The sequence below is a fragment of the Condylostylus longicornis genome, unplaced genomic scaffold (assembly GCF_029603195.1).
Source record: "Condylostylus longicornis isolate FDR11 unplaced genomic scaffold, ASM2960319v2 ptg000010l, whole genome shotgun sequence".
In the NCBI taxonomy this organism is placed as follows: Eukaryota; Metazoa; Arthropoda; class Insecta; order Diptera; family Dolichopodidae; genus Condylostylus; species Condylostylus longicornis.
The window spans coordinates 14389508-14443445 of NW_026577979.1; the positions used below are offsets into that span (position 1 = coordinate 14389508).

The 53938-nt window shown below is 24.4% G+C and overlaps 2 protein-coding genes across 2 annotated transcripts; one reads left to right on the top strand and one right to left on the bottom strand.

Moving 5' to 3' along the window:
* Positions 1-12113: 12113 nt before the first annotated feature.
* Positions 12114-17049, top strand: LOC129618669 (von Willebrand factor A domain-containing protein 8). The gene is made up of 8 exons (XM_055533566.1): positions 12114-12381; positions 12457-12716; positions 12775-12942; positions 13016-13336; positions 13394-13980; positions 14109-16238; positions 16305-16736; positions 16813-17049. The coding sequence occupies exons 1-8, from the start codon at positions 12189-12191 to the stop codon at positions 16916-16918; spliced, it is 4197 nt and encodes a 1398-aa protein (XP_055389541.1). The 5' UTR covers positions 12114-12188; the 3' UTR covers positions 16919-17049.
* A 679-nt stretch (positions 17050-17728) lies between these two features.
* Positions 17729-50812, bottom strand: LOC129618671 (mitogen-activated protein kinase kinase kinase 7). The gene is made up of 8 exons (XM_055533567.1): positions 50564-50812; positions 50235-50345; positions 49974-50162; positions 49519-49840; positions 48527-49230; positions 48407-48458; positions 19724-20187; positions 17729-18137 (listed from the first exon to the last, which is right to left on the bottom strand). Exons 1-8 carry the CDS (start codon positions 50636-50638, stop codon positions 17901-17903), a joined length of 2154 nt encoding a protein of 717 aa, XP_055389542.1. The 5' UTR covers positions 50639-50812; the 3' UTR covers positions 17729-17900.
* Positions 50813-53938: the final 3126 nt, after the last annotated feature.

Below are 53938 nucleotides of genomic sequence, written 5' to 3' on the forward strand. Positions count from 1 at the left end.
TCCCAAAATGCACGCAAGAAATTATTTTGATAGAAAACACAAGCATAACAAATTGGCGAATAATGAACAACAAACTCAAATCAAATTTAAACTAATAAGAAGGCGAGTTATTACTTTTAAATGAAATATAAATTACCACTTTAAATTAAATTACTCAAAATACTACAAAATTTAAAAAAAAAATATTTAGAAAAAACAAAAGATTCCTAATGAAAACTTGAATTTGTTTTTCTTCTATTTTCTTTTCTTAACATAATAATTTATTCACGTCTGTATTAAATTTTATATTTTCAAAATATTGTAGATATTAATTTAATTAAATTCACTTTATTATTAATTTATCGTGTATATTTTTATTTAAATTAATATTTTATTTAACATTTATTATTGAAATACTATTAAAAAATGTTGTTGCCGGGAATGATGTTGAATATTCCAGGAAAAAAAAAACAAAACTGCTAAGTTAGAGTTTTACGTTTACAATATTATTAATTCACAATATGAATTTAAAATTTTAAAATTAAACAAGTATTTTTAAAATATCCATGTAAGTATTCCAATTTAAGCACACTATTAAAAATTCTTGTTTTCATTCAATTTCATTCATTCATAAAAGTAGAGACAGAATCATTAAATATTCTTTAAAAAAAAACAAATTAAATTTAATAATAGAAAACACGTTTTAATGTTAAAAATTTCTTTTAAATATTTTTGATGACGTCACATTGGACTTCTTTGAATCGCGTTATTAATTTCTTTCATATTGATATTTTTATCATTGTTGTTATTGTTATGATTTTTTGTTTATTTATATTATTTTTTTCCACTCTGTTTTATTTACATTTAATATATATGTATATACATATGTGCTTCTTTTTGTAGTTATGTATATAAAAAGCTTTATTTAAGATGAGCACCTGTTCAGTATTCTTTAATAATAAAAATCAAACCAAATAAAACAACAACAAAAAAATCATAAGAAAAACATTTAATCGGTTAACCGCTGAACAAAATAAACGAAATGTTTTATTTCTTCTTCTTTTTTCTTAAATTAATTTTAAATCAACAGGAAACACCGATTATAATAATTAAAATGCGCCAAAAATTAAAAAAATTAATAAAAATTTATTTGGATAAAAAAATTTTATCCATACAAAACAAGAAACAAAAATATTTTATTCAATTCTCATTTAAAATCTAAAAAAAAAAAAACAATTTCGTTAACATTTTTCTTCAACGAATCTAACAGATAAAAATTACGTGTTGACGTCTTCCGAACTTAAAACAAACTAAACTTTTTAATATTCCAATAAAATAAAAATCAAAAACAAAAAGAAAAAAATCAAATCTTATACTACTATGTAGTAGATTTTGCAAAAAAAAAACAAATACATGCAACACCAACATCATACAAATACTCGTATAAAGTGGAAAACTTATTTTTATGCTTTGAGTGTATCTTTCTATATTAACATTCGCTCATACTTACGCTCAAATTGATTATACTATAAAATATTGTATGAAAGAGAATAAAAATGCTCTCTGTTATCATTTTACTGTGGTTGCGCTTGCCGTTATTATAATTATTTTTTTTTTTGTTTTTCTCATAACAGATTTTATTTTTATTGTTTGAATGTATGGAATAAAATTGTATAGTAACAGAATTTCATTATACATACATGTATTATATTGTATGATATAAAACATCACACTCAGAAAAATTATTCAATGGTAATTAAAAATATTTTTTTAATAGAATTTTTATTTGAAATTTTAAAATTTTCATAGAAATAATATTAAAAGAATTTTTAATAATTTTTTTAATGATTGTTTGAAAAATAAATATTTTATATTATGTTTGAGAAAATTAAATTGAAAATAAATAAATGATTTATAAAAAAAATATTTATAATAAATTAATTAAAATTTTTAATTGAATCTAATTAAAAAAAATTAGATTCAAGTTAGAATTTTTGGTATTTTTAAAAATTATTTTTTGTAGGTTTAAATCTTTGGCAATGACATTGAAATTATTTAAATACATTTAGAATTTTATCAGTGATTTGCAGACGCGTGTAATTTTTGTAAATTAATTGTAAAAAAAATTGTATAACAATATAATGAATTAAATACTTTTAAAACACAATCTTTGCCCTCTCTCATATTATTATATTATGATAAGTTTTATTTAGCAAATTCTTATATAATATTTCAGAGGAATTTTTTAGAAATTCGACTCTCAAATTGTGTTTGTTGAACACAAATATTATGAGTAAATATAGTTACTTATAGGCAATATAGCTTTAAAATATTGTTCTGGAAACATTATAAAACAGAAATACTATATAGAACAACGTGACTTATTTATGGAAGGAATATTTTAGAATTTGTGGATATTTGTGTTAGTATTATCATAATTTTTAAATGAAAAAAAAGAGAAAGAACTAGGAAAGCTATAATTGAACATGTACATGCATTATGATATTAGAAATTGGGGTCATTGAATGATATTTTCAAGGTTTTATACAATTAAAAACAAATATTATAACAAAATAGCTTTAATCATAAATTTTATAAAAGGAAATTAGCTTCCTATAACGTTATATTTTTTTAAATTAATTTTTTATTAGGAAATTTGAAGTAGAAAATCTTAAATTCAAATTGAATAACTTACCTCAACTTTAAATCAATTAAAATGTAATAAACCTAAAAATTAGCCTAAAGTTAAGTAAGGCTTAAATGAATATTAGTTAAATTATTTAAAATAATTAGTCAAAATATTTGAATTTTGCATAAAATAAAATTCTATAATGTATGCTAAGTGAATTTCGTAATTTCGAAGCCTTTGTGTCTGGATCTTCATTCATATTAAACAAAAGAAGAAATTTAATGCAACTACTGTTTTTAGTTGCATTTTCAAATTGAGGATAAATAAGAATAATTTAATAATTAACTAAGAATAAATCTCAAATTAGAACAATATCTAATTTTAAATTTCTTAGTTAAAAATTTTGATTCACATACATAAACTATACATAGTTCACATAGTATATTTTTTCGAAATCACACATTTACACCTTCAAACATTAAAATATTTTGCAGCTTAATAATAGATGCCGTATCTATTTGCCTTTGACTATTTTACGTTTACACCTATTATTAAAAACTATTCATACAAATTCCAATTCAACAGAATCTGATTAAAATTTTACTGTGCATGCTGTAATGAAAATTCTTTTCAATATTTCCTTAGTTGCAATAATAATATGTAAAATAATTCAAAATCATTTCTGAGTGTAATAAAATTAATCACAAGTTTTTACATCATTAAAGCATAGCTTTCATTATAAAGTAAAAAGAAAATCACAGAATGAGCGTGTAACGAAAATGTAAAAAATATTTTAGAGAGTTTTGTTATTTTTAATTGAAAAAAAAATTATAGCACAATATTTTTGAGTGTAAATAATTCAAAATATGATATACATATATGTATCTATAAAATAAAAAATATGAAAATACAATACGAAGGTGTAAAACTCGTGCTGTGGTAGTGGTTACAACCAAAACAAGATTTTTTCTTACATTTTCTTTTTATTTTTGTAATATTGCTGGGCTTCTTTGAAATGCACTGTTTAAAATTCACATAAAATTTATTTTTTTAAACTATTGTGGGTTGGGCTTCTTTAGCCCCTTTTCATTGCTTCTTAAATTATTTTTTTTTTTTATATATTATTCAACATTTACATACAATCAATACATTTAAATATGTATAAATGTGAATTTTATGTATATAGATGTTGTATATTAGTTTTCTTATAAGTTGCAACAGTTTTCCGCCGTTAATGAATTCATAAATTTTAATGTTCTATTCAAAAAATCCTTGTATATGTTATATGTACATGCATATTGTCTTATATATAGATTTGATATAATGTTATGTTATGTTATGCATACATTGTTTTGAATGTGGTTTCCATTGAATGGTTAACTAACTAGGTTTATAATATAATAATGAAAACATTTTTAAAAATTTATTAAAAATTTAAAAATTGAAATTAATTTTATTATTTTTTTGGGTGATCTTATTGTATGATAGTCCAAGTGGGAAATTGTGTTGAAGAAAATTGAGTTTGATGTTATTTAAATTTTATTTATAGCTATAAAAATATTGTCATATTTTGGTAGAATATCATTTTAATTTTAAAACAGTGTTAAACAAAAATATTTGAATTAAAGAAGAAAATTAAATATATAAGTAATAAAATTATGTCAAAATAGGCAATGTAATTTATAATGAGTAATCAAACAATTAAAGTTGTTTAATTAAAAATCAAAATATTGACTATATATTTTATAAAAATATCGTCCAGCTACTCATTATTCTTGAGAACTACGTATGATATTAACATTAACGTTCAGATTTCTTTGAAACAAATATAAATCGGAGTATTTCAAACTTGTATAAAATTCATATCAAACATGTTGCATATGACAACTTAACAATGTGTTTATTAAATCATTTCTATCTCTGGCGTTAAAAAATTAAATGTATGAATTGATGAAAATGTGTGTGTGTTAGAGGTTAGTTTTTTAGTTTTAAAATAGAGAGCATTTTGGTTTGTATTTGAGATAATGGTGATATTTTTTCAAATATTTAGAGATTTTCTCGTAATTTAGTTTATTTTTGAAACTCAAACTTAAAATTTGTTTTTTTTTTTTAATTTAACTGGTTGAAACTTATTTAAGTTTATAAAATTTAATCTCAAAGTTGTACACAATATTAGATAAAATGATATTAAATTTTAAGTTAAAATTAATAATTTATAAGTTAAGTAATTAATAATTTATGTTTTTATGATTTCAATTAATATAATCTGAACGGAAACAATACTTAGGAAACCATTAATTAAGAACTAAATTTGATTTAGTATTTATTTTTATTTTCGTTCTCTTATTTTTTTTTTGTTATTTTTTTTTTAAGATAAAAGCCAAACAATAATTTATTTTTTATAAACACGTGAATAAAAACAAATACACTCCTAACTTACTCTCAAATATGGTTGCATACACATACATATATGATATTAATACAATATGAAAGTCATATATGATTATTAGAAAAATAACTTTGCCATTTATTTATAAAGTAATTAAATTCTGTTAAATTCAAAATGAAAAATTTTCACTAGAAGTTTTTTACAGGATGTAAAAGTTAATAATTTAATTTTGACAAAAATTGAATAGTAATTATCACGCTCAAGCTCACAACAATTTTAAATATTAACATGTGCCATTTAATATTTTAGACTTTAAATCGTATTGACAAATGTTTAAAGATTACTTTTATTTTAAAAGTCGGCTTTCTATTTCCGTTGTTATTTGTTCAGATAGTTATGCTTTCCGAATATATACTCGTATATGCTGTGAATATATGCATTGTGTTTACACACATAATAACGTTGCGTGACATACATAATAAATTTAATATGAATGCATATAAATTTATGCTATTATGCCAATTTTTAATGAATATATAATTTATAAGTAATAAAATTGAAGCCTGAATGTTAAACTACCAGATCCCCGAGTGGAACATAAAAATCCCATAAAAGGATTTCGGCCATAAAACAGCAACCGCCTTGCATTCACCCTTACAAAACCGACTATCATGTATATATATTTTAAACCGACTATCATGTATTGTTATATATAAAATTTTTTAGAATGCCCAATTAAAAATGTAAGCCAATTTTTATAATTATGGTTAAGTTTAAAATGGTCTTATCTACTAAGCTCGTGTTGTCACAAAACTTAACAATTTAACAAATGAGATTGTACACTAATTATGAGGAAACAAAACATTAGAACGGAGGTGATAAAAATTACTTCATTTTTTTTCCATTTTTTCATTTTAATTTAATTGAAATTTAAAATAGAAAACAAAAGAAAATTCTCATTGTGGCTTTTGGTTTCATGAATATTCTAAAATATTTTATAAAAATATTTTACACAATTGGACATTGTTCTAAAGAAAAAAATTATTATTATTTTTATTTATATCTATTTTTGAAATCGAAAATTTTCTCCCAAAAACTATTTCTGATGAATCAAATTGAATTTATAAAAATTCTAAAAATAATTTATGTTAAGAAACTGAAATTATTCCTACATATAAAATGAATAGCTATTAATATCAAAATTATTGTATACATTTGATTCAAATTATTAAAAAATTTTAATATGTAAAATTTTATAAAGATAATTCAAATTTAATGCACTGTCCTGATTAAAATTTTTCCATGTACATACGCATTCATGTGTTGTGCGTCTTATATAATGTTGGATGTAAAATTTTTAAAAATACTATCTCTTGCTCTATAAAATTCTCAAAATATTCTTATAGTATAATTAGGATTTGATGTAATCGTTTCACAATTATATAATATTTGTGCAATCAAAAACTGTGTATAGGTAATAACAGAATATGTCTGGAATGGGAGATTTCATGTGCATATTTAGGCATATTTAATCACTTAATCATGAAATTAGAATTACAAACCTACATAAATTTGATCACTGTATGAAGTATTTGCTTTTATAAGAAATGATTTATATTTGAGCATTAATCTTTATAAGTAAAATATTCAATGTGCACGTTAATATTAGGCATTTTAAGTTATACAGATTTTATTAAAACATCTTAGTTAATATTTCTTTATCAATTGAGAGAAAATCCCATATATCTGACATGAATGTGGTAAGGAGTTTGCTAATATATAATAAGTTCTAAAGTAAAATATACAAATTTTAAGAAAACGCGATAGTTTTGAAATATGCATATTAAATTCACTATATTAATGTCTATTCAACGATATCTCGTTTTTCGGTAGCGTTTCCCATAGTTTACAATATAATGTTAACCCAAAATCTAATGGAATTCTCAATTGAATTACGAAAATTCCATTAAGTTTATAGTTATCAAAGATGAATCATTAATTTTTCGCAATAAAATCCAAACGACCTTCAAATTTTTAAATGAAATGACAATCCAAGAATTTTTTTTTATCATCTTCTTTCAAAAGCAAAAATAAATTTCATTGTTTTTAATCGTTGCGTCTGAACTAATTTATGTTCTACAATATTTAATTCGATAATAAAGTTCGCAAGAAAACAGGAATTCCAGGTACCAAATCATTTTTTTTCTAAATAAAGTTTTTAATATTACATGTAGAATTTTAAAAAATTATTGAAAATTTAAGTTTACTATATTAAAATATGATTCAGGAAATTGCAGTTTGATTAAATCATAAGATTATTTAAATAAAAAATTATAGGTACAGTGAAATGTGTATATATTAAATTTTTGAATTAAATTGTCCTTGCGTTGGACACAGCATCTTGATTATAAGAAAAAGTTTGCATTATACATGTACGAAAATTGGAGAAGCAAAAGAAGAGTAAGATTAACTTTTACTAAATCTATTTAACAAAATTTTTGCAAACTAAGAAAATCAGGGACGCATTCTATAAGCTTTAGGATATTCGTTGCAATTAATAATAAGGTTCTGCACTCAATCAGCCATAGTATAAATTTCGACTTAGTTAATATTCCTAAATACATATTAAATTTCTTAAAGTTTAATTTCATTCCGAATTTCTGAAGTAAAAATTCTTTTACAGCAAATCAACGTATTTAAAAATACCTAATAAGTTTAATATTAAATAAATACAAATGAATTTTGTTGTGCTACATGCTTGTAAACAATGTTTTTTATTTGTTTTTTTTTAGTGTTACTAATATATAGGATATTTTTGTTTTATTTTAAGAAATTTTAAAGAATTAGGTCTGCCAAACTTTAATGGAAAAGTTCAACTAACTTTCAAAAAAACTAAAGATTCAATAAAATAAAAAAAAATAAAGACTGACAAGATAATCATAAACTTAAACTGACCCGCGATGTGAGAGCCTGGATGTGGTGACTGGAAATCCAGTGATACATAATATGTACCTAATTACAACACGTAATGTATGATATCGAGTAGTAGAGGCGAGTAATAAATGGAAGATTATTAATATGATGTTGTTTCTGATCCAAACCGAGAGAAAACAAAAAATCATAAAGGATATTTTCAGCTTTTCGTCTTTCTTTTCAAGTTATAGCAAAAGGTTACCTCCTGAAATAAGCATTCCTTTCCCATAACATAACACAGGAAATATAATGTTAACCAATTTTTAGGCCATGAACTTTTCCATTACTCATTCTCAAGGCCCTGAAATTCTCGTTTTACACAGCGAATAACTGGAAACAACAGTATTTTTTCATTTCAAGAGATTCCTAATATAAAGTCGACATTTTTCAGGAACTTATATCATGGAGTTATGATGTAATATTAAGTTGCAGCAAAAACTCTATTGGAATAATAGTCGTATAAATTGAAAATCTCAGATGAAATACTTAAAAAAGTCATTTTACAGATGAACATGTGACATTTATGTGAAATCCGTGTGGTATAAAATTGATTAATTCAATGTTTAAGTTCTGAAATGAATTTAAGCGACTTTTGATAGAAAATAAATTTTGTAATTATTTTCTTTTATTCTTTTTTCTCAAATTAAATTTTTTTAGATATTCACATAATATTTCTTATCAAAACCATAAAATTTTCTCACCGAATCACTTAAATTGTAATACAATATTTAAAAAATAATAATTAAGTAAAAATTATCAGTGGTTTCTTGCAAATATCAGTGACGTTCTTATTAAATATGAGAAAATTTTGAAAATTTTACAAAGAATATAAATGCGGTTCAATAGAATAAGAACTAAATTTCACAAATTTTAGAATATTCGATATCATTACCATATGGTCGTGCAGGGTCGTGTTACATGATGTACTTAAAAAATCCCATTTCTTATTAAAGTTTTTTTTTAAATGTAGTATTGCCCTCTTTATTAAAAAAGATTATTAGTTTCGAAAAATAATTTGAAGTTTATGAAACTAGATGAAATTTACTAAAATTTATGAATTTCTCGAATGCTTATCTTTTTTTTCTGTAAAGCAAGTAAGCTTTATTGTGTCATATTTAACAGCTTCAACATAAGTATCAGAAAGAGTCTTGAAAATAGAAAAAATATTTCATTCTCATTTTGAATCCGGCATAATATAAAATATTAGCTACTAAAATATATGAGCATATTATGTACAATACACATTGAATTTTCACATTTGAATATCAATATAAATGCTTCGTCACTGGTTTTCTCTGAGATTATTATAAGCACATTATAATATTTGCATTCTGCTTTATAGACAAAAACTGATAAGAATTCTGTGGGATTTTATTTAATTTTATTTCAATTATGAAATTAATATTAACGAACATGTGCTCTGCTGTGAAAATTTTTAATTTATCCTAAAGAAAAATAAAATAAAGAAAACAAATGTATGAATAATATTATTATTAGGATTTGTTTATTTTTAATTAAAAAATTTCTTTAAAAATAATAATTGACTTTACAAAAAGTAAATAAAAGATAAATGATGAGAGAAATTTCGCCAACATATTTAGATACATATAGTTTACATTAATATAAAATTTATGATTTTATCTAATATAAGCATATTTTGTTTGTCTATTGATAGGCGCAACAAGTTGCACAATAATAATATTTTATGATAATAAATAAAAATGCGAGAATATCTGGCGCTTGTCTTGCGGTGCAGTATATTTTGTTTTTGATTTGTTTTTTTCTCATTATATGCTTATAAATTTTTAGTTTTTTTTTTTGCAATTGCAAAGTCAAACATATATTTTTTATTATTATTATTTTTTTTTATAGAATTTGGAAATTCATTCTTTATTTTTCTGTTTTGTTTTTTTTTCAGTTGGAAATGTTTAGCGGTTTTACTTGGGAGCGGAAGATAATCGCGGTTTATTTGGTTTCCTCATAATATTATTGTTATATGAATTTTACGAATGTATATAATGTGTGTTTCTATAGTATATTTTGATTATATAGCATATACATATTCGTATGAGCATTTTGAAAAGTATAAATTTTAAAAATAATAATTTTATCGTTGTTAAAATAAAATATTATCTAACATTTTATAAGTTTTGATATGATGCGATGTGTGTATTTAAATTTGATATAAAATATACCACAAGTCTAGTTCGTCCACCTTATTTATGTATAAAAATATTGTGTTTAAAGAGAAATATTTTTATAATTGAATATAAAATAAAAATAATTTTTTTATTTTCTAAAAATGTTTGGAATTTATTAATATGTAATTTATTTAATTTTATTAACAGTATATTAGGGTATTGATACATAAAATGTGTGTATGGTGCATTCCAAGAGATTAAAATAATGTCGTATTGGGTATATCACATATTTTATCTTCATTGAACGTTTAAGTAAATAACAGAAAACATGTTAGATTGCAATATTTTCTTAAGAAAATATTTGCAATTATTGGGCTTGAATTGCAATGCTTATAAAGTTAATAACAATTAACGGTTTGGAAGTAGAACTTTTCATATTTATTCTATTTGAATAATTAATTTGAAAAGTTTTGCAACGTTGTTTAGTGTTTTTTCGACTTTATTAAATTGCGTCATGTAAATACAATATTATCTTATCAATGAGAAAGTCATGAATAATGAGTTGCATGTAATATTAGTATGATATATTAAAAGAGCATTTTACATACATTTATTGCTTTAATTACCTACAACTTGTATATGTAATAAAATAATTAGCGGAAATAATAGAAAAGCGAAGAATATATGTTTTCCCCCGGATTTTGCTGGTATACTCAATTACAATTTAAACTTATATATGTATTTTATACGCCATCAGAGCTCAATTCATAAATAATTATTATCTTTGCTATATAAAGCCAACTAAATATATTTAAATGAAATTGGCTCGGTCATGTATAGGTTGAATAGCGTTTTGGTTACTAAGTGAGAAAAGTAAAAGCCATAAACACTCTCATACTCAATACTTGCAACTGAAATATTAAATAGAAAATGTTCAATAAAAAAAATTATATGTTACTGTAGTTCTAATAAATTCGTTATAAATGAATATGACACTATATTCAGATATTGTCGTATTCATTAATATACAAATCTGAAATTTCACAAAACTATTTTTTTCAAAGAGTGGGCAAACAAAATTCAAGTATTAAATTTGACCTTGAAATTTCAAGAGCCCAATTAGACGTAGACAAACTTCAAGACTTAAGTTGACAAAGTTTTCCGTTATTGCAAAAATTCTAGAACAAAATTTCTTCCCACACTTTGAGCTATATTGTCATAAAGAATTTATTAATTTGCGAAGATCAACTGGATTCACTGGAACAGTATGATGAAATAATGAATCCAGCTGTATTCACAGTTAAATATTGATTTAACTTAAATGCAAAACATTTCAAATTAAAAGAGTTTGATAGAATTGCTCAAATAAATTTAATAAAATTAGAAAAAATATTCAAAAACGTTGAATTCTTCAAGGATTCTTCAAATTTTTTGTATGATTTGATTATTTTAATTCTCTTGATTATTTCAATATTCTGATTATTTCTTTAATTTACTTTTTAACGTATAATGCTTACATAATATCAAATATTCTGTAAAATGTAAAATGCAATAAAATATAAAAATTAAAACAATCTCTTCTAAAACTAACTGAAATCTAAATTGAGCACAAAAAAAAATTCATAGAATATTGTAATATAAAAAGATTTTCAAAAATGTTAGACCGTTATCACGATAAAATATAAAGAGCATAAAACTTATCGTTTATTTGATTTTACTTGCGAGAACGAACGTATTGATAAAAAGGTGGATGAAAAATATGAAAACAAGAATTTTTTTTTTTTGCTTCTGTTTTTGCTCTACAATTAAAAAAAAATATTTCTCTTTCAATGTTTGTTTTCTTGCGTTCTCTCTTCTTTATATTACGATCTATATCTTGCATCTTTTTCTATACACGTGCGTTTTTTCAGTTTTCTTTAGTTGTGACGTCATCACCTTTGACATTACCAGCTGATTTTGATTTTATCAATTAAAGTTTTCATGTCATACTTTCCTTCTGTTGTTATTGCTGCTGGTTGGCTTTTTTAATTTGTAAAATAAATTTTGTATATTTAATTAAGATTTAATGTAAAATAAAATGTTTTTAAAACGTAGTTTAAGCGGTTCTAGTATAACAAAGTGTAATATTTTTAGAAAATTTAAATTAGGTCAATATAATACTGTATATTATTGCACGAAACACATTGAGGGCGAAGGTCGAATTGTTATAGGTGATGTAACAAAGGATGTAAAAACACCAAAAAATCCCGAGTTAATTCCCCAAAACTATAGTAAGTTAAATATATAAAATTATATCTATGTAAAGATGCATTAATTATAAAAATCAACGATATTGTATATTTTAGTTAAATTAGATAAAAATGGAGCTTTAAAATTTTCTCAATCTACTTTGCATAATTTAAGATGGATGTTTCAAAAAGATAATTTAAAACAAGATATGTTTCTTTTGGGATATCCTGGTCCATCAAGAAGAAATTTGGCTATGCAGTTTTTGCAACTTACCCAAAGAGAGCTTGAATATCTTTCTTTGAGTCGCGATACCACCGAAAGTGATTTAAAACAAAGAAGAGAAATAAAAGATAAAGAAGCAATTTATTTTGATCAAGTAATTTTTTGTACACTTAGTGGATTATGAATTCTAAATAAAAATTTGTTTTTTTAAGTGTGCTGTTAGAGCAGCTCAAAATGGACGAATTTTAATTTTAGATGGTGTTGAACATGCTGAAAGAAATGTTTTACCGATTTTAAATAATTTGCTAGAAAATCGAGAAATGCATTTAGAAAATGGAAAATTTCTTATGGCACCTGAACGCTATGATAAGTTATTAAAAGTAGATTAAATTTAAACTAATAATCAAAAGCATAAAATTTTAATTTTTTTTTATTACTTTGAATTAATTTTAGGAATATTCGAAATCAGAACTGGATAAGTGGGGACTAATTAGAGTATCTGAAGATTTTAGAATAATAGCACTTGGTCTTCCAACCCAAAAGTATAAAGGAACACCATTGGATCCGCCATTAAGATCCAGATTTCAGTCTAGAAATATAACTCATTTATCCTTTGAAGAGATTTTAAAAGATTTGAAAGAAATCGCTCCAAATGCAAACGAATATGATTTAAAAAAAATTCTTTCTTTTGGATTGGCAATTCATGCTTCAGAGCCAACAGCAAATGTTCCTGATTTTCCGATCGATAATCTTCATTTGATTGCAAAAATAATGGTAAATTATATGTGTATCGAATTATTTAAATACTTATTCAAATTATTGAATTTTTAGAACAATAATTCAGATATTTCAGTACATGAAGCTATATGTTCATTATACCCATATAGATTTGCATTATCTAAAGAAAATTTGGGGCGGGTGAAGACTTTGTTCGAACAGTTTGAAATTGATTCGAAAACTAATAAACCGATAAGCACATTAAAAGTAGGTGAAAAAATTGCAGAAGATAATTCAATAACAATAAATATTGATGGCAATGAAATAAAAATTTTGGGTGGAAAAAATGAACTGAGTAATGAAATTAAAAAAGGATTCGTTGACTTAGATCATCAACGAAATATATTGGGATCTATGTATCGTATGTATTCTGCTGGTGATTTTTGCCTAATTGGACCAAAAGGAGTTGGGAAATCTACCTTAGTCAATCAAATTCTCAGACAAATCGGACAATCTATAGAACCAATGGTGCTTTATGAAGACATGACTTCTAGAGACTTTATACAACAAAGAATAACAACAGTCAAAGGGGACACTGTTTGGAGGGATTCGCCTTTAGTTAGAGCAGCCGTAAATGGAAGTGTGGCTGTTCTTGATGGAATTGATCGACTCCATAAAAGCACAGCGTCAATTTTGCAAAGGTATTTTTTTTATGTAACACTTTATATATTCTCTTTAATGATATGTAAATAAATATTATAACTTAATTATACGCATTGAATACTAATTTAATTAAGTAAAATATTGTTTAATTATGTAAAATTTTTAGATTAGTTCATGATAGAGAGCTACAATTATGTGATGGAACAATTTTATTACGAAAAGATAGATATGATGCCCTTTTATCAAAAGGTTTTAGCAAAGAAGATTTAATTTTAAAAGGAATTTTCCCAATGCATCCAGCTTTCAGAATAATAGCTTTGGCAGAACCTCCTACTTTAAATTTAGCATCAAAAACAAATAATTGGCTTACTTCAGAAATTTTAAGTCTTTTCTTATTTCAAGATGTACGGCCTCTTAGTAAAAGTGAGGAAGTCCAAATTATTGAGGAACTTTATGGTAACGTTCACTCAGATATGCATAAAGTGATTGAGTTATCTCATATTTTAAGAGATTCCAACAACTCAGCTCATGAAAATTTAGCAGATACATTAAGTACACGACAATTGTTGAAAATAGCCCATAGAATGTCAGTGTTTCCATCAAATGGAAATGAAGAAAATTCAATGAATTCCTTATATGAAATTCTTCAAAACGTATTTTTGGCCAAATTTATGCCCGCGTTACCAAGAGCAGCTTTAGAAAATGCTATGGCAAAAGCTGGTATTGAAAAACCTAGAAGAAATAAAAAAATAACTAAAAAGATTGAAGTAAAAGACAACATTTTAAGAATTGGAAGTACTGAGATGAAATTAATGAAAACGGAATTTGAGTCGAAAGTTCCAAGCACTTTATTTTACGACATTCCACACCATGTTGAACTTTTAGAAAGGCTTTTACAAGATTTTATCATTGGCGAACATATTTTATTGGTTGGTAATCAAGGCGTAGGAAAAAATAAATTGGTAGATAAATTATTGCAACTAATGAATAAACCAAGGGAGTATCTACAATTACATCGTGATACTACAGTTCATAGTCTAACGGTGCAATCAACTTTAAGAGATGGTCAAGTGGTTTTTGATGATAGTCCATTAGTTAAAGCTGTTAAAGAAGGTCACGTATTGGTGATTGATGAAGCAGACAAAGCTCCCGTTAATGTGACATGTATTTTAAGAACTTTAGTGGAAAATGGGGAAATGTTTTTATCAGATGGACGAAAAATTGTTCCCAAAGGAAGTACTCAGTTTAATAAAGCGGGAATAATTGAAACTCACCCCGATTTTAGAGTAATAGTTTTAGCTAATCGTCCTGGATTTCCCTTCCTGGGAAATGATTTCTTTGCGTCATTAGGAGATGTGTTCAGTTGCCATGCTGTCGACAATCCTTCTCCTGAATCTGAAATATACTTGTTACAGCAATATGGACCGTCAGTTCCTAGAGAAACGTTATCAACTTTAGTGAATGCATTTGGCGAATTACGTCAAATGGCTGATGAGGGGCTTTTAAATTATCCGTACAGTACACGTGAAGTTGTAAATATTGTTAAACATATAGAAAAATATCCAAATGATTCAATGTCAGAACTTGTCGGAAACGTTTTAGACTTTGATAGGTACTCGCCGGAAACTTTAGACCAAGTGACAGATGTTCTTTTAAAGCATGGACTTAACATTGGAGCTTATGCAAAGAACGAATTGTCTGTTCTAAGAAGGAAAAAGGAAATACAATTGACCGTAGAACGCAAAAGTGGCTTAGATGTTTCTTCGCCCAAGCATGGTAAAATTGACCCTAACAATGAACCGCATGTAGGTGGTAATACTTGGGCTGGTGGAACTGGTGGTAGAGATACTGCTGGTCTAGGTGGAAAAGGTGGACCGTATAGATTAGATGCAGGACATCAAGTCCATCAATTATCAGATGCTGAAAAGGATGATATACCAGAGGAAGTTAAAAAGGCAGCTCGTGAAATGAATCGTAAAGCATTTGCTGAAAAATTAAAAGAAATTAAAATGTCAGAGCACGACTACAAAATATACGCTCAATTTAGTGCACCAAACCGAAAACAAGTTCAACAAATCAAAGCAGTTTTAAATGCACTTCAATCGAAAAATAAGGAGCGTCAATGGCAAAAATATCAAACATCTGGGGAACTTGATGATACCAGACTAATAGAAGGAATTACTGGTGAAAAAAATATTTACAAAAAAAGAGGGGAAGCTAGTCCGTGGACCGATCAAGTTAATGAAAAGCCAAACCGTTTGAAATTAGTTGTAGATGTCTCTGGCTCTATGTATAGGTAATTATATTTTTTGATTTTTTAAAAATTTTTTAAATTAATTGCAATATTTCGACTTCTTGCTAGATTTAATGGATACGATGGTCGCTTAGAACGTGAAATGGAAGCAGTTATTATGGTAATGGAGGCTTTTGAAGGATATGAGAAAAAAATTGTTTACGATATTGTTGGACATAGTGGAGAAACAGCAGGTGAACCGTTTGTTGTTTCTGGGAAGCCTCCATTAACAGATAAAGAAAGACTTCATGTCATCAAAATGATGCACGCTCATGCCCAATTTTGTTGGTCAGGTGATAATACATTAAAAGCAACAACGTTTGCGATTGAAGAATTAGCCAAAGAGGATAATGATAATTCTATAGTAATTGTTTTAAGTGATGCAAATTTGTCACGTTATGGTATACCTCCAACTGAATTAGCAAAAGCATTGATGGAAGGTGAACCAAAAATTCAATCATTTGTTATTTTTATTGGAAGTTTAGGTGATCAAGCTGATACGTAAGTAAAATGAACTTACTAATTATGAACGAATATTTATTATAACATTGTATTGAAAAATATTCTTATATTTTAGAATAAATTCAGAAATGCCACCAGGGCGAAGTTACGTTTGTATGGATTTAATGCAGTTACCTCAAATTTTGAAACAAATTTTCACAACTTCCCTAATGGTGTCTTAAAATTAGGAAATAAATTAAAATAAGTAAAAATAGAAAAATCCTATTTTATGAATTCTCTAACTCACATAAATAAAGAATTGCTTTATTTTCTATATGAAAATTAAAACGTTTTTCATTAAACTAATTAAATGTCTCCCAAACAACAAATCAATTGATTAGATTCACACTTGACTTGTATTACCAAATAATGTTTGACCAAAAACTTCATTCTATTGTAAAGCGATTCTTTTAGAATTCAAATGTTAATCTTGTTAAAGAAAACATAATATTTAAATGTGTTTAAAGTTGATATTTAGTACTTTGAGATTAAAATATTTTGAAATTGTTTAAAAAATTCGGTTAACAATTTTATTGGCACATAACTTACAAAAAAATATAATAATTTTGGAAGAAATGTAACATTTTCATAAAAAAAAAGTAAAATTTTTTTTACAATTTACTTGCTATTATTTAAATAAACAAGATACAATTTTTTTTTTCATCACAATTAAAATATTATAGTCGACATAACAATAAAGTCGAAAATTAATAAAATTTTCTTAAAACTAATAAATCTTAAAATTAAACAAACTGCTCTTATTTAATATTATGTATTATATTAACTTAAAAATTAAAAATCTTATAATTTTAGGGGAATAAAGGTATACTTGAAGATTAAATTATATTAAACCTTTTATTTATAAAACTAAATTTTAAATAATTATTAACGCATTTTAATAATATGCAATAAAAATTTTCATTTTAAAAAAAAACATTATTACATTGAATAAAAAAATGCACTTAAAATACTACAAAATTTATTCTTAAATTTATTTTCTATAAACAAACATAGATAGATAGAATGGGGAAGAAAATTCAATATTATTACATATTATGTAATAATTTTTATTGTAAAATTTCGAATCACAGCTGATATATTTAGTCGAACAACATATTTTCGTGTATATTTATAGGATTTATTGTTTCATATATGCAAAACATGCTATAATTGATCTTTAGGTTGTCCACCTCGGTCACCTGGTACAACAACCCAACCATTTTCGTCAGTTGAATCAATTGATGGTTGACGTTGATACTGATGCTGTTGTAATTGTTGTTGGTGTTGTTGCAACAAAAACTGTTGATGATTTTGTTGCTGTTCAATTTCTTGCATTCTTTGCAATTCTCTTAATTCTTCCAATTGTTGTTGCAAATACTGTTTCAGTTCTGCTAGCTCTTTCTAAAAATAAATTATTACAGAAAATTTATTAATATAAAAATTTCCTAATGACGAAATAATTTTTGCAAATTTTATGTAATATTGTGTATGTATGTATGTATATGTATTATACGAAAATATAAGAAAATAGAAAATTTTCTATTTAAAATTTCTGAAATGAATTTTCTTGTTTTAGTTATAGAAGCAGAAAGTAAAAATGTTTAAAAATATTTCGAGGAATTATAATAATGCAGACTTGAAAGTAATCTTAAATAAAATATAAAATTATAATATACATGTAAATTATATTTAGTTGGCTAAAATAAAGGAGCGACAAGCATACGAATGCAAATTTCTTAAAATTTTAAAAGTGCTGCAAACGTGGTATGGGACTTAATGTAATTTTTTGTTACAACAATTAAGTAATTTTATAACTATAAAAATTATTTTGCAATAATCTGCTTAGTTATTATGAAATTTTGGCAAATATGTATAGGCATAGGTAGACTTGATGTAGAATTATTGCTTATAAATTCGAAAAATCAAATTTTGCAACTATCTGATTGCGTATTCATACGTTTACAAATGTATGCGGTACTCAAAAAGATACTCAAATTGTATGACGATTTCATTATCTAACAGTAACCTGTGTACTAATATAACGGTTTAATATAACAATTTGCATTATTAGCCACTTAATATAGTAATAACTATAACAGCTTTTCGGGACACGTTTTTGAACGTGTGCCAGAAACCTTGGCACTAACCTTGTTCTAAGTTTTATTAATGATTTTAATTTCAAAAAAGCTAATAGCCTTAAATTTTCATTTTATGTACGTGAAAAAGATAAAGATAACAAAAAAAAAGAAGATTTAATCACACATCTGACATTTCTGACGTTTGCCAATAAATTATATTTCTTTTTTTTTCTCTCTCTTAGTATTACTTTTAGTTTTAATTACGTCACTATAAGAAAAGCCAAAATATATGCCAAGACTTTTCTTTCTCTATTGATCATCTATACATATATATATTTTTTTGTTTCTTTTATTCTCTACAACCTCCCACTATCAATCTATAACACAATTTTGGTTGTTGATAGGAGATTTTATCAAAATTTATTTAAGATACTCGTATCACTTAAATATTTCAACATTTTTTAATTATCTACAAGTATATAAATATATGAGAAATCTACATATATTTTATGTTTAAAATGGAATATAATAAATTATATTTTATTTATTTTAAATTGAGTAATCATTGTTATCATTTAAAAGTCTTAAAATTGAAAATATATAAAAAATATAAAATTTTTGGAGAAATTTCTGGAAAAATCTGAATAATTCAGTCCAGCTAGGCATCATCTAAAAAATTGGTTAACATGGTAAATAAAAATTTTAAAATATATTTACTCATAATATGGGTTCCAAGCGATAAAAAATAGATAATCTGAAAGTTCTATTGTAAATGCCTTCTAAATAAATTAAAAGGATTTATCTGACTTGTTTAAGAAATAAGAAAGGATGTTATAGAATTGCAAATACACCATAATGTATACGAGTATGAATAACATGTAAGTTTATATACAAATATTGACAACATACCTTCTCAGCCACTTTTTTAATAAATTGTAATTTTCGATTTCGTTCTTCTGGTTCCATTGAATCTAATAATTTTTGTTTTTCAGCGTTAGCATAATAAAGTTCTTCATCAACTTGTAAATATTCTTTTGCTAATTTTTTATGTTCTTTAAATATTTTTTGTGATAGTTTATTATTTGGATCTGGTGTTTCCGGTTGAAGTTCAGAATCTAATATTAAATGATATGATTCATCTGCATCATCAATATTAGAATCATCATCGTAACCATCTGATGTTTGATTATCGACTATTGAAACACGAACACCGGAACTATTAGTGGCGCTAACCCCACTACCACATTGTGTATTTATATTATGATGTTGCTGATGTGATATTAAAGATGATGTTCTAATTGTTGAATCATCATCTCTATTATGAACGGCTTTCGTTTCGGTTATTGTTAATCGTTCCTTACCATCATTTTTTGCTAAAATTAAAAAATAAAATCATTTAAATTAATAAAAAAACAAGAAAAATCAAAAGAAATATTGTGATTTAAAGGTTATTAAAAAAAAAAAAATTAAGAATGCGTAGGGTGTTTTTTTTTTAACAATTAATATAAAAATGATAGAACTTGCAATTGCAATTGAAGAAAATAACATTTAAATTCGATGTTCTTCAAATTATTGATTACTTGGTATCATCGTTATATAGAAAATGGCATATATATACCACGCCTTTCCTTGACACAGTTCGTTCTGAAACCTCAATTTTGGTTACTAATGGCACGAATAATGTATACTTCAAAGGTATTAATAATGTTGCTGGTTAAATTTTCACAAAATATGAGTTAATGATGTCAGAGTATAAAATCCAACAAGTTGCAGATTTCGGTGCTAAAAAACTCGTTAAAATGTGAATATAATATCATTAATATAATTTAAGCAAAACGGCGACAATTTTTCATTATAAATTTAAACACGTTTGGTGACAATTTCTCAAACGCGAGTAGATTCATTTCTAGAGTATTACAGATCATAAATATTAAAATGTCAACAACTCCTTTATCCTAAAAAATTATCCCTTTCGCAAGTTCTATCCAAACAAAAATAGAAAAAAACACCCTATATTTAAAAACATTAAAGTATAGAAGAAAGTTTTTCAATACAAAGAATTTTTTTTGATTTCGTACTGTAAATAATCCAACAGCTATGCAAAGAACTTTGATGATTTGAAAGCAAAGTGGCTGTTTCACACATTTTTCTACTGTTTTTTTTTTCTTTATTAATTGCTTTTAGATTCTGTATTACAAATAAAAATTTATTTTAATTATTTATGAACTTGTAATCACATTTTTATAATTTTGTTTAAATTACTTATGAATTTAATTAATTTTTATTTTAATTTTGATTTTATTAATCACTGATTCAGTTACAAATTGTGTAGATTTAAATTTTAACGAAAGCATGATGATTTTAAATTGTATAACAGTTAAGACTTTATTTATTTGAATTAGCTTAGGATTAGGAATTTATAAGGATGAATTGTAACAAGGTTCAATAAAATACTTTGTCCGGAATTTGTTAATGACTTTTATTTGCCGCGGCTATTTGAAAAAATAATTCTAAATTTTTAAAAGTGTAAGAGATTTTTATTAAAAAATATACATGATTATTTTTCGTGTGTCATTTTTTATTCTAGTACTTCCATATAATTTTCAATTTAAAAGAAAATCTAAAATTTTTAAAGTGTGAACATTTTTCGTAATTAAACTTTAGATTCAGAAATATTTTTCATTAGAATAATTTTTAAAATTATCGAAATTATTTGAAGTCAAATTAATATTACCTATATTATTTACATTACTGTCTCGAATGTATGAGTATGTATGTATCACGAAGAAAGCTACTTACGATATTTGAATTTTTTTCGAATTAATTGTTTACTTAGAAACTCTTTTATTATAATATAGAAATCCTTCAAATTGTTTATACGTGCTATAATTGATTTTTTTTAATTTAAATTACTTATGTACACAGTATACATTGATTATGTAAACATAATCATCCTATAAATATGTAATAAATAAAACAATTTCTTTTTTTAAATTTACTTTTTTTTCATTATTGTACGTTATTGTGTTATGTACATACATATGAGCATATATAATTCATATAAAACGCACGTACATATTTTTGTATTTTTAACATCTTAAAATGGGCAATCTGATTTTCAATTATGTTTACCAAAAAGAAGTCATGTACTGGCAAATAGAGAGAAGTATTCCGTTTAAAATGTTCATTATTAATTAAGATATTAAAGGGATATCAAAAGCCTTATAGGATATTCTATAAATTAAATTAATTTCGAGGGTCATTTCTGGTTTGATTCTGCAGAAAACATTTCCTTCTTTATTGCCACAGATTAAGAAGTCTTCAAAATTTTTATTAAAATTATGTAGCTTAGAAGGTAATGAAAGATGTCTTATTTTGAGTCAAAGTTAAATCTCTCAATGAAGTAAATTGGTTACTTTGAAGTAATTTTGTTAGTTTTCTTAAAAGAAAATTCAACATCACTTTTAATAGGGTTGAAGTTGGATTAAATTTTGTAATGGTAACATACGAATTTTCATGAGTTTGGCTTGAATGTAATGAAGAAACGAATTAATTTTAAATATTATTCCAATGTAATGCTATGTATATACTATTATATATGTTTATTATGATAAAATAACAATAATTCCATATTAATTTTCCTCAGTAAAATGTTTATCAAAAATTGTAAAACAAATATTCGCGGAATAATTTCATTAATTTAAAAAAAAACAATAATATTTTCATATACTCCATATAAATAATGATTATTAATTTTAATTATTCTCTATAACCAAATTAAGTTACAACTTTATAATGTTTTCTTCATAATTCTGATTTTTAAACAAATTATTTCAATTGAAATTCAATTTGTGTGCAATAAATAAACAAACAATTCTAATTACTGTCATGCATCATGTTATTGTGATAATTATGCATAATCATTGAATCCCCAATGACTTTAAAATAAAATTATTTTAATTAAATACAGTATATATATGCTTTATTGTAAACATTAACAATAGTTTTGTATGAATTAAAAATGATTGCCCCAAAAACAAATTTAAAGTAAACAAATAATAAACATATTGGATGTAGATGTAGAATTCATTTTCAAATTTGTTACTCTCTTATTCTTCTTTTCGGGGTAAAAAAAGCTATAATACATGGAATAACGCAAAGTATAAAATCTTTCTTTAAATGGTGATTCATTGCTACCGACTTTCTAAAGCTTTCCAATATAATAAATTTTTATTTTATTTTCGTTTTTTTTTGTTAAATTTTCATCTAAATATTCTGTTTTGTTCTTCTATATATTTTTTGGCCAAACTATAAATAATTTTTGTGTATACTTTTATGTAAATAAAAAAATATTACAAATTCAATATAAATTACATAATTTATGTAGAAAAATAATTAAATTTTGAAAATTTTCATAAGTTAATCTTAAAGTATTCTAATCATCGCTTATTAAATTTTAAGGTTGCCTTAATGCAGAAAGACGATTTTTAAATTAATTCCAGAAATTTATGTAAAATATTAAGAAATCCAATTTAAGTTCCAGTAAAATAAGAAATCTATACTGTATTTTGGAACTCAAGACATAAATGAGAATTAAATGAGTTCGAAGAAATCCAATATTATGCATATTTTGAGAAAATTAAATAGCTAAAATCAAAATCGTTCGATCACATCTCTTAAAACCAAATAGGCATATCATTTTGAGTTTCCAATGTTCCGGATTTTTGAACCAATATGTGACTTTTAGGCTTAACGTAAAAATTTCCACATTTAAATTGCGTCAAATAATTTTTAAATTTCCAAAATATCATAAAAATTAATTAAATTCATTTCAATTTGTAAGGAAACAAAAAAAAACACATTTTCCACCCACTTTTCTTTTAAATAATTTAAAATTTATTTTCAGTGTTTTTTTTCTTTAAAAAAAAAGGAAAGAAAAATAATTTTTTTTTTTAATAAACCGCAATTGATTTTTTATTTTATATTTTTTTAATTAATTTTAATTTTAATATCTTGCAAATAAATTTCCAATAATTTTCTCCAAAATAATCATAATTTAATTATCGAGACGAGACTCCGTAAATTTCTTAATATTTTTATGTAAGAAGTTTTCACGATTAAATCTTAACGAAGACTAAAAGAAAATTTACTTTTCTTAAATAAAATATGAAAAACTACAAAAAGGGGAAGAAAATAATAACAATAAAAATAGAATAAGTTGAAATTTCCACACTTTTTATTTCAAAATCATCATAATCGAACCAAATATGATGACGTCGTCTTCCATATACTGAATCTATTCATAATATGTACATAAATATTTAAATATAATATTATATGCGCGAATATATATATGAAAATATGATGAAATAAATTTCTTTTTTTATATTCGAATTTATGAAATTATAATGAGTGTGTCTATATTTGCTTTTATATATGTATGGATGCTACAATTTGAATATTAACATATAGCAGTTCTAAAGTAATAAAGATCTTATAATTTTTATATGAAATGGATGCGATTAGATTTTTTACATGTAAACAAAAATAGTGATGTTTTTATGTTATAAAAGTTGAAAACTGTACAAGCAATTTCATTCGAAAAACAAGAGAGTCTGGTTGAATTGATAAGTTCTTCATTTGGTGATACTATATTCATCAAATTGCTCTTCCATATAAATAAATTCGAATGAAACTGCAAATGCATTTTAAAGTAGAATTTTTATCTTGAACAAGTGAAAATAATTTTTTTTTTTTGAAAAACATTAATCATGCTACTTAAATTATTTTCATTAACAAACTCAAACTATGCAATCCAAATTATAACAAATTATTGCATACTTTTCGGCGAAAGAATAAATATTAAAAGTAACGTCAATATAATGTAGATTTTGTAATTCACTTATGGGAATTATAATAAATAATTGTATTTTCTGATTTAAAGATATTTACAATTAGATTTCAATACAAATTTTGAAAAGTCCATAGTTTCGGAAATATAATGTGCCGAAAATTGAAATTTTTACTAAACTCAAAAGGCGTAACTTTGAGAGATGTGGTAAAAAATTTTCTTGTAACGAAATGATTTGTTTATTAATGCCTAGAAGCGTTCTACCATCTAGGAAAAAACGATATTAAAAATTTAAAAAGGTTGAAAGTTATAAACAGATCTCTTGATAACTTATTTCAGTTATTATTTGAAATTATTATTTGAAAATTTTACTATCTCCGTGCCCTCTCAAAAGTTATTTTTTGTGTATTTTTGCTGTGGAATCAACAAATATTTTGAATAATTCTGCAAATTGGATTGCGATATAGAAAAAGATTACAATAACAAAATGCCTGCAATCGTAACCGTAATTTAAAACCGTTTTTCCCGGCACCTTTCGTTTCCGAAATTGCAAACCTTTCCGAATTTCTATAAAAACAAAAAACTAATGATAAATTCTAACAAACAATATAATTATTCACTTTAGATCATTTACATTATGGTCGAAATCGAGTATTATACCAAAGCTTTTTTATTTTTATTTTTTGTTCATTCCAAATGTATGCAATAATATGATATATTTCGGCATGTACATGAGAAAAGTCCTAAATTTCCACGATTTGTTCGATTCAAATTTTTTGATTTGGAATTTTGTTGAATTTATGTTTATCTAATATTGATCACGATCAGCTGAAAGGACAAAACAACTTTCTGTTGAAATAAAAAATGATGAAATGAAAATTGCAGTTTTTTTTTTACAAAAACTTGTACATATATGATTAAAAATACAACATAACAGCAAATTACTTTATTTTCTAGGTAAATTTCCAGATATTATGCATTATTTTGCTATAGCAGTGGAAATTTTACAATTGTTACAAATAACCAGGAACATTTAATGTCCTACAGTTGGCATGAAATGTTTTTAAGCGTATATAATTTTTATAAAACAAAATGACTAAAATAAAAAATAATATGGAAAACTGTTTCCATTTGATCAAAAATAGTTTCTAATTTTTTTTTAACGTCGAATGAAAATTTGTGATTTTTAATGAATTTGGGCAAAAATTTTTGTTATCTTTTTTTTTCTTTATGAATTCAAAATGATGAAATGAATCAGAGAGAGTTCATTGAATTTTAATTTCGGTTAAAAACTTCAGTTTTTGTTTTATATGTGACAATTTTCTTTTTGTTTTTCTTTAGAAAATAATATTAAAAAATATAAGACAGGAGACTTTATGACCACGAGCAACGGACCTAAAAAAATAATTTTCACTTATCTTTTTTTTTCGCTTATTTTGTATGGAAAAATGAAAATATTTTTGATCAGAAAATACGGAAAATTTTAAAAAAATTTTCTTTTTTTTTTTGTTATTTTTATACATCGAAAATGATTCAAGGGTTTCCTTATAATCAAAATGTAGAGTAAATTTTCTGACGCAAATAGTGCTATGTATGTATGGGTGCTTCAATATTTTTTTAATGATTATTTTTTACTTAAAGAAAAAAAAAACAAAAATTTTACATTTTTTTATTTTTAAAATTTTAGACATTGAACAATTTCGAAAAATTTGTCACGTTATAGTGATATTTTTGAATATTGAAAAATTAATGTTCTAATATTCTCGAAAATTATTGAAGAAATTTAGTCACAATCATTGTACGCAATCATTGTAGTAATAGGTTCATGTGTTCTTAAAGTATTTAAATTTTAAATGAAATTTAGTAATTCCAAAGAATTGTGAATTATATTAAAAATTCCGGTTTATTAAAGGAAATTGGATATTTTTTAAGAAATTTTATTATTTAATTGTAATTGTTGTAGTTCTTATGAAATTCTTATGAAATCTTGTGATGATGAAAAAAATTTTTTGATTTTATTCAGTTTCCTTTTAATTTCCATATTGTTCTTCTGTATAGCTCTTTATTAATAGAATTATAATCTGATTTATAGAGAATTTCTTTGTTTGGTTTTTTTTTAGGACCAAGAGTAAATAATGATTTTACAATGATTTCATCTTCAATGAATTTTATAATGATTTATAATTCACATTTTACAGTATCTGGATTGTATTCCGAATAGAAAAAGTTTTTTTTCACAGTTAGTGCTATTCATATAGAAATTTTAATTAATTGTCTATTAAATTTTTGAAAAACTGTAAATAAAATTCATTGGAAAACACCTAAGGCAGATTGTTTAATACAATCTTTTAAAGGTTGCCTTGATTGAACTGAAAAAAATCGGGGTATAAAGTGATTTTTCTTTCTTTTGCATACGAAACTTTCAATTTGATTTAAATCAGAATTTGCTTTCGCTTGATAAAATTATATTGAAATTGTAATAAGATGCGGACAAAATACATAAAAAAAAATAAATCCTTTCCGTCTTATTTCTTATCCGAATAGTATTGAACTTGCAAAATGTTGCTGCAGTCGCAGATAACCTAATTAAACACAAATCATTTGAAAAAAGATGGTTTTTCAATTTAAAATATTGGGCGACTGATTACAGAATTAAGTAAAAATTTTATTATATTAATAAAACCCATTTGAGTTTTACAGCTGTGACTATATATAATTCTTGTTAGTTGGATCTGGATCTTATATTGTATTTGTTAAAAATAGACTTCCAATTTATCTCTACTTCTTCGTTAACAATATTTTGAGTGAAATGTTTTACAGAATTCCAAAAATAAAAAAAACTGTTTTCCACTTATTTTATACAAGCTGCTAAGACTAGAATCTGGTTTTAATAGGTTACAAATAGGAACCATTCTAAAATTTCATTTCAGTTTTGATTAAAACACGACTTTTAATTTAATGGCATTACTCCAATCCCAAAATTATTTTTGTTTTTAGTCATATGAGTATACGATTATGACTTAAGGGTGTTCACTGCCACCTACTTTTTCTCTTTTCATTATTTTTTTGAAATTTACTTCTTATGAAAATTAAAAATTAATGTTGAAATTTATTTTTAGGCATATTTTTTTTTTTAAATAAAAGTTTTATGACATTTTAAATGTTCTTTTCTTTTTTCAGTTTTGTTGCTTTCAAAATATACTAAAGCGTTTTATTTTATACAAAAATTAAAAAAAAAATAATCGTGACCCAATTTTCGAATTTTGGTATTTATTTGTGTGAGGTATATAAACAAAATGTGCTTTTCTTTCTAATTTTAATATTAACTGATTTAGTTTGCTTTCTCTTTCTAATATTACATATGCATATGAATACACTGAACCCCTAAACGACACAATATTTTTTGACGAACACAGATTTAACCAATAGTTATGTATGCTATGTAGTTTATGTTGTAGCCAAGTAATAAATTGCTTTTTTAGAAGATCGTATTTTGATCCTATATAGAAGCTAGAAAGCCGCCATATTCAATCGGTTGCTTCGGTCAGAACTTTGAGATGATTTTCATTGGCAAGATTAGTTTTAAATTATTTTATTACGTGTAAGAATTTTGGTTTTATTGTTTTAGCTTTAATTTTGGAAAATTTCTCTAAAGGAATTTACACAGATTCATTTTTAAGGTTTTCAAATAATTTCCAGAATTGCAAATGATTACTTGAAGTATGACTATAATATGACTCAAAAATTTGAAATATTTTTCGGGATAAGTAACCGTCCAAATTACTAATGCTCTTAATGCCATCCTAAACGTAAGTTTCTCACTCATTTAACCTATACTTTTAACTAATAATTTTAACTAATATATTGAGAGGTCTTGCTAAATTAAACAAATTTTTGGGAGTTTTTATGTAGAAAAATTTTATTTGCAAAACTTTGAAAGAGTGCCGCTAATATATCACTCATTTCTTTTTGAGCTTTTTTTTTAATAGAACTCAAATTCTTATTGTAAATAAACACTATTTTTGTGCAAATTTCAGAAACTTGAATGTTCTGTTGATAATTTCCTCAAAAGTTGAGAAATCCAACAATGCAATTTTTTAATAAGAATCTTAGGGGTTAGGTGTACACTTCTCTTTATTTCTGTATTCTTTATTTATTAATTTTTATTTCACATTATTATAAATATTAATTTAACATAAAAGATTTAATACAAAATTTTGTTTAATTTGATTTTTGTGTTTAGTTTAAAGAAAAAAAAACATAAACAAAAAATTCAGGTTAAAAAAATCTTGTATAACTTTAAAATGCTTGCACAAATTATTATTGTAAACCCAAAATTTATGTAGTCATGTTTTACATAAAACAAATGTAGAATTATAAACTTAATATTAATCATAAGTCATAATAAATAAATGTAAGACCATTAAATTAGAAAATCAGAAATATCTTAATTTTTTTTCGAAAAAACAAAATTAGAAAAATACCACATATTTTTCGTTCTGATTTTTTGTTATATTTTACAAGGATATTTCATTTTGCCTCCATGAGATTAATTATCACGCTTTTTGCAATATTTTTCTATTAAAATATTAAAATAGAGTTTGTTCGTGATGTACAAAATTTTCAATAAAAATAATTTTTTGACATTAATCATGCTAAGGCATTGAACATTGGGGGTGGTCGCTATTGAATTATTTAATTGTATCGATAATTTCTTATATTATCCGATAGTTTTTATACGAAATGCTTTTGCTGGTCTTGTTACAGCTAAACCAAAAATGTTTGAAATTGGAAAAGCATTAACAAAACATTACCTACTACAATTAAGCTCTAAGGAAAATTATTAAGTTTTCACAAAATTTAGTTGTTATAAAAACTAATGTATTTGTGTGCTCTCATACATAATTAAAAATTTAGTAGAGTTAATAATAAAATTTATTAATTTTTTACTTGTTTTTCAACCGATTCTTTATTGAAAATATTAGGAAAATTAAAATGATAATCTTTTTTAATTTAATGAAATGCGATTTAGAATAATATTTGAGTAATTCCAATTGCTATTCTAGAGGTGTTACTGATCAATTATAATCTATAATAATTATACGAGTATAAACAATATATTTGATTTATACTTTAAATTAAGATGCTTATACTGCTACAACATTTTTTAAAATTTGCCTTCGAGAATCTCCTCCTATAACGCTCACAACTTTCTCGAAATAGGATGTTTGAAGACAGCGAAACAGATTAATTATAATGAAGTTTGTTTTAGTTTTTTTTAAATTGAATTATATGTATGAATCTGTTTTATTTTGTTTTTTGAATTGTTATTATTTTTAATTTATGGTTTTAATTTTAAAATAAAATCTGAATTTTAGTTTTGAGTTGAAATATATGTTATTTCTTATTAAATATGTATATTATTTTGTAAAAAAACTTATTGGAACATAACCCCCAAATTTATATGAAAACTAAGTCTTATATAACGCGAATCACATAACGCGGAATTTCCCTGGAACGTAACTATCGCGTTATACAAGGGATACCTGTAGTATTTATTTTCGGACAATTAAGATTTTCTTTTCCAATTGTAATTAAATAAATTTATAAAAATTTATTCATTAACAAGAATTCAAAGTTGAAGATTAAACTGTTATAACCTCTTAAAAATCTAAAGTCAATTTTTAAAATAATTTTAAAGCTGTTTGTTGTATTATAATAAGCGTAATATTTCGAAATTGCTATTTAACATTTAGATTTTTTATATGCATTTTAAGAAATTTACATTTATCTCATGTTTTTTAAACGCATTTAACACGTTTAACTGGCAAAACTATGAGAGATAGAAGAATATTTTATCGCATCGAAAAAAACAAAAAAAAAATAATAACACAAGTTTTTAAGAAATTTCAAGTTTTTTAAAAAAAACTTCAAAAATTTAAAAAAAAAACCATTTTTGTTTTTTTTGACTTTGACGAGCTGTATCTGGAAAACTATGGTTTAGATCGAATTTATTGTTAGACCAAAAATAAAGAACAATCAATTGTTTGTAAAACAAGCTCCCGATAGTTGTTATATGTCGCATAGTTGCGAAACTATCAGCATTTATTTAGATACAGCAAAAATATGGTACCTTCTACGAGTATTTTAGCAGGTTGTAGTTTGAGTAAATAGTCAAAATCCTAGGCTTCACAATCAAAATTTTTTGATGTTCGCAATCCTAACTAAACATACATAATATATGCATAAGCTCGCGCTTTAAGGATATGGGGTAATATAAAGGATATACGTACAATTCCAACATAATTAAAAATGCTTAATTAATTTTATGAGCTGCAGTTTGTTAATTGGATACAAAAACATTTAAATTACATTACACGAAATATAAAAAAATCGGTAGGTCTAGATATAAAATTTAAGAATTGGGATATGTTGAGATTTTTCCGGAATGAATTATGTTAGTTAATATACATATTCAGACCTCTTAAAAGACTTTTTCGATTATTTATGTAAAATGAGTTTATTATTCACTTTTAATGTAATCAAGTGTTAATGTGCCCCATATATTATACTAATGTTCCGCTAAAAATCTTTTATAATGAACCTAAAGAAGACAATTTAATCGATTCGGAAATAATTCATGAGATTAAATTAATCTCTCATTTTTTTTACTTCCTTTTTCATAAAAGATTTTTTTATTTAAAATGATTTTTTTTTATATTTTCATCAGTATTCTTATATATATATATATATATATATATATATATATATATGAATGTATATAATTTTTAAATAATGAACGAAAAACCAATAAATATTAAGAGAATTCTGACCCACACCTGCCATATTTTTCGATGATAAAAAAAAAATTAAAAATTAAAAAAAAAAATAGCCAAATTTTTCCCTTTTTTAAAAATAATGTTTATTATAAAAAAAAACCAGAAAAACGAGAAATACAATCAATTTTTGTGCTAAAAACAGACTACTAAAATAAATACTAAAGTTAAAAATATATTTTTTCTTTCCGTTAAAAATATGTGCAATTGTATATACTCGTAAGTATATAAATATTGTTATATATAGAGTGAAAATGATTCATAAGTTAAAAAAAAAAAAAAGAAAATCATTTAAGAAGAAAATTTTATTATTATTTTTTTTTTTGTTATTTTTTTACTTCTTATTTTTTAGTCAGACTTACTTGAATCGCATACATTGTTAGCGAAAGTGAACGAATTTTTTTTACTATTAATTTCTTAATATAAAAGAGAACGTAATTTGAATTGAAATTTTTTTTTAGATTTTTATTTTTTGTTTATCTTATGTCTAAATATTAGACGTAAATCCTTACACCTCAAAGTTTGATGAAAATTACTTAAGGCATTAATAAATTACTTTTAGGTTGATTAAGATTACTTTTTCATTTTCATAAATTAAACTTGAAACTGCAGAATTTTTATATTGTGTTGCAACTTTTACAAAATCTTATATTTAATATGAGAATAGTGATAATGCGGCAAATTGTTATACATAAAAGTTCATGCAATAAAATTTTAGAGACATAGACTTCAAGAAATAATTATTATATTGTTGAATATTATTTATTGAGCCCTTTTGGTACACACAATAGTCTTTAAGGATAATTAGACAAACAAAAAATAATGATATCATCCCAAATAATGATACGTTGCACAAATTTTTCAGTTTGCAATTTGGATCATAAAACTTTGCAAAATTCGAACTTTAGTTGCAATTTTGGATATTACAGATATTATCTTATTAGTTATAATAATTATTTTATAGCTATATATATATATTATAGAGCTGTTCAAAACATTAAGTGTAATTAATTAAATTCGTAATTAACTCAAACGTATCTGGATGAATTAATTTTAAAACGAGAAAAAAAATAGAGTTGACTTTGTCAACTCTGTGATACCCGTACGAATTTGTTATCCTATGTGCGAATAACTAATGTGCCATAACTAACTATGGGGCAGACTATGACTTTAAGTTGCCGTATTACCATATTAATTTATGCAAAATTTCAGTACTATGTGTTATTCAAAATACTGGTTGTGCCAAACTACTATTGATGTGGTATGGCAGCTACCAGAAAGAGCCAAGTAATTTCAACGACTTTTATCAAGCACATCGGCCCTACTAATATATTCACTTGTGTGAAATTTCAATACCATAGCTTTAATAGTTTCTCAAATATAGTCAAATAACTTTTGAAGTTGTATGGCAGGTACCAGAAGGAGCCAAATAATTTCAACGACTTTTACGAGACACATTGGCCCTGCTAATATATTCACTTGTGTGAAATCTCAATATCACAGCTTTTATAGTTTCTGAGATATAGCCAAATAACTTTTCAAGTTGTTTGGCAGGTACCAGAAGGAGCCAAGTAATTTCAACGACTTTTATGTGACACATTGGCCCTACTAATATATTCGTTTGTGTGAAATTTCAATACCATAGCTTTAATAGTTTCTCAAATATAGTCAAATAACTTTTGAAGTTGTATGGCAGGTACCAGAAGGAGCCAAGTAATTTCAACGACTTTTACGAGACACATTGGCCCTACTAATATATTCACTTGTGTGAAATCTCAATACCATAACTTTTATAGTTTCTGAGATATAGCCAAATAAATTTTGAAGTTGTATGGCAGCTACCCGAACCGGTACCCCGATCATGTCCAATTTAAATAGGGTTCTGGCACTTACTACAATAAATCATTTGTGAAAATTTGGTGAACTTAGCTCAATTAGTTTTTGAGTTATCGTTCGGACGGACGGACGGACGGACGGACGGACGGACGGTCGGACGGACGGACGGACGGACGGACGGACGGACGGACGGACGGACGGACGGACGGACAGACAAAGCTAAATCAACTCAGAATTTGACGCTGATCAAAAACATACACTTGAGTCTATATCTAACACCGTTATTTCTTAGCGTTACAAACGGTAAGGCAAATTTAGTATACCCTTCGAACATACGTTCGTACGGGTATAAACAGCATTATTATTGTTTGGTACGAATTGCCATAACATCTTTACTTATATTATTTTAAAAATTTAATAATTTAAAATTTTTATTCAAGATCTTATTTCTTTCTTATTCATTTAATTGTATTTTCACTGTATTTGTGTCTCAGTCCATATAATTTTTTTATTAATATTAATTTTTAAAAAAAAATGCCTACTTTTAGGCAACTTCACACTATATAAATTGCTTCAATTACAATTTTTTTTAATTATATTGCATTTTTAATAAAAGAAATTTAAATATACTAAAAATATTCTAAGGGTAATTTCTGAATTTTTTCTTAAAATAATGAAAACTAAATCCAAATAAGATTCAGTTTGTATGGGTAACATAAATGCTTTATTTACGCATATACAGTGCAACACGCTTAATGTGACATTAGAAAAATTTTTCAGGAATTTGAGATTTCAAGCGAGTCGTGAAATTAAGCAATGCTCGGATAAATTCACAATATGTGACATTAAGTGAACTTATAAAAATTTTTACGTACTTCCTTTGAAATTAGCTGAAAATGTTTTTTAACAAAAATTTAAACGAAAATTAAAGAATAGCTGCAAACAATGACTATTTACAATAAATCGTATTTGGCAGCTATTTCAAAATGCGTTCACACTCAATAGTTTTGTTAAAAGAAAAAATGGCCAGCACATATTGTAAACAAGAAAGATTTACACTTTTTGATTAAAAGAACAGGAATTGTTCCTCTGGATTTTAAAGAGCGAAATTGAATGAAGTTGGACATTCTTATGTGGAGATTTTAAGAGATTAAGCGAGTTCGAATATGTGTAAAAGTATATGGAGATTTTTCTTGTCAAAAATTTTGTGAATTTAACCGAATTTTGATAATAAACAGGACCGATATTAAAAGTGTTTGACTGTAGTATATAATTTATCAGAGTTGGCATACATTTTAACTCTGATTAATTACTATTAAATTCTTTAACATTAAATTAATTATATTATCCCTTAATTTCACATTGATGCTGATCTTTCATTTCTTTCTTATTGCTTTCTTATTTTCATTATTGTTAAATATATTCATCCAATCTCTTTTGTATTTGAAAATTTTAAAACTGAATTTACAAAATGTTTACCAATATCCTATAATAGTTAGGATTTAGAGTATATTTATGAAAATAATTTTTTAGTTGAGTCAAACAAAATTTTTCAAAATTTTCTTTTTCGATTTTTTTTTTCTGTTTTCTTTTCGAAAAGTTCTTGACATTTTACGAAATTTATTTAAAAACAAAAAAAAAAATTCAAAAATATAAAAAACTGATTTTTATCTATATAATGAATTTGGCGCATGAAACTCATTCAAAACTTTGGTGTCATGGTTTAATTGTCATGATTCACGATTGAAAAATCTCAAAAGTTATTTTTCTAAAATATTTTTCGTTCTTTTGATATTATTTTAAATTTTAAATACATATACGAGTACAGTATGCATGTATGTGTTTAAATTATTGATATCCTATAATGAATGTGTATGCATGTATGTGGATTAAAGCATACTAAAATTAATATATGCATTTGTATAAATATATTACTTATATTTAATTTATTATTAGAAATTAAAGAACATATAAATTTAATTGGAAAATAAATTAAAATCCTTTTATTCTTCTACTTTCTTTATTTTTTTCGCTTCAAATAATTTGTAATGATTTGAGAAATTATCACGTTTCTGAATTCACATTTCAAATGTCAATTTATTTATTATTACTGAAGACATTACTGAATTAATATAACATTTTGTATTTCATTAAAAATATTAAGCGCGATTTATATAAATTTTAATTTAAACATTTCAGGCTATTAACGTGAATGAAAACCATGAAAATCTACTATAAATTGATACTGAAAAATTTATTCTGTTGGTTAAGTTAATTTGAGTTTAATAGAGAGTTCTAAAAATAAAAATTAAATCAGGAAAATACAAATATTTTTTAATATTTGCATTTTCATTAACCCCAAGGATACTCAATTTTTAAAGATAAATTTGTAAAATTAGTCATTCAGAAAATTTAAATGTACATTGCGGAACTGAAATTGATCTTGATGAATTTTAAAAATTTTTTCTCATCGAGAGATCAAGAAAGTTTTTGCATAACGATTGTAGTTTGCTTTCATTATTTTAATTAATGAGATTTTTTGTTATTACTATTTCTAATAACTTTGAATATAAGCATCTGAATTATTATTATATTTTCTGACAATTTTCTTAAAATTTAAAATATTGATCAAATAGTTTTGATTTATTAAATGCAAGAAAGTTTGACAATTCTCTTTTATTCTAACATACCTTGAAATCGGAATTGTGATAATACTGCATTAAAGGAGAATTCAGCTTTTAAATGCCAATTGCTGAATTGTACATCGATACGGTTTTATTACACAATTCCGATTTCAGGGATATTTGCGCAGTAAATACTGCATAAAATATTACGAATACATTTTTTTTTATATAGACAAAATTAATTGAATTTGTTGTGAAACCAGAAGCACTATGATGGGCATATAGTGCATAGTAAAATTACATAATTCGCAAGAAAGTAGTAAAAACTAATTTTAAAATGATTGGCATTTATATTCGAAGAGTACACATATAAAAATTCGCCTAATTGCACTCTTAATATAAATGTGTCCTCCAATTAAACAAATTCAAACTATTTTGAGATCTCAGCAGTAAAATACTTTCATATTTTTATAATTAGGAAAATTTAAAAAGATTTGATATTTCAGATTAAAAAAAAATTAATTATATTACAAAATGTCATTTAATAATATTTTTAGGTAGGTGGAAATTCAATTAAAATAATTATAAAGTTTTAATCTGATTGTGAGATAAGAATTTCTAAATAATTATGAAAACTAATTTTATATAACGTAAGCATTTATTTCAATTGCGTCTTTTTGAAAATTGCTGTTCTTGATGTAAAAATTAAAATAAATTTTACAATTTTTTTAAACTTTTTCAAAATTTTCAATATGTTTTTTGTTCCCTTAGTTTTTACTTCATTTTTTTATTTCAAATTTTAATTTGTGATGTCATAGCCTAAAATGTGCTATGAAATTTTTGATCTAGAAATTTTAACTATCAATAACAAGGGAACTTTCTTATATCATTTCGAAAACATAAGCTCTGACACATTACGTATCACTTTTTATTGTTATACTCTCATGTGACATATTTCAGCTATTTTATTTCATTTCTCAAATTTATGCTTAATGGAGTTAATTGAAATGTGCGATAAAATTAAAAAGGGAGTCAATTCAAATAGGCCATGTTGAAAGTTATCAAAAAATAATATAGGTAGTTGGATGAAATTTTGCAAAATAAAATTTTCTTGACAATTTAAGATTTAAATTAAACCTACTAAACAATAAGCTTAGAATTATTGCTTCAAAGGTAAGATCTTTAGCTGGAAAATTTTTAGGAAATTTACTGTCATACAAAATTTTGTGTTTAATCCGTACAATAAGGAATCAATAATATGACAATTAATATTCTCTTACACGTATTTTTATTCGCACACGGTAATTTTTGGATTAATGGTACTTATATTCACTCCTGCTAAATTTACTTCTCATATGAATTTTGATTAAGTTTTCCATAAGGAATTCAAAAATTTAGGCTTATATGTTATACCTATTAATAAATAAAGTGTTAGTTGCTAATTAAACTAGGTTAGATTTTGACAATTGCAAAAAACTTTTTAAAATTTTTGTATAAAAACAAATGTTGTTTATTTGGTGTTAATCACCAAAAGCACTTTGTTGCTCTTTTTTAAAGTGAATCGCATATTGGTACGAATTTATATATGTATATGTACATATATATTTTATTGATTGCTGTCTTACTTAATGTCATCTGTTTAAGTTGAATTTTCTTAGAAAAATTGAAAGAAATAAAAATCGTAATATATTATTATTTGCATAGGAAAAAGAAGAAGATAACAGCAAAATAAAGTTTCCCTCATTTTCTCGTTAATATTTTGTTTGTTATACTTTATTTACCGTAGAGGTGTGCAAACATAGATACACATAATCATATAGCTACGTACATATTATATAAGTAAGTTTTGTTTTGCAAAATATTGTTAAATTAATCATAATCATTTTTAAACGGAAAAATATTGGTTTGTTTTATTGTTTTTAAATAATGGCTTTAAGAACATACATCAAAAAATAAATCAAACAACTTGACGTTATTTAATAGAATTAATTTTAGTAAATTCAAACAATTTAAAAAAAATGTCTATATTGTTTATACATAGAGAATTTTTAATTGCAAATTTTGTATTTAAACTTTATTCGAAAATAAGATTATGTAAATCAACACTGACTTCAATTTGCCAAACTATTCAACAAAAATTTTTCGAAATAGGAGCTGTGCAAACGGTAATTGTTTTTGCTTCTATTTTTTGCTGAATGTAAATTGAAAAAACAATCTGATGTTAAAAATTTAAATAAAATCTAAAATTGGTACAAGTATCTACTTTCTAGTTTGTCAAGAAATATAAAAATTTGTTATTTCACGCATACGAAGTATGTAATATCGTAAATCGTAATACCTTCCCATCACAATACCTTCCTCATGCGGTCCTTATTATCCTTATATAAAAATTTGATGTGTACAGGATAATAATTTACCATTGAATATAATATATTTCTGAAATAATCTTTAAATATGCACATACTAAGAAGGGTTTGATAAAATAGGATGCAAATGATTAAATAGTTTAACTTTTTACTGCGATTAACTATAATATTCAAGATATTTCTATAAAAACTCAAAATTTATTCATTGACTACTTTAACGTTGAAGTTCTTTTTATGTAGCACATTTCTATCATAATTTTTCCTTTTAAGAAAATCATTTTATTATGTGGTATATATAATATCGTAAAAAAAAATAAAATAAACTTTCAATTAAGATTCAGTTTCTGGGGTATATTTGTCTCAAAAAGTTGATTTACCTACTTAACTTAAATATGAAAATATATATAAAATTTGCTCGCCTAAAAAAAAGATACAGAAAAACATAAATATACCGACATCTCACTCAAGCAAAAATTGGTGTGATTACAGTATTTCATTTATTGTATGCAAAGTGGTATATAATAATAATTTAATGTGGTCGATTAAACATTAACGAGAAAATAAAATTGAAAAAGAATTCTACTTTCTAACAGATGGCATTGGTAGTGATATTATTTCCTTTTTAAAGAAGGAATTTTATTTTTCTATGAAAGAGGGAAAAGGAAGTTTTTCATAATACTGCTTTCGAATTATTTATTCATTTTCATGTGAATTATATTTATTTATTCACTGAGAATCAAAAATATAAAGTCATATATGTATGTATAAATAAAGAGCCGTATTTATAAAGGTTTTTAAAATAATTATATTACAAGTATTAAAATTTAATTCTCACCATCTTGTCTTTTATTATTATCCTTACTATCAGAATTCTTGGTGATCCTCATGTTTTTTTTTTTAATATAAATTTCCTAGTTTTATTTTAACTTACGTTAAATTATTAAATTTCAATTACTTATTCAAATTTTTCGCATATGTACATTTACATAGGCAATATTACGAACGATCATTTTATACTGCAGAGTTTAAGAATTAAGAAAGTAATTTAACTTTTCTTTTAATTCAAAATTTTAATATTTATATTATTATCTTATTTATACAAACTTATTTATGTATATACTTATATTATATTCTATACTGTTTTTATTTTGATTTCCTTTAATTTTTTATTCCAAAATTTTTGAACACAAATTATGTAGGTATTCTAATACTAGCCAATGATTATTACTTTTCATTCATTCATAGAATTTTAAGAAGATAGAAAAAATAAACTTTTACTTTTGTTTTCTACTTTGAAAATTTTTCACAAACTTTTCATTTAATCAACGTATTGTAAGGATTTTCTTTTAATTTTTCTCTTTATACACCTTTAATATACTTTTCTGATATAATTAAATTTTCTTTCAATAATTATTCGTAAATAATTTTTACGTTCATCTTAATTGTGCATTTCCATTCAATATTAGATCTTTTAAATCGAAGAGTTCACTTGAAACTGAGAAAAATTGAAAATATTAAAATTTTGTTGTAATGTATGAAAACATTACGTGTACATGTATGCATGTATGTATATGAGATATGTGCACATCGAATGTATAGTTATGTATGCCGAACCAAGAAACCATAAGTATACGAACGGTTATAACCAAGTTGGCAACTTGTGATTTTATTGTAGTTTTTCTTTTCAATTTTGTTGTTGTTCTTTTCAAAATAAAACAAGAGAAAATTTATTTTAGAAAGGAAAAAAAAACATACTAGCAGCAAAAAAATGTACGAAAGTAAATAAACTAAAGACTATAAAATTTAAAGTTAATCATGTCTTTTATAGGATATTGAAGTTTTTTAGGCAATTAACTAGGTGATTTTTTTAAGTAGGTAAACATAATAAAAAAATTTAGTAAAATTGAATTCATGTTATGGAAATGTAGATGTCTTTAACCTTTTCCTTATTTGAATCATTTTAATGAACATAACAATCCTAACAGAAATATTTTCGGACAAATTTAATATAGCCCTTTTCTTGTAGTAATTAACACAGTTTTTGTACATACATATACATTGTATCTACAATAAATTTCTTTTAAAATTTACTTGACAATATGAAGACTTAAATATTAAGTGAATAATATTATTCACCTAATAGTTATTTGAGTTATACCTATACAATCAATTATAGATTATAAAGCATCCCTTGTGACATCATCACTTACAGTTCAATTCGCTCAGTAAATAATAACGTAATGTACATATTCCCTCTTCCCAATATCTTCAAAGCAACTCACTAAATTTGAACAAAAATTAAATAGATTAAGTAGAATATCTGTTCACTTTTATTTGATAAAAGATCCATCACGTGTACATGAAACATAATTTATTGAGCCAAAATATACAAATAAATTTATGAGAATCCAAAGAGAAAAAAAAAATTTTTGTTTTTTAAAATTTTTATAATTAATTTTTGAAAAATAAAAATTTATTTATTTTTGCTTTTTTCTTGTACACTATCACAAAGACAAAAAAGCGCCTTCCTTCCTTAATTTTTGTGTTTTGTTAAAAGCAATTGAAAATGTGAGAACAAGAATTTGTTTTCCTATTTTTAAACCAACAACATGAACAAAACGTGAAAAATTGTATACTACTTAACATTAAGAAATAATTTTATTGTCATTTAGAAATATTTTACAGCATCATTGAATAAATGACTAACGAGAAATAAAAAAAAATTTAAAACAGACATCCATTTGCATCATATAGAACGAATGATTCGCTTAAAATTATTTCAAATATACAAAAATCTTATTACATTCTTGAAACGATTAAAGTTAATATTGTTTGTATTATAAAATGTGGTATTAGATGGGTGAGGAAAAACATATTTCATAAATATGAAGTAATTTTTTATAATTTTGTACAGTGACAGAAGACAAAGTATCGAGTCACGTTTTTTAAACTAGACTGAAGCTTACGAGCTTAACATTCTCTAATATTTAAGTTTGTACTAACTCGGAATTATTGGTATTTGTTGTGAGTAACTTAAATGTGAGTGTTTAACCAAATCGTGAAAAAAAATTATGAATACTATGAATTTTTATTATGTAGTGTTTATTATAGTGACTATTATAAAATGAAAACAAAAATTAAGTTATAAATTTTTAGAAAATTTTTATAAATTTTGTTTAAAAAATATTGCATGTTTTATATAGACCAAGTAGCTAACACAGTTGTTAAATGAATTGTTAATCAACGGAATTCTGTACACAAAATTTATTCTTTAATTTATTTACGATTTGAAAACACCTTGTACATAAAATATTATTGCACGCCTGATGGTTTTCAAGTGGATGACTCATATATCGTAATAGATACAAATAAAAATTTTTTAAAGGAAAACAAAAACAGAAAAAATTAACGAGAGCGAGCAGAAATATATTTTTTTTTATATGTTTGTGAATTTTATAAAAATAATATACTTGATGTATGTAAGTACAAATTCACCTTAGGATGGTTTCAGACAATTTTTTTTGTTGGATACATTTATATTAATAAAATATTTTTCGCATTAATCAATTTAACTTCATAAATAAATTGCGATTTGAAGTACTTAGATGTTGAGGGTAACTAATTAGATGCAATAGTGATTTGAATTAGATGTAGTTTTCTAGACTCGAACACTGCGAAATTCCTGTCATTTATATAATTTAACGAAAAACGAGAAAAAATAGAGTTGACCGTGTCAACTCTGTGATACCCGTATGAATTTGCTATCCTATGTGCGAATAAACTTGCCATAGCTCACTATGGAGCAGACTATGGCTTTAAGTTGTTGTATTATCATATTAATTTAAGTACTTTCAATATTTTCTAAGATATGACCAAACTACTATTGAAGTTGTATGGCTGCAACCAGAAAGAGCCAAGCAATTTTAACGAATTTTATCAAACACATTGGCCCTACTAATATATTAAATTGTGTGAAATTTCAACACCACAGCTTTTATAGTTTCTAAGATATAGTCAAATAAATTTTCAAGTTGTATGGCAACTACCCGAACCATTACCCATATATCCAATTTAAATAGGATTTTTGGATTTACTATAATAAACTATTTGTGAAAATTTGGTGAACTTAGCTCAATTAGTTTTTGAGTTAATGTTGGGACGGACGGACTGACAGACAAAGCTAAATCGACTCAGAATTCGACGTTGATCAAAAACATATACTTGAGTCTATATCTCAGACCATTATTTCTTAGTGTTACAAATGGTAAGGCAAATTTAGTATACCCTTTGGACGTACGTTAGTACCGGTATAAACATAAAACTATAATATTGTAGTGTTATTATGAAAAAGAAAATTTAATATTGTTAATGGTTCTTTACCCTTAAGGTATTGAGATTTTAGAACGAAATTGAAAAAAATGGCATCTAAAAAAATCGAGATTGCGAATCCGATTCAAGATTTAAATTATTTAACATTTGAACGTGATGTATAAAAAGAAAGCAAATTTAGTGAGTTATATTTTACATACCTTTATTTAAAATAACTTCCACAATGGATATAAATACTGTAAATTTATATTACAACATCAGCATGGAACATTTAGTAGCTCTATAAATTAAGTATACGCTTTGTTGAAAAATTCATTTTTTTTCAACAAAATTTGAAGAAAATATTACGATATTCTAGAACCTAAATCTAAATTTCTAGTATCTAAATGTAGAATCTAATTGTTTATAAACTGTGTATGTAAGTCCGATTTATGAGGGATATATTACTCCAAAAAAATCTTACTCCTATTTCGATAATGATGTAAAAAACCAAATGAAATTTTAAATCGGTGTTCATTACCACTAGAGAACTAAATAAAATTCTAATAATAACTAGAAATGCCTCTAAATTGTATGAACCATATAGAATGAAATTTTGTTTTTACACAAAAATTGAGTTCACTTTTACTAATTATTACATTTTAGGATTCCCCTGTTAAAAAGCCTACATTTGCATTTATATGTATATATATATACATATTAACATTATATTTTCATAAATTTAAGAAAAATAAAACGAAAAGATTAAAGAAAATTTATTTACATAATGTGTAACATAAGGAAACGCGTAAGCTAGGCAATTATAAAAAATTTTATGTTTTAAAAAAATTAATACTAACATTAATTTATTTCCGCTAATCGATAAAATTTGTTATAAGATTTTTTATTATAGCAAAATGAATCACTCTAATTGGGAGTAAAGGATGTAATGCGATCTACATTTAGACAATTAATAAAATTCTTAAAAAGTTGCAAGCCTTAAATTTTTACTTGGATTTCTGAACATATACACATTTTAACTTATTTAATTTTTGGTTAAGAAATGACATTTTTGCTAATTCGTAAACTTGATTAAATTTAAATAATAATAAAATCAATTTCATCGTCATTCGGTTTATCGTAATAAAAAACATGATTTTTGATAAGAATTTAAACAAAAACGAGAAGTATTCTTACATTACATCGTTGAATCGACTGTTGCGAAAGACTGTAATCCAAAAATTTTGCATTTTTCGTAACTGATATTAGTTTGCATTGATATTAGTTAACTACATCATAAATCCCAATGAAATCGAAATCAACTATTGTTGCAGAATTTAAGCTTAAAATAGCTATGATGGTTGCGATTATGATAACGATATAAAGGATGTACTCAAAAATAGCTTAATTTATATATTAGTAAAAATTTAAAAATATTAAAAAATTTAAAATAATTTTAATATTTGTACTTAGATAATTAAAGTGATTTGAAAATTGCTCAAAATCGAAAAGTAAATTTCCGAAAGGCAAAACTGCATTTTAACTTTGCTTTCTTCAATAACAATCGGACTCTCTGGATTCGATTTTCAGAGATTTTCAGAGTTTTTTTTCAAGAAAATTAAAATGTGATATTCTTTTAAATACCACCAGGTTTGCCGTAAGAATTTTTAAATTTTTAAATAGAAAAGGCTTTAAATTCTGAATAAAATACTTCTACTCTTCAGTCTTGTTTAGTTTCCTTACTTTGCTCACATAAAATGTTTAAAATATTTGATACAGTATTTATCGTAAAATGTTATATAAAGAGTACTTAAAAGTCAGCACACGCTACAGTTTAGTTAATTTTAAATTTTTAGAATCTATTAAAACTATGTAAGTATAAAAAATTAGAAAATAAATTTTAGAGGGCCAAGTAAATAAAATAAAAAAATAATAATTTATTTTTCCTTTTTGTTTATACTTCTTTATGAATCATTCATTTGATTAACCAATAAATACATTATAGAACAATTCTAAAGTCAAAAAGTGTCTAAATTCTTAAAATGATTTAAATTTCTAATACGAAAAGAGAAAAGAAAACAAACTTTTATAAAAATAGAAAACAAAAAATAAAAGTGGAAAAATTTTGAAAATTTTCATTTGCACAAAATGTTGGTTATACAACAACATTCTAAAATTTTATTTGGCTACAGATACAAAAAAAAACGAAGAAATCAAGTATTTAAGAGACAAAAAAATTTAGAACGTACATTAATATTACGTTAGAATTAATGAAGGAAAATTGACTAACCTATTCACGAATAAAAAATCATCTCCGTTAATTAATATGCATAAATAAATCACTTGTAGTACAGGTAAACACAAGAAGATGTGCATGTATATAACCACATTATTATAATTTTTAGCAGATTTAAACTCGTAGAGCTATTAATATTAAATTTATACTAATTTTTACCTAAACCAGTTGATGTACTTGTAAACTGCAGCTGTACAAAACCATATTACGTCCAATATTAAGTTATATTGCTGGGAGATAAGAATGGCCTAAGTATTTTTCAGAAATAAAGATTTTGCGCAAGATTATTGGGCCGAGAATAAATGGAAATAACAAATGCGAAACAAGAGCAAATCAAGAATTAATGAGTATTATGAAAAATAAGAATATTATGAGATACATTAAAGTACAAAGATTGAGATGGATAAAGCATTTAACACGTATGGAAACATATAGGACGCCGAAAAGAATATATAACGCTAATCCACTTGACCAAAGGATATATTGGAAGACCGCGATTAAGATGGAAAGATGACGTTATCGATGCCAAAAATGCAATACACTTGGCTTCAAGCGGCAACAGATTAGGATCAATGGAGGCGTATTATAAATTAGTCTAAGGCTCACACTGGGCTGTAACGATATGAAAGAAGACAAAGTTGATTTATTTCACATTATTTAAAAATACGAATTACAACAGTTTTGTAAATATTTTTTAAAACATACTAAGCAAAAAATACTAAGATTTCATTCGGAAAACTCTATTACAATCTACATATCCGAAAGTTATGTTTGAGATGGGCACTAAACATTCTCCCTTCCAACCATCAATAAAAATATTTTTTTTAAAAATTTATTTACGATACGTTTTTAAGTTGGCTTTGAAATTGAGACTTGTCCAACAAAATATAAAATCACCTAACTAGAACTCATTCATCGCCCACAAATACTTTTACGTAATAATACTTCAATTCAAAAATAATGTAAGTTCATTTCTTAATTGTCTATAAGCCCTTAATACACTAGAAAAGTTAATAAATTATTTTAGATTATGAATTTAAAATGTTTCGGAAAGCGTTTGAATTGCTTTGCTTGATTTTCCGCTTGCATAAAAAAGAAAAACGCATCTAAACGAAATAAAAATAAATAAATAAATAAAAAAAATATAAAATAAAATTAAATACTTCAACAATGTTTTTCTAATTTGTAATGAAACATACAAAATGAAAAAAATTCAAAAAATTTATTTGGACCAAATTAGATTTGAAATACAAAATTATTTGGTGACTAAAATGATGTCCTCTACTTTTGCATATGATATAATCAAAAATTTTGTAAAATGAAAAAGAATTCTATTCGGGTTACTGTTGGTCGAAACCGTATTTTTTAATTTTTAAGTAAAATTTTCATATATGTACATACATATGATTATGAATACAAGCATATGTATTCATAAATTATTGAATTACGACCATGGCTTGTGAAAATTTAAACCGCTTCAGTGTATTTACTATAAACCTTCCTCAACTATATAAAAATTTTATATAAAATTTTATAAGGACAATTAGCTTCGTCATTACCTTATTTAAAATTATGAATTTTCTTATCTTACATAATTATAAGCAAATTTTTTTTATTCGATATTTTTATGGATAAAAGTTTTAGGCCCAACAATGTAACAATTTTAAAAAAAATTAAATTAAAGAAATAATGTACAAAAAAACTAAGAAGAATCGTTTAAAATTATTTCATGAATTAATGTGTAATTGCTATTATTAGAGATTTAAAAATAGTATAGCAATAGTAATTTAATAGTTGCAATTAAATTAATGATTGGTCTTTAAGATATTTCGAAGAAGGTTTTTTAAACCAAATATTACATGTGATTTGAAAAAATTTTAATATATTTATGAAAAAAAATTAAAATCACAATACCTACATGGAAACATTTTAAAATTATTTCTTCATTTATACTAATGACCCCATTTTAAATTAACTAAAAATAAATTATACTTTATTAAGAATTGATGCAATCAAATTTTCTTTTATTATTATGTACGTATATAAATAAGTAGACACAGTCAAACACAAAATTCACCTTTTATAAAATTTATTAATGACGAAGAAAAGTAATTAAGTCATATATTTACAAAGTTTCTAAAATTAAAAGGAAAATTTTTGTTTATTGAAGTTGAATTGCGAAAGTGATATCTTATGTCCTGAGAAAAAAAAAATAACTGAAAACGAACTGCTTCAAGTCTCGAAAATTTTTATAGAATATTTACAGAAATACTTCAACGCATACTTGACCTCATTATGCAATACGACTAAGTGAATCACCACTTAAAATTAGTTTTAACAACTTAGCGAGCTATCTAGTACTGAATTTTTAATTTAATTTTCATATTAAATTTGCTTGTTTGTTATTGAAAATTGTTCGAAAAAAAATTATGTTTTTATGCGTATTATTAATGTACATATATTTATAATGTGTTAGTCGAAAAAAATTTATCTAATATTATTTTATGATTACTATTGGAAAAAAAATGGTATGTTTAGGTACAATCACGTTTAGCTCTTCTCAAACAACTACTAATCATTTTAAATATCTGTAATCTCAGTTAAAAATCTAATAAGCATTTAAAACCATTATTATTTGAAATTATAAATATCATTCAAGTATAGTTATTTAAAAATGGAAAGCACTGTACATAACTAAAGAAACTAATAAATTAAATAGTTTCTGTGACAAAATATATTTCTTATTTTTAGAAACAAGATGAAATAATGGATGGAAAATCACAAATGAAAAGAAAAATTTTGCCTAATTTTATGTAGGGGCATTCGTGTACGTAATCCATTTATTAATTTTTTTTTAAAGAGGGACAAGCAGTCTGCGCTTCCTATACGTGTATATAGAATATATTATGAATGTATATTGTATGTATATTTATAATTATATAATTAAAATAAATTATAAAACATTTTTAGTTTTATGATTAAAATTAAATTATATTCAAGCATCCAACGATATTGTTATAAGGCAAGAAAATTATTTAGAAAGCTTCATGTAAATTTAAATTGTTTTTAAATTTTTTACTAAGTTGTAAAGGGTTGTTATTTCTAGCTAATTAAGATAATTTCATAATCTTTGAAAATAAAGTGAGCATTCGAAATTTATATAATTTAACTTAAAAAATAATTTTTATGCTTTAAATTTCTGAAATATATTTTTACAAAAATGTTAGCAAGGACTAAATCAACAATATGCCTATTAGTTATCATATTATTTTAATATCCTAAATTTTTGAAATGAGGAAAATCTTTCTTGTATCGAAGCTTACTGAAAATTTTAAATTAATTTTAACAATGACGTTTCTTATTTACTAAACCATTTATAAATTCATTATATTATGTATTTCATAACATTTAATAAAAAATACATACATATTTACATATCTGAACAAAAATATTTAAGAGAAAATATTGTACTTACATAAGTCTGAATAAAAATGTGACATATTTTCTTTACTTAAATCCCATGCATTCTAAAATTGAAAAATGGAAAAAAATAAGAAATTACAACTACGGCAAATCAAAATATGAAATTACTTACTGGATCCACTTCTACAGATAATGAATTTAAAGGTTTTGTTTTCGATTTTAATATTTTATTTCTAATTGATTCATTCCTAGCTTTAATTTCTCTATCAGTCATATTAGTCGGTAAATAATTTATGTCTGGTTGAGATGGTTCAATTTCTTGTTGAATTTGTAGTGGTTGAGTTTGTGGCTTATTTGAAACATATTTTACAGAATTATTTAATGAACTTTGGTTTTGTTCTTCTGAGGTAGTACTAGACGCTTTATCATCTGACTTTTTATTATCACATTTAATTCTATTTGTAGCTAACCAATTTGGTGATTCTATTTGTAAACCAATTAAATCAATAAAAATACTACTGGGATATTCGTTACTGTTATTTTCGTTTGAATTTAGAGAATCACTATTAGTATTATTAACACTATCATCATATAATGGATTTGGTAAATTTTCATAAAATGGTTCATTATTACTTATAGTGCTGATATTATCATCGTTTGTTTCTAAAGTGTAGGCGCTTTCATTGTTACTAGCTGTATCGGAATTGCAATCAACTGGTTCATCATCACCAGGTAAATGACTACAAAGGGACCTCATTAACTCAACAACCTGTTTCATTGCGGGACGCTTGTATGGTTCAGGATCCCAACATTGTTTCATTAATGCTTCAATTGGTTGGGGGCAGCCAATAAATCGATTTAAATCTGGTCGATCACCTAAAATATATAATATTTTGTCAATACACAAACTTCCATTCTGCTTTTTTTCTCAAATATATTGCATTTGAAAATAGAGTTTTAAATTTTTTTTCCTCTTTTTTATAAAAAATTTAGTAAATATTTTATTTATGAAATTTGTAAATATTTTATTTATTATAAAATGTATATATTTATTATGCTTGTTATTTATTTTAATTATAAGAGTTAGATCAAATGTATTAGCTGTTTTGAAACTTAAATTAAAAATATGAAATAGATATTAAGTAAATAGATAATAATTAATACCCTTATGTATACGCCACATTATCGATAATGTATGAGCATTCTGCATTTTAGCAAATGGCACTTCTCTAGTTAAAACTTCCCATAAAATTATGCCCCAACTAAATACGTCACACTTTTCAGTATAACTTGATGTAGCAAAAACTTCTGGAGCCATCCATGCGGCACTTCCTTTGCTGTTAGTCATTTGAGTTGACTTATCAGCTACAGTTCCAAAGTCACATATTTTAAGACATCTGCCATAATTAAAAAGCAATAGGTTTGGAGGTTTTAAGTCACGATGAATCAACGGCTTTGGTTTCATCCCATGCATATAAGCGACGCCCTTTAAAAATAAAGTAATTTAAGTATTGTATTGTTTAATCACGGGTTTAAATTTTTTGCAGTTATCTTCTTATGCCTTCAAAACTACACAGATATTAATTTAAATTTGGAAAGTATGTTTTCCCGTTACAAACCTCTGCACATTGGCGAGCCCAACTCATTGCATGAGCTGCTGTATACTTTGGTTGATGTGGTCCATGCAGTAGGTTATAAAGTGAGCCACCTTCAGCATATTCCATTATTAAATTAATAGCAGTTTTCGTAACTGAAACACCATAGAGAGTTATTATGTTTGGATGTTCTACTCTAGAGAGTTGTTTTATCTAAGATAGTCAAAATAGAGATGATACATGTATTTATAACTATATTAAAGAAAATTAAGCTAAGAACTATACCTCCGTTTCGATCGCTTTCTTATCAGCCAAAACATCGAATTCTTTAACTGCAACATATTTGTCTTTCCACTTAGCTTTATAAACTGTTCCAAAAGATCCTCTTCCTACTAGCTAAAATAGACATTAAATATCTGTTATTTACGCAGTTTTTTAGAAGAATTTTCAAGTACATATTTAATATATGTATACATATATTTATTTATTTTTATCATAACCTCAATTGTTGTTTACATAACAAATTACAATTTAATTAGTCTTTTAAAATTCTCATATTGATTTAGTAAGCTTATAATAATAATATTCCATTTAAACTTGATTTTGAGACTTACTTCACGGTCCTCTATATCTTGAAAGTCGATTTCTTTAAAATTTGGTTTCGGATTTTTAGCAGATGATGCAGCCATCAAAAGTAGCTTTCTTTTTGATACTTCATATATATTCTATCATTGAAAACTGTTGGTCGTCGAATCAGTAAAGACACTGTTTAATAATATTTTTTAGATAAAATATAAAGCAAAGTTTAAAAGCACAATTATTTAGTTTTAATTGAAATAAAGCAAAATAAATATTATTAGAGAATTTTGACAATTCCCAGAAATTTTTTTTCAGCTGTCAGTTTGTGGAACAATTTATTGTCACAGTTTGTGGAACAGCTGATATTAAAATGTCAGCTGTCCCTTGGAAAGAATTGCCAACCTTCAATAATATAAGAATTTTTCGAAATTAATAAATTTCCACCCTTCAGCGTTAATTAATTAATAAAAGAAAATGAATTTAAATAGAAATAAATTTTGACTTAAATCAGTACACAGTAATTTCGTTTAAAAACCAATGTTCAATATACGAGTAATAATAATAACTGAATACCATTAATATATAATTTATCTTCGAAAACTTTTTAAGAAAAATCCCAATAAATAACATTTTAAAAATTAATATTAATAAAATTGTGGACTGATATTTGTGGAACTTATTATACACATATTTTTACCAATAGATGGCTCAAAATTTAATTTACATTCCTTTAAATCGCGGTTAAAATAAAAAAAATAATTAAGTTAAATTTTGTATTTTTATATTCCAAAAATTGAAATATTATTTTATTGAATCAGTTTGTTTATAGTCATAACTTATATTTATTTTGTAAACTTTAGTTTGTTGAATAAGAACATAAATAATATTTTTGTTAAAATGCTGCATATGCAGGTAATTTTTTTGAATTTTAGAAATTTTTTATTATTAACTTTTCATCAAAAATGATCTACATAATATATGCATTTCTATAGATCTTACAATTATGTGTTAACTATATCTATACAGAATTTTTGCGATTCTGTTTGCTGCAATTTCGAATTATAAGTTAATCTTTTCAGACGGGCAGCTAACAATAAAATCTTTAGGTTAAAATCCAATTTTTGTATATACATATGTATGTACACATGTTAATTTGAGGAATAAAAATTTAAATGGTATAGATTTATAGAGTATATGGCTATTTAGAACAAAAAACATTGACATTTAAGACAAAATTTTTGTTCTAAGTCAAAAAAATTTGGATATCCAAAATGTATAATAATGGAAAGCACTTATTTGTACATATTACAATTCACATTTTACATTACATATTTAAAACTCTGTTTTAGCAATAAGTACTGCTTGAAATACATACATACATATGTATGTGTGTATATCGAAATTTTATTTTTATGCTTTTAATGGACTACAAAAATATTAATGTTAATTAAATTCATTGGTTGTAATGATGTAATCAGATCAGTACATTAGCACAAATGAAGTGATTCTTAAATCGAATTTTTATCGAACTCTTATGACATAACCTAGGCCTACTAAATAAATTATAATAGGGTTGCTTTTAATTTTAACTATAATGATTTAAAAGTTGCTTCACCAGATTTATGGACAAGAACGTTCCAATTTAATATCATCAATTCTAAATATCTATAAGACAACTGGGCGGTTCTAGGCTCTTTAAAGAGTGTATATAGGATAAAAATTTAAAAATAAATTTTTCTTTACTGGTTTTTTTACTGCAATTAACATGAGTAATGGCTATAATGTTATTAAACGATTTCAAGATAGAATTATTCATCATTTTTTTTTATAAAACAAATATTTTACACATAACTCGAAATTGCTCATTACTTACACATAATTTCAAATGTGTGAATAAATTTTACAGATTCTCATAAAAGGTTAAGAAGAACCATTTTTAAAAATTATTTACATAATGCCTAATATTTGAAAGGTACATAAGCGAAAAGGTTCCTAAAATATTTTGCATACATAACACTTCTTATACACAATCAAAAGATTTAATACACAAATTTATATTTGATACTATGTATGTAGTCTAAAATTAGACCAATTATCTTTTTAAATTTTGTATTCATAGTTAAAAAACGACGGATTCTTTTTATGCATAAATTCATTAATTTTTTTTCTTTTTGGATAAAAACAAGTTTTAGTAACTTTTATTTTGTTTCAAATTTACATTTACAGCAGGATTAAACTAACATACTAAAAGTGGAACAAAGATTTACCCTGACCTCTTCTTTTATTTGTTGTTATTATAGAAAATTACTTATTTATGTTACAGCATTTAACAGCTTTGAAAAAACTTTAAACATATTATGCAGGGTGTTTGAGAGTCAAGAAGAAAGATTTTAAAGAAAGCGAGGGTGTAAATCGTGCTGTGATATGGAATAATCAAAAGAACTTGGACTCTTTTAAAAATTAATGAGTTTAAAAAATTTAATATTAATTTAAATAAATAACATTATTAAAAAATATGCATTTATTAGTAACGTTTCGTGAATATTTACTAATTAGTTAATGTATGTGTTTAATATTATCTTCAGGTGCTATTCTTCTATTATTTACAATACCTTTAACGCAGATAAAAGTTTTTTTCATTGATATCTGACGATATAGAGCTTAGATCTGGAAATTTTATATACAATACGGTTGACTTGTAGTAGGTTATTTTGTAAGTCGTTGCTACTTGAATTTAAAGCACCCTGACTGGCATAATTTTTAATATACATACATACGTGTTTGTATTCGTGTAATAATTTGCTTTATAAAAATTTTTTTTTTAAATTTTTATACAGTCATAAGTTTTTGAGATCTATGCAAAACTCTATAGGGAATAACTCCCGGAAGGATGTTTCTTAATAAGAAATGAAACAGATGTTATTTTTATTGAGGGTGAATTGCAAGTTCCCGATTAAAAGATAAGAAGTTATAAAGAATAGAATTCTTTTTTATGTAGTATGTATAAATATGTATATGCAATTATATAACTTATAAGTACTTTTTGTTTTAAATGTTTAAATATAAAAGTGTATGTTGTTGGTGTTGTTTTTGCTTTTTTCTTGACTTATAAATATTATAGTCCGATTTTTATGTGAGAACTTTTTTTTGTATTCATAAGAAATTTGTATGTTTTGTTTTAATTCTTAAAAAATAAAGCTTTTAGTTTTTTTTTCCTTTGCCGCATTGTATTTATCCTGTAGACATTTTACATTAAATCTTTTTTTCTCTTGCACATATTTGAATAGATAAAATATGTGCAATATTTATATATTGACAAATTAGTTATTTCTGTTAACCATAGGAATTTTAATAGTTTAATATAAAAAATTTTTCAAATACAAATAAAGCATTATGTAGCTTTTAATGTT

Excerpts from the sequence above, each read along its gene's own strand:
- LOC129618669 (XM_055533566.1), top strand. The coding sequence starts at position 12,189 with ATGTTTTTAAAACGTAGTTTAAGCGGTTCTAGTATAACAAAGTGTAAT. Across the intron at positions 12,382-12,456 it reads GTTAATTCCCCAAAACTATA|TTAAATTAGATAAAAATGGA; the intron begins GTAAGTTAAATA and ends TGTATATTTTAG. Across the intron at positions 12,717-12,774 it reads AAGCAATTTATTTTGATCAA|TGTGCTGTTAGAGCAGCTCA; the intron begins GTAATTTTTTGT and ends TGTTTTTTTAAG.
- LOC129618671 (XM_055533567.1), bottom strand. The coding sequence starts at position 50,638 with ATGGCTGCATCATCTGCTAAAAATCCGAAACCAAATTTTAAAGAAATC. Across the intron at positions 50,163-50,234 it reads AGAAAGCGATCGAAACGGAG|ATAAAACAACTCTCTAGAGT; the intron begins GTATAGTTCTTA and ends TGACTATCTTAG. Across the intron at positions 49,231-49,518 it reads AATGTGGCGTATACATAAGG|GTGATCGACCAGATTTAAAT; the intron begins GTATTAATTATT and ends TATATATTTTAG.